Source organism: Durio zibethinus, chromosome 4 (genome assembly GCF_047325235.1).
Source record: "Durio zibethinus cultivar Kanyao isolate XHJ-2024 chromosome 4, ASM4732523v1, whole genome shotgun sequence".
Lineage (NCBI taxonomy): Eukaryota > Viridiplantae > Streptophyta > Magnoliopsida > Malvales > Malvaceae > Durio > Durio zibethinus.
In genome coordinates, this window is record NC_143165.1 from 8,558,199 (window position 1) to 8,630,287 (window position 72,089).

At 30.2% G+C, this 72,089-nt stretch overlaps 4 protein-coding genes and 1 pseudogene across 15 annotated transcripts; 1 reads left to right on the top strand and 4 right to left on the bottom strand.

Annotated features, from left to right (window-relative positions):
- Positions 1–458: 458 nt before the first annotated feature.
- Positions 459–3,978, bottom strand: LOC111288345 (uncharacterized). Of its 7 annotated transcripts, XR_016341478.1 has the most exons (7): positions 3,805–3,978; positions 3,352–3,447; positions 3,099–3,256; positions 2,692–2,770; positions 2,033–2,194; positions 1,301–1,592; positions 459–826 (listed from the first exon to the last, which is right to left on the bottom strand). XR_016341478.1 is itself a non-coding variant. In XM_022879198.2 (6 exons), exons 2-6 carry the CDS (start codon positions 3,398–3,400, stop codon positions 1,454–1,456), a joined length of 471 nt encoding a protein of 156 aa, XP_022734933.2. In that variant the 5' UTR covers positions 3,401–3,447; positions 3,805–3,978; the 3' UTR covers positions 1,138–1,453. The 7 variants fall into 7 exon arrangements, 4 of the variants coding, with proteins under 4 accessions (XP_022734937.1, XP_022734933.2, XP_022734934.1 ...); XR_016341479.1 differs by lacking the exon at positions 459–826 and having other exon boundaries at positions 1,138–1,571; positions 2,033–2,439; XR_016341480.1 differs by lacking the exon at positions 459–826 and having other exon boundaries at positions 1,138–1,571; positions 2,033–2,439; positions 3,099–3,266.
- Positions 3,979–4,072: 94 nt separating this feature from the next.
- LOC111288344 (protein PAT1 homolog) lies at positions 4,073–11,151 on the top strand. 4 transcript variants are annotated; one of them, XM_022879197.2, is made up of 7 exons: positions 4,073–4,651; positions 5,649–5,788; positions 7,156–7,212; positions 7,934–7,997; positions 8,201–8,520; positions 8,591–8,698; positions 8,788–11,151. In XM_022879197.2, the coding sequence occupies exons 1-7, from the start codon at positions 4,606–4,608 to the stop codon at positions 10,270–10,272; spliced, it is 2,220 nt and encodes a 739-aa protein (XP_022734932.2). In that variant the 5' UTR covers positions 4,073–4,605; the 3' UTR covers positions 10,273–11,151. The 4 variants fall into 4 exon arrangements, with proteins under 4 accessions (XP_022734932.2, XP_022734929.2, XP_022734930.1 ...); XM_022879194.2 differs by having other exon boundaries at positions 8,201–11,151; XM_089759387.1 differs by lacking the exon at positions 4,073–4,651 and adding an exon at positions 4,841–4,882 and having other exon boundaries at positions 8,201–11,151.
- Positions 11,152–27,583: 16,432 nt separating this feature from the next.
- On the bottom strand, positions 27,584–32,932 carry LOC111288287 (BTB/POZ domain-containing protein). 2 transcript variants are annotated; one of them, XM_022879110.2, is made up of 9 exons: positions 32,541–32,932; positions 32,301–32,427; positions 31,706–31,772; positions 31,268–31,636; positions 31,027–31,160; positions 30,503–30,936; positions 29,219–30,319; positions 28,829–28,981; positions 27,584–28,288 (listed from the first exon to the last, which is right to left on the bottom strand). In XM_022879110.2, the coding sequence occupies exons 1-9, from the start codon at positions 32,657–32,659 to the stop codon at positions 27,844–27,846; spliced, it is 2,949 nt and encodes a 982-aa protein (XP_022734845.1). In that variant the 5' UTR covers positions 32,660–32,932; the 3' UTR covers positions 27,584–27,843. The 2 variants fall into 2 exon arrangements, with proteins under 2 accessions (XP_022734845.1, XP_022734844.1); XM_022879109.2 differs by having other exon boundaries at positions 31,268–31,772; positions 32,541–32,924.
- Positions 32,933–33,919: 987 nt separating this feature from the next.
- Positions 33,920–37,504, bottom strand: LOC111288189 (G-type lectin S-receptor-like serine/threonine-protein kinase SD1-13; annotated as a pseudogene). Its single transcript, XR_016341923.1, has 7 exons — positions 36,064–37,504; positions 35,845–35,958; positions 35,548–35,759; positions 35,248–35,458; positions 34,903–35,139; positions 34,630–34,781; positions 33,920–34,329 (listed from the first exon to the last, which is right to left on the bottom strand). The product of XR_016341923.1 is annotated as a G-type lectin S-receptor-like serine/threonine-protein kinase SD1-13 (transcript).
- Positions 37,505–43,584: 6,080 nt separating this feature from the next.
- On the bottom strand, positions 43,585–45,677 carry LOC111287779 (uncharacterized). The gene has a single exon (XM_022878453.2). The coding sequence runs from the start codon at positions 45,439–45,441 to the stop codon at positions 44,146–44,148; it is 1,296 nt and encodes a 431-aa protein (XP_022734188.2). The 5' UTR covers positions 45,442–45,677; the 3' UTR covers positions 43,585–44,145.
- Positions 45,678–72,089: the final 26,412 nt, after the last annotated feature.

A 72,089-nucleotide genomic window follows, 5' to 3' on the forward strand; every position in this document is an offset into this window, starting at 1 on the left:
TCAAATTTAATTCGATTATTATTAAATCGAACTCAAACTCAAATAACTCAACTTATCGATCGAGTTGAGTTTTAGCATTCTTATATTCGATTCGAGTAACTTGTGAATATAATTAAATTTTTATATTTTAATATATTTTAATTATTTTAATTGATAAAATATCTCGGACTCAAATTTAAGTTCGAGCACACATAATCGAATTTTTATCAAATATAAATATTAAATTTATTTTTACATATTAATCGAACCTAATCAAACGAGCTTGAATAGCTCGATTTTATATCAAGTCGAACTCGAACTAAAAAAATAAAACTTGATCGAATTCAAGTCAAATTTTAAGTTTTGAATTTAAAATCGAATTAGAACTCAAGTTTAATACTGTATCAGTTTAAACTCGATCGATTATACCCTAACAGGAGCAAGAGCAGGAGCAAGATTCAAGAACTCTCCAGTTGTCCTTTTGATACCAAACTTGTAGATCTGTTGAATATTCTCCATTTCAAGCATGATAATCTCACAAATCTTCAAAAGAAGGTTATCCATTGTCAACGTAGATTCTATTTTAAGATCAATTAAGGTTATCCATTGTCAAATAGAATACAGCACAAAGAACAACATGCAATAGGCTCCAAAAAAATTCTCTCTCATCTTCTTCGACTGCCCTGGTAATCTTCACTTTCTTTATCCTTTAACAAACCTAGAAATGCGAGAAATCCAAAAAGGAAGAATCCACCTGACCAGTTGCCCCCACCACCTCCATCACCATCGTCATCACGGGGAGGAAATCCAGAATCACCATCATCTAGTTATGGTGACTTCTCCGTTGCTGCAATTTAATAAACCATATTAAGCAACACATTTTCTCATAAAATCACATAAGAGTACACCAAAACACCGATGGATTCAAATAGTGGTGCAGTTGCGGTGTAGCGGCCATTATCTTGCGATAATGTCACCATCCGCCACCGTTATTTGAAAAATATCAGGTGAGAATTTCAATCTCATCGATGTCGGAGTGTGACGGCCGCGAAAAAACATTGTAACGACAAATAGCGCTCTTAACGGATCGTTATTACCCCTGCTTATTTTTTTGTCAAAAAACCAAAATAAAAAAAAAATTGAAAGCCTCGAAAAAAATTTGACATCAACCTCAATCCAGCGTCAAACAAACTCAAATTTAGTCTCAAATCAATCATCAATCCATTACAATCAACAATTCAACACAAGTAATTACTTTTGTAAAAAATATTGCATATTTTTGTTGAATTTTAATGGAACTAAACTGATCAGTGAAGTTTACATCTTCTGCTAAGTGAGGGCTTAAGCGATTCGACTGAAAAGTAGACTCTGGTCAACAGAAGTGGCTGTAGCTTGGTGGTGCAGGCTTCTTTTATGAGCGCGAGCGCCCACTTCCCCCTCGTTCGGTGTCTTGGCTCTGGAGATGTAGCGTGGGTCAGGCCCTACTTGAAAAAGATTGAGTTGGTGGTTCGAAAAGGACTGATTCCCTGGAAACGGAGTCTCTATTGGAAGGAATTGGGGATCGAATGCCGATGGGTCCGGTCAGAGGCCAGCTGGAGAGAGAGAAAAAATAGCTAAGAGAAAGATCAGATGACGCTATGGTGAGAAAAAATTAATGATATTTTGTTTTGATATTTGTATTTTTAATTTTTTTTATTATTATTTTTGTGTACTTAACTAAAAATTGAAAGTTTGATCCATTTTATAATAATTTAAAAGAAATTTATAATAACAATTTTAAATTAATTAATGTGTAAAAATTTAAAATACTTAATAAAAAATTTGCATTTCAAAATCATAAAATAATAAATATTTAATAGATTATTACATTTAATTATCAGGTAAATAAAATATATGCAAAATATATGTGATATGATAAATTATTTTAAAAATAATAAAATAAAAATTTTTATAATTATAATTATAATTATAATATTTTATAATATATTATGCGAAAATAAAAAAAAATTAATGATTATGATAACTATGATGATCACAATAATTTTTATTATACCCGTAATCAAAATAATCGTGATGTAATAAAAAACGGGACCACAACTGCAGTTTAACTCACTGCAACAGACTTCAAGTGAGCAGCTTATATCCCACCTATGGTAAGGAGTTCCACAGGGCCAGGGATCTATCCCCAACTCCTGCAAGCTTAGGTATGTATCACCTATACATCATAGCCATAGAATGGTACACCAAAAATACATATAAAAATAACATAAAAGTTGCTTGGACCAGAGTGAAATCCTGGATGACCATGAGACATAATAAAAAATAGTAAATTTATTACATTAACAAGATTTAGCCAAAAATGAGGGGCAGTAGGGCAAATCAGAAAGGAACATCGCTCAATGCTTCTAGCCACCAGGCAGCATCTGGATTCTCATGTGCCCGAAACAAACAATAATCATCCTGCCAAAGCAGATGGAGCATGCATGACAATGCAAGCATAGGCGCAGAATGGCTGAGTGTCCAAAAAAGTATGAGAATGATACATGCCTATCACCATGTCTTTGGCTATTCCATCAAACTAACCTAGCCCTCCACAACCTTACTAACCACCGTTCAACTAAAGGTGGGTGGCTAAAGGTTACTCAAAAAACACAAAGGGATACATCTAACCAAATTTGGCAAACAGTTGAAAGTGTATATGTTTGTTATTACCATGGACAGGAGCTTGGGTGATTGTTGGTGCCTCCCGAGTAATGGTTTGAGTTTGCCCCGACGCACTGCAAGTTGCATTCTGCAGGAAAAAGAAACCAGGTCACAAACTCAGAATACCAACATCACTGAACCCCTCCTTTTAGCATGTGTGCAAACAAAATTTGATCTCCTTCACAGCATCTATTTCAGGATCACAGCATCTCTTTCAGGATTTAATGCTGCTAACACTAGTACATGAACATATCTAAAGTGTTTTCAATCTGATAGTGATAAAAGACAAGCAAAATTATCTACCTATAATACTATTTGGTCCATGTTAACAACTCTAAAGGAAATCAAACACTTTTCTCTGCAAAACCTAGCAACAAGGCAGAAAAGTAAGCGAATATTAGCAGCAAAAAACTTACCAAGGCAGCAGCAGCACATATAACAGATAAAGATTGCTTTCTACTTCTTCCAACAATAGGTTGTAATTGCAAGCCAAGGCCTATTGGCTTAATTCTCGTGGAAATTCTAACGACGCCACAACAGCCACTGCACTTAATTTGCGACTTTAATTGACTTCCTGGTGAAACCTATGATAAATGTTATCATAATGCAAACAGTCTCGTATGAATAATAAAGAAATTTCCAAGAAGATCAGCTAGAGAAAGAGCATACCGTAAGATAATAGAGGAAGCGAGGAGGCAGTAACAATAGCAGTCAGCATTTGCAAGTAACAAGAAAGGCGATTCGAAATTTGGATAAGAACAAAACCTGAAAATATGTCAAAACTTGTATTATTAGATTATATCGAAAGTTTAAGATTAAAAAGATTCAAATTTCCATCAAAATTATTCATTTTTCATCAAAATGGATGCCCATATATGTATTATGCTTGACAATCCTATCGGCCATAAGCACCCAACAGAAAAACCAATGATAATCATTCTGAAATTAATTAAATTAAGAAGAAAATGGAATAAAAAAACCCAATTCTCTTTTCTATTTCTCAACAAAAAAAAAATTCTCAAAAACATAATTGCTAAATCGACTTAATTGATAGATTGCATCCACGAAATTTAATAATAGAAATTACAAAAAAAAAAAGATAACCGAAACCAAAATTGACACCTTAAATTGAAGAAGAAGCTGGATACAAGAAACCCAAGAAGAAAAAGAAGTTGCCGACTTTGAGGAAGATTCAAGAAGGAAAGAGAACCGGGAAAACGGAAAATGGAAGAAGAGGGCTAAATATATATATATATAAATATATAAGGGAAATGCAAAACTTGGATTGGATTTGGGTTGTAATTTGATTTTGTGGTTGGGCCTCAAAGCCTTCGCTTTCTTATACCCTTAGCATATATATAATATAATCGTGGAAGATGCCAATCATTTTCAAAGAGGGCACCTGTCTTTCCCACTTTGCATTAAAAATGCCCGCAAAAATCCAAAACCAAGCTTAACGAAATAAATATGATCTCTCTCTCCTTTTTTTTTTCTTTTTTTTCACCCTCTTCCTTCGTTCGCCCACCGTTTCTCCTCTGTATATTATTAGAAAACAATATAAATAAACAAATAAAAAATAATTACCCTTCATTATCTCTTCTTTAGGGTTCCTCTCTCTCTCTTCTATATTTTTTGCAACAAAATCTTGATTTGCGAAACGAAAGAAATCCTTCAAAAAAGAAGCTATTTCCTTAACCATGAAATACTGTTCAGATCTTCTCTCCACCAAACCTTATTTCATTGCAAAAGGGTTTCTGCTTTTTAAACCCTTTTTTGCCCTTTCTCTTTTTTTTTTTTTTTATAATTTTTTTAGAATTCAGATTTTAGATTTTTAAAGAAACCATTGGATTGAAGATTCAGTTAATTATTAGGGGTTTTGTTTTGGTTTTTCCATATCGAGTACTAATTTGAAGTGTAGATAAAATGGATACTTCTGAGGATCTTATGCAATTCGGTGATACTTCTACAGGTTTAATATTCGATTCTTTTTTCTTCAATTTACTTAATTTATGCTTCTTTTTTTTTGGGTGAAAATAGCTTTGGGTTTGGTTTTTTAGTTTGGTTTAAGCTTAAATTTTAGATGGAGTGAAATTTGAAGTGTTTAAAGTCAAGAAGTTAGTGTGAAGTTGATTGTTAAGTGAAATGTATTGCAGATTACAAGAAAATGGAAATTAGATCATGAAATATTGGGTTTTCAACGGTAAGTTAGGTTTTTATTGTAAAAGCAATTGTGAGTAATACTGTTTGACGCAGCTGGAAGCTTAATGTCTTGTTTCAAGATGTGAACAATTTCTAGCTTTAGGTTATTACTTCATTTCATGATGGCATGAAAATTTTCCAGTATTGCAATTATAATTTTTGAATTTGGGTACTAACACACTTCAGCTTGGCAGTTTAAATGTGCTTGTGTTTTGGTTGTGTTGATTTTGATTTTGAATATTTTTAGTTATTGAAATAGTCGCAATTTATTTGAATTATGGTTGGATTCAAGAATACGGTATTGGTAGATATTGAGACATTCTGGGCCTTTGCCTACACAAAGGGTGGTAACTTGCTCCCATCTCAAGTATCCCATGCCCTGTCCATTGCCAAGGATCAAACTTGAGACTTCAGAGTTGGAATCTCAAGTTCTAACTGTTGCGCTATCGCCTTGGCCATCCAGTACAAGTGGCCGTTGTGGTGGTGTATGGTGGATTAGATAGTCACTTGCTTGCTGTTTGGTCTTAAGGAAAAGAAAAAAAGGAAGACCCCCCGTTTTTGCATAATTGAGTATATATTTTGTGTTGTGGTGAGAAGGCTGGATTAATGTATGTTTCAGTTGTTTTTCATGTCTCAATTTGTTTTTCCTGAACATGCGTTGCCACTGATTTTTATTGATATGATCTATTCTTTATGTTGTAAGTTTTTTTTTTTTTTTTTTTTCATAAAGAGTGCATTTTTAGTAAAATTAGCTTTTTATGGTGCAGGAGTTGCAGTATTTGATGCATCACAATATGCATTTTTTGGAAAAGATGTTCTCGAGGAAGTTGAATTGGGGGGATTAGATGATGAGGAGGATTTACCTGCAGTCGAACTTGATGAGGAGGAGTCTTTGTTTGATCAAGAGGTAGTTAATATTCTTGTTTCTTTTCAGTTTTGTTTTTCCTTTTTCAATTGTTCTTGCAAATTTATGCAGGATAGTACAAGAACGGTGGCTATTCTTTTGAAAAATAAATCTCTCCCTTCTGAACATCATGCTAAAAAATAGCCTTCTGTAGTAATGCTGAATGCTATTTTTCCCCTGTTTTCTTGAACAGATAGATGCTACTGCATTTAATTAGTGGTTGGCGTGCTATTTTTATTTGTGGAGTAAAACTCTGTGGGAGCTCATATTATATATTGTTCTATTTGCCCATGCAAGACACTGTAAAAGAACGTTTTCTCTGTATTTATAGGTTGACAGTGTAGCCATCTTGGCCAGGCTGTTTACTGTTACTTGTCTCTTTGTGTCTTGGTCTTCACAATGAGAAGTGGCTTTTGTATACTATCTTATCTTTAAGAAAATTATATTGTACAAGCACTTGTGCAGTGGTCCAGCGGCTTAGTATCCTGTCAATAAAATTGTATTCCATGTTTGAATAGGTTTTGGAGGTTGTGTTAATTGTTCTTGGGTGCCTCTTGAATTAATGTTTGTTGTTTCTCCTATGCTTCCTGAAGCAAATACGTTGAGAAGGTAGTTTATGGAGGTTTTCTTTCAAGTATGTGTCATGGGCTTGATATGTTTACAACTTCTAGTGGTGTATGAACTATGAAGCCTTCTGAATGGAATCAGGTTTGTAGGATGCTTTATACCCATCATGCCAAAATTTAGGCGAAAACCCATTCACAATTGCTAGATACAGAAGACTTCCCCTTTTCTGCTGGGGTGGTTCCCCATTATTTCAGTTTCTCTGGTTGTTGAGTCTTAGAAGCAGGCTTAGTTTTGAGGTGCTGCTTCTGTATATCTTTGTGGAAAATGATTCTGTATCTGATATTCACACAAATTTGATTGGTTATGCCAATGGATTTTAAAAGTTAGATTTAATTGTGGGTGTTGGCATTTTAGTCTTCACATGTCTCTGGAAGGAGATGTGGTTTGCAGATCATCTAATGGAGTTTATTGTGGAAATTTGTTTGAATAAATTTTGATTTGGTTTCTAATAAACAGTTAGCATCTGTTGGAGTGGCTAAAGTCTGATAAGGCATGTGTCACTAAAAAACGGAAATCCAAAAAGAGAGGAAATTGATCTCTTCCCATCCCCTCTCTCTGTGGAATTGTGAACTTCAAATGGTTACTAATATGGTTAAAATTACTTTTTAATCATGAATTTTCATTACTCTAGGTGTTTCTTTTGGAACATCTAACTTAGTAATCTTCAAGATTATTCATTCCACGGTTGATTTTAGTAGAATATTCATATTCTAGATCTGTCTAATTTCTCTTCATTTTTGCAGGGTGAAGTATTGAGATCCTTCTCAGACATTGATGATCTTGCTAGAACATTTTCAAAGGTTATTCTACTACATAGTTACTGCAACTAGTGAGATAGTCAAAGATCTTTTCCCCTCTTAAGATTAGCTTCTAATTTAATCTGTCAACTAATTGTCGTCTCATATTTTAATGGGGCTAAAACAAGTTATCTTTGCAAATATTCTAAAATTGGATCTGCTGAGAGTTCACTCTTGCAGAAGTTGGTTCAAATCCCCTTGAACCACAATACTGCTAGCTTTGGACCTTATTCCTATACTGAGTGAATTAGTGGGAGCAAATCTCTGTATCTCACCAAACCAACCCCTTACTTTTGAGCCCGTGTCTGTCTGGTTTCTTAAGATATATAAGAAATGTTTTACCAACTCCTTTCCTAACCCTTCTGACAGTTTTCTATGAGGATTGATCCTCCAAACTTTTATTGTAACTCTGTCAAGTAAGGGCACTAACATTAAACTACTTTTAGAATGAACCTTAACTTTGCTTCATATTTGGCTTAATTTTCATATAATTCATCAGAAAAGATAATTTCCTTTTATATTATATCTCTTTGTTTGCTAGTGCCTAGATTGAATCTTTGGACTATAAAAAAGCCATAAAGGATAAAGTTCCTATCTTTTTCCTTAATATTTCTTAAAATCACAATTCTCTGGTGGCATGTACTGACATGTTTCTTGGCGGTTAATTCTGGCTTAGCATTGGTGATTGAGCGTTTGCTGATGTTAGCTTGTGATTTTGTTGCAGTTGAACACAGCTGTTAGTGGACCAAGAGGCACAGGGATAATTGGTGATAGGGGATCCAGAGAAAGTGAGTTTATTAATCTAATTTTTTTCTTCTATCATTCAATTGGTGATGATTGATGTTGTTGAGGCCCAAACACTGTTGGATTTGTTTCTTGTAGAAGCTTTTGATATGTTCTATTTATTATCAATGCTGATTTTATGAACTTTGACAATGCCATATTTATATTGACATTTTTCATTATGCTGACCATGGTGTTCTCCTTTAAGGTTCGTCTGTTACCGAGTGGGCCCAGGGGGAGGAATTTCCTTACTGGCTTGATCAGCAGGCTCTTGAAACTGATAGTATTCCTGAAGGCAAACGCTGGTCATCACAACCGTCGCCCAATTTGGACTCAAAGCATCTTTACAGGACATCCTCGTACCCTGAGCAGCAGCAGCTGCTGCAACAACATCAGCACCATCAACATTTCTCTAGTGAACCAATTCTAGTTCCAAAATCCTCTTACACTTCATACCCTCCCCCTGGTGGCAGATCTCCTCAAGCTTCACCAAACCAACATTCTGGTCACCTGAATATTCCATATATGGTTGGTGGATCACAGATGATAACTTCGCCAAATATCTCAGCCTTCTCTAATTCTCAGCTTCAAATGACAGGTTTACATCATGGGTCACACTATGGTGGGAATATGCCTCAGTTCGCTCCTGGTCTGTCTGTCGATAGTCAGCCATCTAATCAATGGGGGAGCCAGCCAAAATTATACGGTGGAGATAATTCCTGTGTTTTGAACAATATATTGCAACAACAATTATCTCATCAAAATGGTTTAATTCCGCCACAATTAATGCCACAGCTGCAGGTGCATCCACAGAGACTGCAGCATCCTGTTCAGCCATCATTTAGCCATTTGTCAGGGATTCAGTCGCAGCCATTTAATCCGCATCTTGCTCTGTCCCCACCTCTAATGAACAAGTTTGAAGCTATACTTGGTATTGGTGATCTGAGAGATCAAAGACCGAAATCAGCTCAGAAAGGTAGGGTGAATCCACGATTTTATCAGCAGGGCTTTGATAGCAGTGGTTTGAAGAATGATATTGGATGGCCTCAATTTAGATCCAAATTCATGTCGACTGATGAGATTGAGGGCATTCTTAGAATGCAGATTGCTGCAACTCACAGTAACGACCCTTATGTGGATGATTATTACCACCAGGCTTGTCTTGCAAGAAAATCTGCCGGAGCAAAGTTGAGACATCATTTTTGCCCAACTCATCTTAGGGATCGACCTCCCCGAGCATGTGCAAATACTGAGCCACATGCTTTTCTCCAGGTTGATGCACTTGGGAGGTTCCCTTTCTCTTCAATTCGCAGGCCTCGTCCTCTTCTTGAAGTTGACCCTCCAAATTCATCTGGTGTCACCAACTATGATCAGAAAGCTTCTGATATGCCCCTGGAACAAGAACCAATGCTTGCCACTAGAGTTACAATAGAGGATGGTCTATGCCTTCTCCTTGATGTAGATGATATTGATCGATTTTTACAGTTTAATCAGTTGCAAGATGGAGGAGCACAACTGAGACAAAGACGACAGGTTTTGTTGGAAGGGCTAGCTGCATCACTTCAATTGGTTGACCCACTTGGCAAGAATGGCCTCACAGATGAGTTTGCTCAAAAGGATGATCTTGTGTTTTTACGGATGGTTTCCCTTCCTAAAGGACGGAAGCTACTTGCAAGGTACCTTCAACTTCTTTTTCCAGGTGGTGAGCTTATGCGAGTTGTCTGCATGGCTGTTTTCCGTCATTTAAGGTTCTTGTTTGGAAGCCTTCCCTCTGATCCAGGAGCAGCAGAAACTACTAATAACCTTGCAAGGGTTGTGTCCTCATGTGTTTATGGCATGGATCTTCGTGCACTTAGCATCTGTCTTGCAGCTGTGGTTTGTTCCTCAGAGCAGCCACCTCTTCGTCCTCTTGGAAGTCCTGCTGGAGATGGAGCATCTTTTATTCTGAAGTCTGTTCTTGATAGGGCAACAAAACTTATGGTTGATTTTAGAGCTGCTGGCAATTACAATATGACCAATCAGTCCCTTTGGAAGGCTTCATTTGATGAGTTTTTTAACCTTCTTAGCAAGTATTGCATAAACAAATATGATACCGTGATGCAGTCCTTGCATATGCAGGTCAAACCAAATATGGTGATAGATGAATCAGATGCTACCAAAGCAATTAAAACAGAAATGCCAGTTGATCTGCTACATGCGTGTTTACCCCACATTAATGACCAGCAGAAAAAGCTGATATTGGATCTCTCTCAGCAGTCTATGCTTGTAGGACGGTCATGATAAAGAAGTGGTACTAGGAGAAGTTCAGATTTGCAGATGTAAGGATAGCTACGTTGAAGTACAATATGAAGCAAGTGATGCCATATGCTCAAAGGATTGCAATTAGCTATACCATTTCACACGAATGGCTATGATGGAGCACCCACAATGGTTCAGGTGAAGCTCCAAGGACATTTAAAGGTCAATTCAGCCCCTTTCAGATTTTAGTTTTACTAGTTGATGTGTTTTTATCATTAATAACATGCTGCTTTTTTGAGCCAAACATTTAAGTGGGCCTACGATGATCGAACCATGGTGGGATATTTTTCTTTCCTTGGGTCCTTTCCGTGCATTAGTGGTGCTTATTTTGATGCACTGTCGTGAAATTTCTGGTATGGAGATGAAGTGGATTAATATGTACAGGGTTCAGCATGAACACTTCTTCTGGCTATCCGACTATTATTTTCCAAGGAGGTGGGATGGATCATATCTTGGTCTCTGTTGGAATAGTCACTGCTTGTAGCTTTCAGGGAGGTGTGATAGTGTTGCCTTCATATCTGAGCTTTAATATTGGTAAAGTTGTTGCTTCTGATTGAACGTTTCCTTCTTCGGCGAATATATTGTTGTAATATCTATTTCTTTGTTTTTATATCAAAGAAAGACTGTTCATGTCTTAATTAGTGCTGCATTTTGGCATGGGTGTTGATATCAAGGCTATAGTTTTTTGGAGCCTTCAAAGAAAAATACGGCTAACTTCCTCTACCATTCTCACAACGTTCCCAGTAGCCATATTATATTGTAAATTCTTTCGTAATTTTAAGACTTTGAAGATAGGATGTCAAATTCTACCCGTTCAGTTACCCTTAAAGATTATAGTAAATTCACTTTTTTTTTCTTTTACTTTTAGAGCGATTTTCCTTGAAAATTGCTTTATTGTATTTTGATGTGAATTCAATTAAAAACTTAATGTCGGATGATTGACGTGACAAGAAAGTGGTGCAGAGGAACAATTACATCTTGGTCAATACAAACTTGTTGATTACACAAAGTACAAGCCCCCTCACTTTGCTACAAATTAATTTAATTATTTTTATATTAAGAGAGTCAAAGGCCCGAAAACCGCTGATCATGTTGTATGTAAGTAAAATATGACGAGTAAAACTACTGCCAATGTCATCAACCCTGTGGAAATCCAAATGATAGTTCTCTCGGTTAGATCTAAGCCAGAAAATTTGGCCTTGTCTGTTGGCAGTGTCGACAAGAATAAAGCAAAAAAAAGTGAGGCACACATTGAGAGAATTCCAGCTTTGAACAGAAGCTTGCTTGTCATGGTGGATTGGCTGCTATTTCTTGGAAATCCAGCGAGGATACTAAGAATCCCAGTTGTAGAAACCGAGATAACCAGGCATGAAATTTTTAACCCCTTTTTTACGTTTCGCACTTGACCTTCAGCTTCATCAGCCATATTTTGCATTAACATTTTTTCTATAACAAATCTTGGCAGTGTAATTTCCGTCTCTTGTTCTGTTGTAATAATTTAATCGCTATCCAGCTGCCATTTCAGTACCGTCAAGAGTTGATCCCCAGATTCTTCAAAATCTATTTAAAATATTGTTGAATCATACATACATACATATATATATATATGTAGGGTGCATGTGTTTCTATAATAGTGATAAATTGTTATGGATTTTATATATAACAGTTTTTGATTTAATCGCTCGACCAGTATCATACTAAAGCACCAAGCCTTGATCATTAGTTCATTGTGGGAGTAATTTACATTTTTTTCGTCATAATGTAAGGTATATTTTATGAAATTTTATCTTGACGACACATATTGACTGTAGCATCGGAGAAATTTAATCAGATTTGACTTCAACCGTCCTAATCACTTGTAATTTTACCCATCTTGAGGAAACCTATAATTAATTGGATCTGGTTAATGGCAACAATATATATATATATATATATATATCCAGTCAATATATTTAACATCTGCGGATATTGGTAGGTAGTTCCTGCGTCACATATATGTTCTTGCATGAATAATTAACTAACCAGATATTTTACTATCTTTTAATGAAAACTGAATATTTCATTCATGCATAAAAGCAAGTACATACGAATGAAAATGACTAATTTAAGTTTGGCTTGCCTAAAAAACAGACTTGCATGGTTCAAAAATAAAAGGAAAAATTGCTGAGAGCAGAAGCTTATAAACTGTAGAACCTGAATACTTAGTAACCTAATTTTTAAGTCCCATTTTTTTTTTTTAAGTATAGATTCTGTTGGTAGTGTTGTTATGGTTTTACGTAAAGAAAATAAGAGAGAAAGAAGAGAAAGGCCAGCCATGCATGGTTTGTGTCATATTTAGTTTCCATTCGCCTCAAAATTAGTGGGATAATCTAGCTACTTAAGGAAAATTCAGACCTCTTGTACTACTATTGTTGGAGAATTCAGTGGATGGGGTATCCCAAGTTGGAGTTTGAGAAAAAGATTGACCTAGCTCTAATAAGCCAGCAGGTGCAATTTCTACGGTATTTTTCCCTGCTGTTTCATCACTGAAATCATAGCAATGCACAGTTTTTGTGCTCTGTCAATAACCAAAGCATATCAATCAAGATATATATATATATATATATATATATATATATATATATGCACTGAGGTTGGTGGTGCAAAAACCAAATATATATTACCTTTGCCTGAACATCATTTGGTTGTTCAGTCGTAACATTTTCAATCAGTACAGTAATCAGAAGAGCTGCAAAAGCATCAACCAATAGGAATTAACTTTGGATCAAATAAGAAATATTAATGCAAATTAATTTATTCGAAACAAAAAAAAAATCCACAATATTCATGTTTCTACTTACAAAAGAGAAGCATTAGGATGGGAATTAGGAAGCAACGCTACTCGTTGAGAAGAAGAGTTCTCCATTAATGTCTATAACTAGTTTTCTTTTGTCAATGTGGAAATGCAGCTCAATTACCCCAGTTAGCTTTTATTTTGATTTCAGAAATACACTATTTTTTTTTAATTTAAAATTATCAAAAATTAAATTTTAATAAAAAATTAAAAATTTATTATTCTATCAATAGAATATAAAAAATACATTATTCGATTGATCATGTATTTTTGGGCTAGACTACATAAAATACATTATTCAACTGATCCTTTTATTATTTTTTTGCCAGACTGATAAGTCTTTTTTATTTATTTATTTATTATTTTACTTTTTGATTGAACAAATCTTCGAGAAAAGTAAGCCTACATTTCTTTCTATTTGTCTACTCACATAGTGACGGATGGTGCGTGGTATTTGGTCATATGGGAAAAGGAAACAATTCAAGAATAAAATAGTAATAACTTTTACGTTTGCATTTTTCGGGTTTTCTATGTGTTTTGCAGTAGCTATCAAACTCTGGCTGAAAATATCTTGGCCCATAAATAAATCTTGAGATAACATATCTTAAAGAATAATTGTAAAACAAAATTTTTATTATTAATAAAATTATGTTGTGATTTTCAAATTTATTCGTTTAGTTTCAATTGTTTTGTTATTTGAGGTGTTTTTAGGTTTATAGTAAAAATAGCCCATAGTCAATTAGTTAGTGCTTTTATTTTTTTTTTCTTTTTTATTATTATTATTATTTTACGTTTCTCCTTATATTAGTGTTGTCTAGACATTAAAAGAAGAATGAAAGCTATGCTCGGACATTATAATGAATGCAAATGTAGAAAAAAAGACGGGGGAATTAATGTAATGATGATATGGTGGCTTTAAGAGGGAAAAAAATAATTTTAGCCAGAAAATGAGTGCAAAAAAAAAAAAATCAAAATAATTGTCTAAAATAAAACAAAACATTGTTAATTTGACTTATATTTATTGTTTGATGTTGTCTTTGAACACAAGCAAGAAATAATTTATAAATAAGGCAAAATTTAAAAATGTTTATAGATATACTTATAAAACGATATTTATAATTTTTTTTATGAATATTTATGAAAGAATTTGTATAAATAGTTTCTTGAATTTGATAAGAATAATACATTAAATAAAAATCTATTTTTAAAAAAATTTTACTTTTAACTGTTGTTCCTTAATTGGATCTTATAAATAGATCAAATACTAAATGTAATTGTTTTCTATATCTATAAATATCCTCCACTTTAGTATATTTCCAACAAGGAATATGCCATATGTAAGCCGTTTATTGTGTCGAATGGGCACTACAAGAAAATGAAAGATTAATGGCAATTTTATAGCAATCTTTCACTTAAAAATGTCGTTAGTTTCTGTGTTTTTATAAAACCTATAGCATTTTTTATCAAAACGCCACTAATCTTTCAAATAGCGATATTTGTACTTATAAACCCTACCAAAAACAAAAATTAGCGACGTTTATAAACTAAAACGCCTTGAATAATCCTCTCTAAAAAATTGAAGTGATTATTGAAGGTATTTTTGCAGACTATATCTTAAATAATTCTCTCATAAAAAATAGATAAAAAGATTATTGAAGGCATTTTTGACAGACAACACCTTAATAATCCCTTCATAAAAAAATATAGGCAATTATTGAAGGTGTGTTCTACCAAAAATGCCTTTAATAAATCTCTTTACCAAAACTGGAGTAGCGTTGTCTGTTAGAGTATACGATTGTTAACTATAAAGTCATGATTTAATCCCTCCCTTTAGCGTTTTTTGGGTTTTTAAAAGGATTATTTGTAAGGAATAATTGAAGGTATTTTTTGGTCAAAAACACCTTTAATACTCCATACAAAAAATTTTGAGAGGATTATTGAATGTGTTTTTACCTTAAAATGCCTTCAATAATCCTTCACAAAAATTTATTGATGGGATTATCAAAGGTATTTTTAGCCACAAACACCTTTAATATTTCCTTTGAAATTTTTTCAGAGGATTATTTAAGGCATTTTTGGTAAAAAAATGCATTCAATATTCTGATTCAAAATTTTTTAGAAGATTATTGAAGGCATTTTCAATCAAAAATGCCTTCAATAATCTATACAAAAAATTTTAGAAGGGATTATTGAAGGTATTTTTAGTCAGAAACGCCTTCAATAACCCCATTCAACATTTTGTAAGAGATTATTAAAGACATTTTTTGGCTAAAAAAGCCTTTTGTAATCCCATAAAAAAATATTTGGTTTAATATACACATAAAGTTAGTTGTAGTTTTATGCCCAAAAAATATTTGAGTTAGTTGTAGGTTTATGTCCAAAAAACATTTGGTTTATATATGTGATACTATGAATTACATTTTGAAAATTGCATTACGAACATTGTAATATTTAAATAAATTGATCATACATCCAAATTTAAAACTGGTAACATTGCTAATCTACAAACTTAAATTATCCATTCAACATGGCATGTTAAAAACATTATAACAAATGATCCTCATATATTTACACCCAACGAACAATGTCCAACATCAAGGTTTAGCAAATGATAATACATACTCATACCACTCTTTATGGACTTCATCAACTTCGTTTACCGTAAAGTTTTCTTTACTCTTCCACTAAAAAAAATCAAAAGTAAATGTTAATAAATGAGAACATAATTTAACTTTTTTAAAGATATAATGATTTTATGAAATTAATACTAACCTTGAATGGGGTGATTATAAAATCATATAAAACTATCCCCTCATAAATCGAAGGACATAATATCCACATTCGGTATATCCTAATTGACGAGGTATCTGAAAAATAAATTTAGTGGGTTTAGGAAATATTTATATAAACAAACTTAAAATAAAAGAATAAATTTCATATTTACTGGTAATGACACCCATTTTATCTTTACCTTTTTGTCAAATGTAGATATTATCCTAAATTGAAAAAAAAAATTACTTAATACATAAATAAAAGTATTTATGAATAAACAGAAGATAATATAATAACATGCAATATTTCTTTATAAAATTTTTAATGTCGAAGTTAGGCATTGCCGTTGGTTGAGCGAAATTTAATAAGTATGGCATTAAAGAATTGATATCAATCACAATAAGCTACCAATGACGACTGCAAAATAATAAGAATAATATACTCAAATTAGGTATCATCTCAGATTCAGGTAATGTTGAAATAATTATTTGTATGAATATAACTTACGCAGCATTATACGAGAGCAAATAATAATCAACCCATTTTTTCATGCATTCATTCATGTGATTAACATGAAAAACGACTGTGTTACTCTGCTCACTAATGAACTTGGGGTCAACAAATCTGAATCTATAGGTCATTTATCTCGCCTTGACCTCTCTATATAGGAAGCTACACGATAACAATTAACAATACTAGTTAGTAATGCACCGTAATATAGATTAATATATATTGAGTTTGCATATTTGTATTTATAAGCTAATCGCATATAAGCAAAGTAGTGATATTTCAGTCAAGTTATAAAATTCTTTAACCCATTCTCACCAATGAAAGAAATTGATGGTTGATCAAATAACCCATCCGCGGACTCAACTTTAGTGCAATTTTCTCTAGATAAATGATCAAGTGAATAATTAGATAACTCATCAATGACAGCCTGAGCAAGGGTCATACTCTGAGTCCCAACATTCTACTACAATATATAATGAAATATAAGTATTAAAACCAAATCAATAAAATAAACAAATAAATATTAAGTGAATAAACAAAATCATACTTCATGGCTGGTAGCGGAGGTTGTGTTCCTTGCTTAACTTGCAACGAAAGGTTGTCCTAGGTGAATGATGCTATCCGACTGGCCTATAAGTATGTTAGGCTGCATTGCTGCCAACATCGCCTCCAACGCTACGATTCGTTACTATTGCTCATTGAGGCATTGCTCTTAGTCATCAAGTCATTGTTGTTGTTGCTTAATAATTGTTTCATATTTTGCATTCGTCATTTGAAGGGTTTTGGGTTGATTACTAAAAAAATTTGATGACAACACAAATTTACCAACCCCACGAACTCAACCATGTCCTTTTTTAGCTCCTAATGCTAAAAATAATGGATTTTTATCATACTGGGTTACCAATTCATCGAATTTAACTTTAGCAGCATAATCATCTTAAAAGACAACAATAAGATAGGCTGTAACAACAAATCTATACAAGCTAGTATAGAGTCATGCATACAACCATAAAGCTAATCATACATGATATAATAACAGTTATACATATAATCTTTTTAGCCATTTCTTTGGTTGCTTCATTTGCAAATGATCCATCCTTTCACAGATGTCCTTGTTTTCATACATTTCATCTGAAAACTTTGGTGCCAAAGCTAGCTGATTCCTAATAAATTATTGTAATATAAGAATCAGAATATATTAAATGAATATTCATAAATATTCATTTATGAGTATAAAACAAGTGTGCAAATACTTACATGCTTATACTTGACATTTTCATATCCCTTTCTCACTGTTCGATGGTGATATACTTGTTTAACCCAAATGTTCTTTTACTGTTTTTTGATTTTCTACAAAAGGAATCAAATTACGTAAATAACATATTAAGAAATCGAATATATTACATAAAATCTTATAAACAATTTTTTTGTAATGGGTTTGCATACCGAGAAATCTTCTAATAGCCAATATCGAACAAAAATTTTCCAATCTTCATTACTTATAATATCTGCATATAATGTAGGTGAAACAGCTAATACATCACCATGATCAGTGAGCGATAAAATATATTGGGTTTTCAATATGCTTTTAAAGTCTTTAAATATTTTCTCAGCCAATTGTAACACAAGCTTTTTACATTCAATTGGGACATCGAATCATTCTTAAATAATTTAACACAATTAATATGAACACATCAAATTTCAATTAAATGATCATTTAACAAATTTTATGAAATAGTTGAATAAACATACCACAATCGACTCCTATATATCATCTTTTAAATCATCAGGAACTCATCTTCAATTACGATATGTAATTAAAATGCTACTACAGACAATGGCACCAATATGAGTTACCAACTCGACAGCTCCATCAAACACAATCTGCTTACTTTGATTGAAGTCTACGTGAATTTTTTTGTTAGTCACTTGAATTTGTTTATTTTATCCCTTTCTTTTTTTTTTTGGCCTACAAGTGTGTCTTTTGTATGTTCAATAACAAGATACGTATATTGTTCGAAGTCCATAATACCTATGATTTTGATCATAATTATACGAATATACCAAACTCTCTCTCTAAATTTTACATTGTACGTAATAAAATACAACAAATATCATACTACAAAAACACCATTCAGTAAACCATTTAGCAATGTGTTCAAAAACACCATTTAGCAAACCGTTCAAAAACACCATTCAGGAAACCATTCAGAAACACCATTCAGTAAACCATTCAGCAAACCAATATCATACAATACCATTCAACAAACCACAATATTTAAACTAAACTACACAGAAACATCATACATGCAATGAAAGGTGCTTGGACGATTAAGGTTATGATGAAATGAATCAAAATATATATGCATATATAAATAGTAAGGAATGAAAAAAATACCTCTATTGAATAATATAAATAATACAAAAAATAAATAAAATAAGAACATACCGATGATTAAAGAGATACGCGACATTGAGTTGTTGAAGGTCAACGATGACGATAGAGATAAAAAAACCAAAAGTCAAACTAAAACTATTTAGGGGGTTTGGTTTGGTTGCATTAATCAGCTTTTAATTGTTCTCTATAATAGTAGTTTGTGATTTCGAAGTTCAAGATAGAGGAATGAATATTACAATTATCAGTGAAGGTGTTTTTTTTACGAAAAATACCTTTAATAATCCCATCCATTTTTTCAATAACTTATTTATTAGAAACATTTTTTACCAAAAATACTTTCAATAATCTTGTGCAATAATTTTACAAGGATTATTGAAGGCGTTTTCTTAAAAAAAATGCCTTCAATAATCTCTTTGTTAAAATTTAAGAGGAATATTGAAAGGGTATTATGTAAAAAATACTTTCAATAAATTTCTTTAAAAAATTTAAGAAAATTATTAAAGACATTTTCTATAGAAAATCATCTTTACTGATATTCCTTTGATAAAAATGAAAGGATTATTGAAGGTGTAGTATGCAAAAAATGCCTTCAATAAATTCCTTTAAAAATTTTGAGGTGATTAGTGAATGTGCTTTTAGTAAAAAAAAACATCTATACTAATCTTCTCATCAAAATTTAAGAGGATTATTGAAAGTATTTTTACTAAAAAATTATCTTTACTGATATTCTCTTGATAAAATAGAGGGGATTATTGAAAGCATATTATACAAAAAATATCTTTAATAAATTCTTTTAAAAAATTTGAGGTGATTAGTGAAGGCGTTCACTAATTGTTTTTAGTCAAAAATGCTTATAATAATCTTATCGTCAAAATTTAAGAGGATTATTAAAGGTATTTTTGGTAGAAAATCACATTCACTAATATTCTCATGATAAAAATTAAAAGAATTATTGAAGGCGTATTATGCAAAAAATACCTTTAATAAATTCTTTTAAAAATTTTGAGGTGATTAATGAAGATGTTTTTAGTAAAAAAACGTCTATAATAATCTCATCATCAAAATTTAAAGAGATTATTAAAGGCGTTTTTTTTGTAGAAAATCGTCTTCACTAATATTTACTTGATAAAAATAGAGGAAATTATTAAAGGCATATTATACAAAAAAAACGCTTTTAATAAATTCTTTTTAAAAATTTGAGGGGATAGTAAAGGTATTTTTAGTAAAAAAATGCCTATAATAATCTCATTGTCAAAATTTCAGGAGATTATTGAAGGCATTTTTTGTAAAAAACTACCTTCACTGATATTCACCTGATAAAAATGAAGAGGATTATTGAAGGTATTTGTTTATTGAAAATGCCTTTATTTGCCAGATTTATGCATTTGTGTTTTACAAAATCCAATAAAATTATCCCCAAACTTAGTGGATCGAATCTCTAACTTTAAGCTTCTGCTTCATTAATCTACTATTTCTTTTTCTAGATCACTACAATTTGCTTTCACTTTCTTTCAGCTTTTACTATTCAAGTTTTATCTTTTGGAGCCCTATTTCTACAATTCTTTAGTTATTTACTTTAGCTTTTACTTCATTCTACTAATCTTTCAGCTTTTGCAATTTATGATATTTTTTTAGTTTAAAATTTTTCTCCAAAACCCATATTCTTTAAATACCCATTTGGAACCCATTATCCCTTTCCATTTCCCTTTTATTTTTTTTTTTTTTAGGTTTTTTTCGAATCAATTTTACCTTATTTCAACCCCAACTACAAATACTCTAGCCTAATGTCTGGGTTAGCAGTAGAGTTATAAATGCTTTATATCATATAACTGAAAAAATACTTCACAACAATGAGTTATGATCTTCTGTAAGTACTGGTCTTGTTATTACTTTTAGTATAAAATATAGTAAAATTAAGTATTTTACATATTCATTTTCATATAAATTATTTATATAATTTTGGTATAATAATGTAGCAAGTTCTAAATGGATAAAAGTTGAAAGCAAAAGTCAAGATTAAGTCAAGAGTATTGAGATGAAGTGAAAATTTTTTTTAATTTTTTATTTGAGAATACAAATGAAGATAATATGATATTATTCCCATATTATAAGTGTGCTAATATCGATTGGCAAATACGTGAAGTTATTTTTAAACATTTAATTTGTAATTTATCTTGGGATATATTAATTGGTATTTTCATGAAAAGTTTGTACCGTCAAGGTTTTCACTAGAATTTTTTCAACTTCAAGGGCTCCTCAACATGAACATGATCCTATTAGACCAGATGACATTGAAGGCATATTACGAGATTCTTTTAACATTCATAACCAATATTTTCATAATTCATCTCACCAAAATGATAGATTTATTGAGTCAAATATTGAAATGAATGAATTTAGTGTACATAGGATAGGTGTAGGTGACCAATAACTTATAAGAGAAGCATTAAAGTTTTATATGTTGCTTGAGGATATGAATGAAGAACTTTATAAGAGATCGAAGCATTTAAGGTTATCTTTCTGTATGCATCTTTTTTACTTGAAATGCTTATATGGATAAACGAGAAACTCTTTGACTTTATTATTGGAGTTTATGAAAGAAATCTTTTTTGTTGCAAAAATTCCTAAATCTTGTAAGGATTCAAAGAAGATGATTAAGGATTTAGGTCTTGGATATGAGAAAATTCATAATTGTCCCAATGATCACATGTTGTATTAGGGTGATAGAAAAAATAAAAAATCTAGCCATTTATGTGGTATTTCTCATTGGGTAGACAAAAATCTCGATGAAAAGTTGAATGAAGATGGTGATGAGGTCTATGTAAAAAAGTAGCCTTTAAAGGTTTTATGCTATTTTTTATTAATACTAAGACTTCAATGACTCTTTATTTCTTTCAAAACTGTAGATTTTATAAGGTGACATCATGAGAAGTGGACGGATGATGGATCATTGAGGTTTCTTACAGATTCTTTAGCATGAAAATCATTTTATTCTAGGTTTTCAAACTTTGCTTCTGATCCTTGATATGTTATGCTTGGACTAGCATATGATGAATTTAACCCATTCAAAATAATGAGTATTTCTTATAGTACTTGATCAATTGTATTGATTTCGTACAATTTATCACCATAGATTGCCATAAAGCAATAGTCATTTATCTTATCTATAATAATTTTCAGGAAAAAAGGTCTAAGTAATGATATAGATATCTACTTACAACTTCTTATTAAAAAGTTAAAGCAATTATGAAAAGAAATTGAGACTTATAATATATATAAAAAAAAATTTAATATGCGTGCTACTTTATTATGGACTATTAATGATTTTTTTGCTTATGCAAATTTATCTAATTGAAGTACAAAGATCGCTATGCTTGTCCATTTTGTGCTGCGCAGACATATTTGAAGTGGTTACATAATGGTAGGAAGTTCTGTTATATGGCACATCATCAATGGTTAAATGATAATCATTAATTTAAATTTTAAAAACATCTCTTTGATGGAACTAAAGAGTTGAGGAGATCGTCTTTACTAATTAATGGGTCTAATATCTTGCTAAAGTTAAAATATATCAATTTCATTTATGAAAAAATGACTCAATTAAGAAAAAGAGTGAGGGACATATTTAAGGTGTCTAGCCTCATATTACTCAAGTTGGTGATATTGATACTCAAGTTGGTGATCTTGATGTTCAAAGTGATGATGAGAAAAATGAAGAAAATGATCTCAATGAGTCTGAGTTATGAAAAAAAAGTATCTTTTTTGAGTTACTTTATTGGGAATACAATTTATTACGTCATAACCTTGATTTGATGCACATAGAGAAGAATGTTTGCGAAATTTTATTAGGACAATTCTTAATGTGAATAAAAGATCAAGAGATGACTTCAAGAGTCAACTTGACCTAGTTGATATAAAGATTTAACTTGACCTTTATTCGAAGTTGCTTCTTAATGGCAAATATCAATTGTCTCCTGCCTGTTTTGAGATTTCTAAAGTTGAGAAAGATGTGCTTTGCAAGGTTTTGAAAAATGTGAAAGTTTTGAATGGTTATGCGTCAAATATTTTGAAATGCGTGAATCTGAAGGAACGAAAACTTTCTTCATTGAAGTCACATAATTATCACATTTTGATGTAAGACTTACTTTCCCTTGCTTTACATTCATCAATGTCAAAGCAAGTTACTTCAGTAGTAATTGAATTGAGTAACATATTTAATGCTCTATGTGGGAAAGTTCTGAATGTGGAAGAGATTAACAAACTTGAAGATTGAGTCGCGATTATTTTATACCATTTAGAGAAGATTTTTCCTCCAAACTTCTTCACTATTATGATGCCTTTGTTATCCACCTTTCATATGAAGTAAAAGTTGATGGACCAGTTTATTATCAATGGATGTATCGTATCGAAAGTTATTATTTGTTAATAGCTTGATTAGGTTATTAGTGTTGATCATATCACTCTAGTTAAAAATATATATGATAAATGTTTTATGCCTTAGGTTTTTAAAGAGGTTAAAGTCTTATTGTTACAACAAACGTTATTCAAAAAAGTTCTATTGCTGAAAGATACTTAGCAAAAGAGTGTATGATATTTTGTTCTCGTTATTTGAAAGAAGTTAAAATAAGATTTAATATATCATCAAGAAATGTTGGTATGTAGCATACTGACTTTGCCTACAATTATCTTTTTGAAAGTTTTAGATAACTAATAGACAAAGCTGAAATGATGGAATTAGATGATAAATCTTATGCACAAGCATATCGATATGTTCTTTTCCATCATGACTCAATTGAATCATTTCGCACGTAAGTTTTTTTGCAAGGAAATAATTCATTCCATTAAGCATAATTTATTATATTTTTCTAATTGTTCATACTTATTATAATGCTTTGTTGTGAGTATAGAAATAATTTAAGAGTTCATGCACATTATTGACGATCAAACCCTCGAGAGCTTGATAAGTTGTTTGCAAAAAACTTTCATAAATGGTTAGGAGCAATTGTAAGTAATGTCATACTTCCCATTATGAGAAATCTACATAGAATGTTTATGGTATAACTAACATTAATAACATATGTATATTTATTCCACCTTTATAGGTTTGGAATAGAAGGCTTGTTAGTGAAGATGTGAAGTGTCTTTCATAAGGTTTGAATAGAATTATGAAACAATACAAAGGTTTTATTATCAATGGATTTAGATTTCACATTAAATCCCATAAGAGATTTAAAAATACATAAAATTCAAGAGTTATTGTTACTTCATCAACTACTAACTATGCTAGTGCTAGAGACACAAACCCTTTAAAGAGAAATGTTGACTATTATGACATGATTAATGACATCATTAAGTTAAATTATTATGGCAAGTGAAAAGTTGTTTTATTTCAGTGTGATTAGGCTAATGTGAATAGTACGAAAGGTATTAAGAAAGATTAGTTTGAATTTACAATTATGAATTTTTCTTAATTAATTCATACCAGACAACAACTCATCAATGAACTTTATGCTTTTTCATCTCAAGTCAAACAAGTTTTTTATTCTAAAGATCCCAAAGAATTAGGTTGGTTTGTTGTTCTTCGAAACACACTTAAAGACTTATTTGATGTGGGGTTAGATACCAAAAATGATGTTGAACATGAAACTGAATGTTATCCTTTTACTAAACAAAACTTGGATGAGAATATCTCCAGTACCTTTACTCAATGGGTCCGTGAAGATATTAATGAAGACATTTATGAACCATGATGGATCATCTATATTTTGTAATTTGAGTATTTAAGACATAATGTAATAAATGCTTATACGTAATTAATGTCACATTCACTATTGTATATTTATTGTATTGCAAATTATACATTATCTTTTAATTTAATTAAATCGATATGTGCTTTATATATCTTTGGTTATGATTTCTTAACTTTTCAATGTCTTTATATATATTATTTACATATGTTTTTTATATATTCGCTTTTATGATACAGCTAAACTACAATGCAGAGGAATAAATTAAAAGGAATACATATAAGAGATATAAGTTCAGAACCATCTGCAACACCTGTTGATCTTGGCTATGGACTGAATCCTTTGAAGGAGAATGAACGTACTATCAGTTCTAACTCAGTTACTTCTAACCTTTCAACTACTATTGGTTCTAGTAATACGGGAGGTCTAGGTTTAAATAGTATCCCGTCAATTGATTTTGCTTTTAATTTGAATGTAGATATCATATACCCCATATTTAGATTTTGATTATAATGATTAAAGTATTGGTAATTTACAAATTGATTTTTTATTTTTTGCAGTTGATAACAATGGTCAATGAAGAACCAGAGGCTGGACAACTTTGAAGGAATTATTTACACTACCTCCGAGCGAGCGTATTATAGTGTCTGTAAACTCTAATAGGCAACCAATTGGTGAAGAGTCTCAACTGTTGGCTAGATTTATATGCATGATTGGCCGTAATGGAATGAAATTACCTATTCATTATGAAACATGGCATAAAGTTGTGGTTGATATGTTAACAATAACATATGTTTTTATATAGGAGATTGAGATTGGTGAAAAAATTATACGTGTGAAACTTTTCGCTTAACCCACACAAAAAAAGATGGATCTTACCTGAATGTTGAAACACAAGAAATTATGGTAATTTGTTACATTTATTTTATACAGAAAGTAAATATTTACTATTTTTAACATATTATGAATTAATCATTAAACTTAGTAGTTTTATTTGATTAATTTATAAAAAAAAGCGAGAGAGAAAATGACTCATGGGATTGAAGTAGCATATGATGGTTTTGTCAACATGTAAGAATTAAAAAATCAAATTTTCACAAAAGTTGCTGAAAAAGAAAGGCATGGACGGGTCCAAAGCCTTGGATTGGGTTCAACACCATCTAGCTACTATGGACATAGTTCTCAGCAATTTACATTCTCAGCAAGTCAATCTTCGTGAGATATTTTCATATTGAAAAAGGAGTTGCAAATTATACAATAACATTCAGCAAATAGAAGCAGAGAGAGAACATGAACGAGCTAAAATTGAAGAAAAACGTGCTAAAATGGACTAAGAGCATGTAAAATTTTAACAGTTGCATGATCGATTCAATACTCTTATGAATTTTATGCAAAAATAATTTTCAGGAATTAATCTAGGTAATCCACCAACTAAGGTATTATATTTAGTAAATATTTATATTTTTTTATTTAAAAAATAGCTTATTATTAAGTGTTAAAACTAGTATGATATTATTCAGTAGGTTCTTGAGCATGCTAGTGACTAAGGTGAAAAAATTTCTTTATCAAATGGTAGTATTCCAAATCTATGCAGTCATCAATTTCATACATTTAAAATTTTTTGATTAATGTACTAAAATAATTCGAATATTATTATACTAATTATTAAACTTTGTGTTACATACATATTTGAACGTGAATTATGTATTTATTAAATTTAGTTTTTGAATTTAAGTTCGTTTTTATTTCTTTTAACATTTTTATTTAATGAAAATAATAAATATTAAAAGAAATTTTAAACAAAGGTAAATTTCTTAAATTAGCGACGTTTATATTAAAAAACACCGTTAAATTCTAAATTTAGCGGCGTTTATATAATACAAATACTGCTAATTTAGCGACGATTGTATTATATAAACGTTGCCTAATAGAGCAACGTTTTATGATAGAAACTCCACATTATTAACGATAATTTTTTGATACAAACATCACTAAATTAGTAATATTTTTTAGATACAAATACTCCTAAAATAACGGTGTTTCTTATAAAATGTCATTATTTTTTTATGCATGTATAGTCGACACTCTTAATGACATTTTTTGTAAACACCATAAATCTTTTAGTGATGTTTATAAATATCGCTAAACGTTAAAAAAAATACCACTAAAGACCTAAACCCCTGTAGTGGAGTGACATCCTTCACAATGATGTTATCGATAAAGAGAAAATTTTATAATGTGATCGATGATCTTATGACAATTGTCAAAATAAGGTGATAACCGAAAATGAATTTTTTTTTTTCTCTTAAAACGTTCTCATATATATTAATTAATTTGGGAGGGAAGATAATTGCTATGGACCTTGAAATTATATATGTGGCTTTTAGAAATAGCTGGTTACCACACCAAAGGTTTAGACAGAGATTGTCCTTATTAATCGTGAACATTTCATATCATTTCATTTCATTTACTTGAACAACAAAATGATCTTAGATTGAGAGTCGAGACAGAATTATTGTTGTTTGCCACTACTGTCTACTGATATTGAGAAGTATCTTATCCCAATATATAGTTTACTATGTATCACACTTGACTAGCTTATTGTGGAAAATTAAGCCCTAGCTACTGATTTCATCAAGAACCACCTATATATATATATATATATATATATATATATATATATATATATAACTTCTTCCATATAATTATAGGCAATAAGATCAGTATTATAACAGCCAAGCAGTACTAGAAACACCATTTTAGAGCTCCATTCTTGTGCTAAATTAGCAAAGTAATGGTGAGTTTGAAGGAACACTCCAACCCAACAGTTAAAAACTAATTAAGCTAACCCAAGCTAGAGTCATTTAACAATGTCTTCCACTCCCCTAGAGGCTAGCCAGACCAATAGCCATTGCTGCTGCTGAGAACAATGGTGTGTACTAAACCAAAAATGGGATTATCCAAAGTACATTGACAATTTGCTTTAATTTTGAAGCACTATGAATATATAGGATAAATTCTTAACTATGTCTTGAAAATGCAAAAGATGTGGATTTATATATGTCCATGATGTTTTGCGAATTTTGGTGCAACAAATATTACAGATGGTCTTGCTCATGCCTTCAATGCCTCCAATGACATGGAACTTTAGAAATCAGTGCAATTCTTGGAAAAACCTGAGTATGTAAATTCTCCAGGCAGAGAAATTTCATATCTGCTATTCCGTGATATAGGAAGTATGAGAAACTGTTTCAAGGCTTCTTATTGACTCTATCACCTGGATATACACAATATCATCTGGACAAATTGCCACGCTCTTGAGAAAGCCTAACGGAAGCATCACGAACCAAATCAATTAGCAGTTCATCAAGATCTTCAAGTCCACCAGATTCTTGTAGTTTATGATAAAGGGGGGCCATGTAACCTGCCGCTACCTCAGCTAGCTTCCATAGAGAGAAACTAGCAGCAAGTTTAATAACTTCAACAGCCAATTGCCTATCAGAATCCAAGCAAGATAGAAGAATTTTGAAGCAGGCTTCTTGGACATCTTCCAAAATCCAAAATTCAGCCAGCCAATAAAGTTCTACATAAGGTTTCAGCTCAAATAGCCTTTCCTTAATATCCATATTGTCCCACAAACATCCAAAGGGAGGATTTGGCAACTCACTACTGTAGAAAAATTGCACCAACTTAATCAATGCTTCCCAACCGACAGGCACCTTTATGGTTTGTGAATGGCTGCATGCAAATTGAAACTTTGCAGTGAGGATAAATCAGCGACAAAAAATTCAAAAACCAGGTATCAAAACCAAATTCTGAAGGCACATAAATCATCTCTGGTTTTGAAGAAAGAAATCCATCAAAACACAGCATAAGAAATTTGAAATGTCCTAAAAAAAAAATTGACATCTTTGACATTTTGTTGAATGCCAATCCATTCGTCACATAAACAACATTGAAGAGGCTAACATATTTTCAGATGAGTAAAATAATTAATTATTTTAGCTACCTAGAAATAAAAGACTAAAACTATAACAAAAAAGATATAGTAAAATACAAATTGGCTAATGTGCAATAGGGAGATTTATCTAATTTTAGTTAACCCAACAACAAAAGATGTCATAATATTTCCAGGTTTTCCACCCTTCTATTATGTGCCCAGGCTGATGGATAAATATCTTGATATCAAACAAAACCTCTCATCACTTATCATGCCAAAGTACGCACAAAGTAAGAATTTGAATTTGTATAAAGAAGAGCAAATTGGTTTCTGCAGACCTTTCCTGCATTCCTGATTGAAACAAGGCTCGAAGATAATTACAACTTGACCACAATATAATTTTGTGAGCGTGCATGTGCGGCACCAATAGAGAGCAAAAACTGCATGCCCAGGGCATTTGTTCAGTCCCTTTAGCTTCCAAGATTACATCCCTGAAACAAGAAATATAACAACTTTTAATTACTTTACAGAAACAACATAGATAAACAGTAAGACAGCACAAATTAACAGTTGATTGGCATATTCTTTTTGTTGTGTACTTTCAAATGTTATTCACAATGAAGCCTCCACATTAGATGCAAAAGTTGAGATCATAACAGCAGAAGACTATACTGACATAATATAGTGTCAGGGCATCACTAGGCGAAAGAGAGTAGACAGTAACATACGCAAATTGGAACCCAGCAGGGCCAAGAGCTTCAGTGAGATCAGAGCTTGGAATAGGAGTACCCCAACTAGGTATCTTTCTGCAAAGCATTAGGAAAAGAGGCTGCAGGTTACAAGACTTAGCCAGAGTTTTCAACTTCCTTGCAAGCTCTTCTCCTGCTTCAAGATAACCAAAGTAAACATAATCCAACAACTTCAGTAGTGCCTGCTGATCAACATGAGCAGACAAACGAACTTCTTTTTGGAGCATTTCTGGAATATCTCTTACTGAAAATTTATCAGTAATTTTTGCATTATGAGGAAATTGCTCAGTGGGTAGCAATGATGGACAACGGACTGCAAGAATAATTTTGTGAGCACTCACAGAGTCACCATTTGCGAAAAAGAGTTGCAGATCTGTGTGTTCCTTGTCTTCAAGTGCTTTCACAAAGCCTTTGTCATGTTTACTTGGAAAACCATAAACTCCAAAATAACTAAGAATATGTGCAGCCAACCATCTTGGTCCAGGAGCATATACATTATCTAAGACATCTTGTACTGTCTTAACTAGGTGAGATTTGGTATGATTTCTATCAGAGGAATGCTGTACCAACTCAGCTAGTCCCCACAAACTGTAGAATAAAAGAGCATCCTTTCCTTCCCATTCTTCTTTAGTCATCCAGCAACATGTCCTCTCATAAAACACATTATTATGAAGATGAGAGGCAAAGCTCCTCCTCCTAATACAAACTTGATTGCTCAAGCAACGTCTTATAAAAGTCACTAGTGTCTTCATTCCATCATCTCTAATAACATTCTTTTGATATTGTGGCAATCCAGAATAACAGGTCAAACCAACCAATTCAATGACAGTTTTAGGAATGTTTAGCGACCCAAAATTGTTTGTTGATGATGCATACTCTAATAAATGCAGCAAGCGTTTCAGATACTCATTTCCCTTAGGCTCTAGAACTCTAGAAAGGATAAGCCTTACTTTTGATGCAATATATGTGCTGCCAGAATGCATCATCACTAAAACTGCTCTGGATGATGACTCACTTCTAGAGGTATCATCATTTTCACATGTTTTGCATCCTTTGCATATTGCTTCTACAAAAGACAAGCTATCAAAGGATATCAGCTTAGGCAAGGCGAAAATCTCTGAGTAGCTAAAAAACCAAAAAATAATGAACACAAAATATAACAAAGATAAAAAAATAAAACAAAAATAAAAATATAGAATAAAAACAAGACATGTACATAAGTGGATAAGCCAAGCAAGAGTTATTGATGAATAGGAATATTACCATGCACATGTGATAAGCATGTCAATATAGAGTTCATTTTGATATGTGCTTGGTCTAAAATCTTTCGTACAGTGCACTGCAAGCCATCCAAGAATCTCCCAGATGTATGGCCTCAGTGCAAGAAGAAAATTTGTATCAAGGCCTTCCTGAGCAATTGAAATTTGCTCCTCAGATGACAAAGGATGTTCTTTGTGAAAATTTTCAAGAAGCAGATCAAGAAGAACTTTGTCAATCCCTTGCACCCAAACGCAATTGTGATGTTCTCCTGGCCAACGAGTAATTAGAGCCAATCGACAGGCCTCATCTAGCAAACACATCTGATCATTTGCAACCTTTCCAGAGCCCAAGCTCCAAACTCTCATTCCTCCAATAATGGCTTCAGTTAGAGGCCCAGAACATATGCTTGTCATTTTTATGCATTGCTGTTCATCTGCCTAAGTAATGAATGTACCAAATTACACAAACAACAAAAAATACACATCTATTGAGGGTATTTGTGAAAGAAAATAAATTATAACCATTACCGCCAAATGCTGGGCAAGTCTAAATCCCTCGATTCTGACTGACAGAGGCTCTGAGCAACCCATGGAATAAACCATCATAGGTAGAATTGTTTCTCCATTATCCAGAAGCTCCTTGGCTACTTTATTGCATAGGGCTGGCATAAAGAGATAAGAAATCGTTCAATCCAAAAACTAATGGATAAAAACTAGTAAGTTGAACTTAAAGAATGGAAAAAAAATTCTTATAACGGATGATCAATACCTAATGCAGAATACAATTTCAACACCACAACTTTTGTAGATACAACAGATTTTATGCAACTATCTTCTAAAGCTTTCATCAATATGGTATCATTCCACACAGAATAACGAGATGGAGGCCACCGCCACAATATTGTATACAAAAGGGAAGCCGTCTCTTGAAAATTCTCAATTGGCAGGGTGCCACCAAGAAATTCCTGCATAATCCTACAAATCTGAATGACAGTCTTTGATTCTTTGACTATCTCCCACACTTCTTTCTCCCTCTTGACACTTAGATTGGAGAAGATCACATTCAAAGCAGTAGCAGAGGAAGTAGCAACTTCTAAATTGTTGGAACATAACAAGGATGACAAAGGATTGATGAGATCTGTCAAATACAATTGCATCATTGAACTGTTAGTGCTAACCAACTTCACCACCACATCTGCTGCCATACCTACTATCGCTTCACTTTTACATTGCACAATCCACACCAATGCCTCAACTATATCAGCAAGTGAATCCTGGAAGTGGAAGCCAAAAAATGAAAATTGTTAAAAGGAGGACAAAGCAAAATGAGAGAAAAAGTGAAGCAAATAATAACACATATTAACTGACTCCAACAACAGAATTACAGATTTCCCAGAACCAAAATTGGCCGCATGAATGAACACGCATAACACCTGAACTAACAATCATCAACTACTCATACATCTAAATTTTAGAAAAACATGGAAAAAAGCTAAAGCAAAATCGGAGAAAAAGTGAAAAGCAACATATCCATCTACATCAAATATGTAACTGATATCTGAAAATAAGCAAGACAAATCTCTACAAGCATGTTTTTGTTTCATAACTAAGTAATGAATTTACTTTCCTTTTGCTGCTTCTTACATCCTCAAAAGTTGCTATGAACGAAAAAAGCAAACAATAAAAACAAAAAAAAAATCATATTTGAATACAAAAAACGGAGCAAAAGGCTAAATTTTTAATTACCAATTCTTCAAAAAATTGCTTTTATATTATAATGTGGAATAGTAAAAAATAAAAACCTTGAGAAGCCGATGGTGCGAGGCATGTCCAGAAGTAGAACCAAGAAAAGCAGCAAGAGAACGGACGACATGCCTCTGAATCTCTATATCCGTACACTTCCATTTCCTGTCTTTATCATCACACAATCTGCCCATCAACAAAACCAATTTTAGTAATTTATCAAAAACCCAGAAATAATTTAATTAATAAATTATTAAAACCAAAATAAAGAAATAAAGAAAAGAAAAAAACAAGTTTACCTGGTGGTACCAAGACTTAAAGCATGTTTAAGACGTTGATGGAGAGTGTGTAAATGGGCACTGCTACTACTGCTTCCTCTACCGTTATCTGCTGCTGCTCCCCGTTTTGATGATACCATTACTTTTTTTTCTCTCTCTCCCTCCCTCTTTGCTTCACTCTTTGATGGCTGATAATCTCAAATTAAGAAAATATTTTCCGGGAAAAGATTTCTTCTTTTCGCACTTTTCATCGGTTTAAGAAAAGATTTGAAGCAGCGTATGGAAAGGGCGGTTGTAACTTGCAATTGTTTCTGGAAATTTGCGGGATAATTTTTAGAATTTTCTTGTTTTTGGTGGGAACAAAAAAATACTTAACTCTTTAATAACTATATATAGATATATATCATTGATATAATATATATATATATATATATATATATATATATGTTTTTGGGTCTTTGAGGAAGACAGACCCACAATAAGAGGTAAGAAGAAGGTTGGGATCGAATCTTAATTTTGGTGTTTTTTTAGAGTTATTTTGATCACTAAATTAGTAAGTCAAAAATTATATATATATATTTATATTTATATGTATATCATTGATATAATATATATATATATATATATATTCTATATTACCTTATATTCACTAAAATATTAAAACATAAATCATACATAATTTATGTTTTTTTTTTGTAAAGATTTTTCCTTTTGTACGAAGGAGGCTGAAGCCTAAAACTTAACTTTTCTGCTATAGATAACTTTTGATTTTTAGAGTGCCAAAATGTTGAGAGAGGAAAATGGAAGAAAATGAAAGATTATCATTCTGTGACTTTATGCAAAATTGATTCTGACTGTTGAGATCTTTGACAGTGTCAAAACATGAATTTTGATGTGGGGGAACTTTTTATTAAGAATAATGATGATGCAAAGGCCCGGAAGCGGAGGAAACTTTCTTTTTTTTTTTTAAATTATGCTGCAAGAAGTTTAAGGAGTCTGAGAAACCAATGAAGAAGAAGAAAGCTTTGACTTAAACAGTTGCTGTTTGTTGTTGATAAAACCAATCCAATAACAAGTGACTCCAAGTTTTTGACTCCAAATTCAATACTTGTGTTGAATTTAGATGACTGAGGCCGATATTTCATCAAGAACTACTTTGGGACTAGAAACAATTTTCTAATTCTAACAGCATGAGCGAGTCACACTTAAGCTCCCATTCCAACCACAACAATGGGCGATCATTAAAATTGGAATTCTTGTAGATCTGATAAGCAGTTTTTGTTGAATTAGTGATGTTTTATTTTATAGTAAACCACAACCGCTCCTTTTTCGAAGATCTATATTAACGATTAACTCCACTATCCATATGATTGAAAGTTGATAGTACATCACATCTCGGTAATACTTGCCAGGGATGCTAAGATGAGTGCAAACAATGGCAGTGTCACTGCAAAGAAAACGCCCTAGAAAAAATAACGAATTAATACATGTAGTTTGCTTCTTATCGGCCATCAAAGTCTGTAACAGTTACATCATTCACTGAAAATCTATCTTCAATATTTTGCAAGGACTCAGAATCTTGAGTAATTTGTGTTTCAGTGAAAGCAGGTTGTTTTGGAGTAGGAAGATCCACAATCTCACCATTAAGCATGGAAACTACAGTTGACATAATCGGCCTATCTTTAGTGAATTCTTGAACGCATAGCAGCCCAACATATATGCATCTCAAAATCTGTTTGTGATTGCCCGAACCAGAAACCTCCATGTCTACTACATCCAAAATGTTACGTTCCTTCCACAATTTCCAGCCCGAAAAGGAACAACATTAGCTCAATTATACATGGAACTTTTCCACATTTCTCAATTTCATTTGATTGCTAAATTAGCAATGGGGTCTATGTATCCATCCAGACCTGCATGAGCATTGGCCTTGGACATAGAAGCCGATTAAATTACTTTATTAATAAATAATAGTATTTAGTTTATTTAAATTTAAAATGTATTATAAAACATTGATTTTTAATTAAGAAGAAAGGCATATATAATAAATCTAGCATGAACTCGATTCATGAAACCCTTTAGCTATAAAGAAATCATCGTATAAACTTACATATCCGGAAAGGCTAGAAGAATGCTGATTGTTGTAAAAGCTTGTATTTTTTCTTCCACTAACAATCTCTAGCAATAGAACTCCAAAGCTGTGGACATCGGATTTCTCTGAAAATTGCCCTTGCATTGCATACTCGGGAGACATGTAACCATTGTATTTTTCTTTTTTTTTTTTAACATAAAAACAACACCAGTTACATCCTATTTTACACACACATGAACTGGTAAATGCACATAGTATGAAAAAAATAAAGAAAAAAAATTCCAACTTACTAAGTTCCTACGACCCTTTTTGTATTGGCTTGATTTTCATCCACTCCAAAAATCCTTGCCATCCCAAAATCTGAAATTTTTGGATTTAACTCTTCATCCGGTAAAACATTACTTGCTTTTAGATCTCTATGTATGATCCTCAATCTTGAATCTCTATGAAGATAAAGTAAACTTCAACTAATTCCCTCAATAAAATTGAAGCGTTTTCTCCAACCCAAAAGTTCTTTTTTGACTGGATCTAAAAAAAAAAAAATTTAAACAATAAGACCTAAGTTAACAATTACTTGCTAGAGCTACATAATTCTACAAAGGAAAATGGTAGAGAAGGTATTAGCATTGTTCTAACCCAAAAGAAAAGCGTCCAAGCTTTTATTAGGCATATACTCGTAGACAAGCATCTTCTCTTCTCCTTCAATGCAGCAGCCAAGTAATCTAACAGCATTTCGATGTTGGAGTTTAGAAATCACCACCACCTCATTCATAAATTCTTCTAACCCTTGGCCTGAGGCTCTTGACAATTTCTTCACTGCTATTTCCTTTCCATCTTGTAATATTCCCTGGATAGAAAAATCAGCTTGCTTAGTTAATATATATATATATAGAAATGTCAGTTGACAGACTAGATTTGCCTGAAGTCGCAGGTTACCCTGTATACTGGACCAAAACCACCCTGTCCTAACATTTTTGTAAGATGAAAGTTGCTAGTTGCAGTTGCTAGTTCCTCAAAATTGAACAGAGGTAGCTGCTGGAGTTTAACTTCAATTAAATTTTCTCCAACCACGTTGTCACTAGAAAATTTTGCCACTGCTTTTCCTTTGTTGAATAGCTGCTTCATCTGTTTACTTTTTTGTTTCCTTCCTGAGATAAAAGTTAGTGAAAAGCAATGAATTGACAGTTACCGAAAAATTTTTTCACACAATACCAGTAGAGATGAATATATTACCTCTATCTTTAGCCATCCAACTCAATAATAGAAATGTAGAGATTGTAATGATGATTACACCCACGATCAACGTTGGAATAACAATAATTTTTCTTTTCTGTTTCTTTTTATAATCTGCGAATTGAGAAACATTGGTAATCAAACTCAGTGGCAAAAAAAAAAAAAAAAGGATAATTGAAGCAATTTAACAACTACAATTTCGAAATTTAAACAATTTACCAAGTTCTGCATATGCCACACGAATGTAAAGATCCACTCCCCGCATGGAGTATTTCTGTATGTCAATTAAATTTCCACTCCAAAGCATACAACCAATGCCAGCATCATATGCATAAGCCACACACGAACATTTCAGTTGCCTTTAAGCATAGATGACCACTGTGGAAAGGCTGGCACTTTCATCATCTCTAGCTTCAAAAACCCATCTTCCTTGCCTACTTCACTGCCATTGTTTACTTTTTGGCACTGTAATGGGGTAGTCCTAACACATCCACTGGTCCAATTCTCTCCATTTCATTCCTCTCTATTCTTAGGCTCAAACCCCCTCAAACAACTGCAAATTGATGGTTTCGTTGAATCACAACTTCCAAATGCTCCACACTTTCCATAAACATCACAATCAGTTTCAAGAATAGGAAACTCATTGTCCCAGCTTCCCTTCCCCGCATCCCAATTTCGTTATACCATCTTTCCTTGAGAATCCAATTCAAAGTATAACACCATAGACTTATTAGAAAAAGCAAAAGTAAAATAATAGGCTTCTTCTTGCTCATCTGCAACAAGATAAAATCCTTCAAGATAAACAGAATCCATATTTATTAAACCAATAAAGATGTGACCATTCCATGGACCAGTCCGAAAATGTCTCACCCAAATGATGATTTCTGGAATGTTGAGAGGTTCAAGGCTACAAGAGAAGCTACCATCAGATGGATCAGAAGGGCTTTTCCAAGATCTTAGCTGCATTTTCTTACCTCTTCTAACATCGGTACTAATTTACATAGTTGGAATAAAAGCATTGGATGGATGCTGAAAGCTCTCCCATATGCTCACTCCATTGATGTTATCTTCAGAACAAGGTTTCCAGAATCTAAAAGCAGGGCACTGGTATTAGCAACCGAATCTGTAACACTTGATGACCAAAGAATCTCTTTATTGCCCGTTCAAAACAACAAGATTGCCATCCTCTGACATCTTCACAGTCCCGGAAAAGTCCTTGAGAGGGTTGTTTCTGTTTGCGACCATATCACAGTTTGTACAGGAATGTGATTAAACCATATCCCAACTTAGCGATCGCTAAAATTGCCAAGGCTGAAGAATCCCAATTGGAAAACTCCGCTCTTGGATGTTATAACTTCAGCGTCATTGATGGATTTGGATGCTGTGATAGTGTCTAACTCAGTGCCAAATTTTAAGTGAAAACAAGACACTAGTAGGATTAGAGCTAATAAAACTGAGCCGCTAATAGTTTTCCCCATGACTTGCTTTCCCGTTCTTCCTTTTCCCTTCTTATCAAAAACACTGATGCTCAACATGATTTTATTTGTGGTGATTATAGTTGTAGAGCCGGACCTTATGAGTTGACTCATTCTTCTCAACATTTTCCAACAACTAATAGTCAAATGATCAATTATGCAACTAAATTTGATTGCACTGAATATAAAGCTTAATTTCTAAAAACTACATATTCCTTGAACCATCCAATATTCCAATGTAAATCAGAGAGTGGGTTTTGTCTCTTAACCTGAAAATGGGATATTTTCTTCTTTTCCTTTCTTTTTTTTTTTCTCTTTTTGTAGATCAAAGAAGTATATAAACCAAAAGGGTCTGATTCTGATATGATTTAACGATATATTTCTCGCTAGCTGCGAACGTTTGCATCAAGGTCATTTCACTATAATGTTTGACAAGTAATATCGTTGGCTCTTGGAGATTTTTTTCTTCAAGCTTTGAAAAACTTAATTACCTTTTTCGTCTTCTTCTTACATTGACATCGACGCTTGGCGATCTCCTCAACAATATTGGCATATTTTTTTAACCAAAAAATCAACCCGCATGCATCATGTTCACACCATTCTTTGGTCTTTCAACAAATTAAATTCTTAGCAGGTGTTTTGTTATTCCCTTTTCACCTAGTTACCCAGAACTTACAAATGAAAATGAATATAAGAGGAAATGAATTCTTAATATATAATTTTGTATATTTATAAATAATGAAATCTATAAGGTTAGTTATAAAAAAAAAAAAGAAATTTATATGATTTTATTGGATAGATACCTCCATAGAATTAGAAGAGATTAAAAGCGTTTTTATGGATATGTATGTTTGAGTGGTTAATGTATTAATACTTATCGGTATGTATTTGTATAGATAAAAAATACTTCATAAGATTAGAGAGATTGAGAGAATTTATAAGTATTAATTGTTAAGCAGTTGATTGAAATTATATATTTGTAATTCTCTACAATTAATAAATTTTTTTTTCATTCGTGGACATAAACAGATCAGGTTAAATTACGATAAATTATTGTTTTTAGTGTGATTACTTGATTGTTTGATTATATTTTCACTTATTGATTGGATTATAATTTTTTACCCTAACAAAAATTATCAGCACACATACAGTTTATTTATAACAAATTTGTTTATGAGATAATATTATGATATTTTTGGGTTTTTTTTCTTTTTTTTTTTGGAGTTTATAAAGGTTTAAGAATGTTAGAAGAATGAAAGGTGATTTTCGTACCAAAGCCGCCTCCCAAGGTCTGATTGCAGGTTCAACAATTTCTCGCCTGAAGTTGTTCACAAGAAAATAGTTGGTCTCGATTTTTAAAACATGTACTGAAAAAAAAATTGTACTTTAAAGAACGGGCTGTCCAAAAAGAAAATAGAAAAAAAAAAGACACAGTGACAGACTTGGAGGAATATTGTTATTGGGTTGACACTACCTTTGAAGACAAAATGTATAATATATCTAAGTAATCAACAGGAAAGAAATCAGTCATCACTTACATTATTATTATCGTTGCCTCTTTCTCTCTCTCTACCAACAGTCCAACAGCAACATTATCAAATATTATTGCTAGAATTATATTCGCTTAATTATATATAAATATAATTTTTATTAAACTAATATATTAAATATTATTTTCATTAATATAATACATATAAATATAAATTAAATAAATAATAAAATATATCATTTTATATATTTTGAGAAATATCAAGATAAAGTATCTTAAACTCGATTTTAACATGATATAAATTGTTCAAATAAACAAAACTTAACTCAATCGTTATTTGAAAAAAAAATCGTTTCAATTGAATTATGACGAATAAAAATTAATTGAATATAGATTATTTTACTATCCTTACATCAATTACCTTTCTTTTAATAAAATTTATCTAATAAATAAAATTTTAGAAAACAAAGAAATTACAAAAAAAAGTAATATACGAATATATTAAGATATTAAATAATATTTTTAATAAAACAAATTCTATATATAAATAAAAAACATATTTTTTATATACTAAAATCGAGACATAACATTCAAAATTTTATTCTTGCCCAACTCAAATTAAAAAAAAATCCAACCCAATTATCTTGAATTAAAGAAAAACACATCAATTAAATTAAAGCAAATAGAAACCAATCAGATAGTAATTATTTTATAATTTCTATCTCAATTGACTTTTTTATTATAAAATTTATCTAATAAAAATTAAAAAAAAAAACAAAATGGAAAAAGGGAAACCAAAAAACAAAAGCTTTAAAAAACAAAGAAAATTAAATTAAAAATAAAAAACAAAAGGAAAGAGGTGTCTCGTAAACACTTAAGATGGAATGAAACACTTTAAATCCATTTCCATCTCAAACTCCACCAAACTCGATCTAATCTTTGTTTTTTAAAAATACATATATGTTATATTGGTGCCAATCAAAATTAATTAAATATGAATTATTTTATTATTTTTATTATTTTGTTTTAATTTATCTAGTAAAATATAAAATTAAAAACTAAATTAAAAAATTAAAAAACAAAAAAATTTTGTGGATAAGCTATAATTTTATTCTCCGATAAGCAGTAAAACACTGCTATCTTATAATAGTAACATACTTCTCTTCTTAGATCGCAACTCTCACCCAGCTTTATCTCCATTTTGAGAAAACATGGCTTTCTGGATTTCTTATCTGGTAACCTCCTGCGATATCAAGGCTTGTTGCTCTCCGATAGGGAGACTGGGAAAAGCTTTGTAAGTAACTCTTTTGGGCAGCCTGCTACACTTGCATCAACTGTACCCAACAGTTTGTTTAAAGAATCCCACTGCTTCAGCAGCAATCTGTTGATACGTCTCCAATCTGTTTCCCTCTTCATCATTCAATACTTTTATTGTGTTTTTTCTCTGCTTGGCCACAACTATTCTGTGAAAATACCCTGTATTTTTATCTCCCTTTTAGATCCATTTAATCCTGGATTTCTACCTCGGCATACTCTCCTCAACCTGCAGTAACTCATATAGCTCCAAATTCAGCTTCTTTTCTTGCTCCACATCAGCACTAGAGGATTTAGTTAGGATAACAGTTTCAGCAGTGGTTAACTTCTCTCTTTTAGCTTTAATTTTTACTCCTATATCACCAAATTGTGAAAAGTTGAACTTCTTCAGAACTTGCTTCATCCTTTTGAGCTTCCTGTGCAACCTCGCCATAGGTATTCCATGTGCTGGAAGCTGTCATGATTCCTGAACCAGTCTCATAAACTCAGGATGCTTCGTCCAAAAGTTAAAGAACTTAAAGGCTTTGGAGGGGATTGTCTTGGCTCATTCATCTTGATTAAGCAGGGAAATGATCTGATAATTCAGGTGGTAGAAATTCTACTGTTGATTCTTCAATCTAAGAAAGCCATATATATCATTAATACGAACCCTATCCAGTTTTCCAAAGAGAGTGTGATTCCTCATGTGAAAATTGGGCCCATGCAAAAATTGGCCATTAAAGTTAAAGTCACACATACAATTCTAGAATTCTTTATTCCCAGAGCTTGAGTCTTGGTAACCATTATATTCAGAACTTTCAGAAGGAAAAGCAATCTTTACAAATAAATTTAATAAAAAATTATTAAAAGGTAAAAAATAAAAAAATAGTAGAGAATGAAGAAAGGATGAGGTAGCATGTGAACACCATTTCCTTTCTACATTTTCCGCAAAACTAATATGTTAGATAGATGATCCTCCCTCTAAATGTACATTTTTTCATGATAAAAAAAATTTATATTTAATATATTATTAATATATGAATTTTATTTACTATCAACTAATTATATTATGATACTTCATTAATAAATAAATATTAATTTTAAAAGTAAATATATACAAATTAAAATTTTTTAAAAAATTTATTCATTAATAAAATATTATCATTTGATTCATCTTATTAATAAATTATTATAATTTAATTCATTAACTATATATAAAATTTATATACTAAAAATATATTAAATACAAACTTTAAAAAAATGTGCCCTTATCTTCCTAGTGAGATATGAACGCACAAAAGGAAGGGGTATAAAATTTGGAGTTACTTTTGACAAGTGGCAACTATAAATCAAAGTCAGCACTCAGCTGAATAGAAATCTGATTCAGTTTAAGCAAAGACGTTTTGAAACTGCTAAAAGTTCAATTAGAGAAAGTAGACTGACAAATCTTGCAGACAGAAAGATCAGATAGAGATTGGAAGAATGGGAATCTATGCAGAAAAGCACGTTGTTTTATTCATTGATTCCCCAATTCCGTGCTTTGCAGGCAGGGCTTCTATTATTTTGAAGCTGCTTAAAAACCTGAAATGAACCGTTACACCGCTTCAAATTAATAAATAGCAAATGCATCTTATTCACGCATTGAGCTGCCTATTTGTAATAAGCAATGGATTGGCTTTTCTTTTTTCTTTTTCTTTTTTTTTTTTAGAAGATATGATTTTTGTATCCTTAAAACGTAATAAGCAACGAATCGGCCATTTTCCTCGAGCTCCACATACATGCACTTTATCATCTTATCTAACGAGAGATAGTGCTTTCTCATCTTATAAATCTTATTGGCCTGTCTGTCTGAAAATTTGAACTCCATCCATGAATATCAAAGTTTAACTGTTGGCTCAAGAGTTGCTTAATTCCTCTCATTTTCAACTGACTTGATTCACAAGCCCACCAAACTCAACCAAAACAATGGCTTGCCCGGCCGCCTCTACTACCTCTCTTCTAAGCTATTCTTTTTGGTTTTGGCTTAAGCCTCTTTCTTTACCTTTTATGAGTTTTAACAAGTCACGCCACTGGTATGACTTAGTGAATTCTCACTTGTGTCCAACTAAAATCTAAGGCCATGGTTTTGATCATCTTTTAATTATAGTCTTTTTTCAAACTTTTCCTTTTGGTACAAATACAATGTATTTGCAAGTTTGAAAAGCCAAAGAAATTTAAGCCCTAATTCCCACCTACTTTTAGCTTTAGAAGTGGCAAGCATCAATAATTAGATGATGTACCAAACAGTACTTCAAGTACAGATCATCTAAACGTTTCTCCCTTGTGCATAAAATTCGAGTTGACGAAACTAATTAAAAATCTAACATTAAAAACAAATATGTTGAAAACAAAGGGTAAAGGGCTAGATTTCTAATGGGACAAAGATGTTGGTCCGGAGGGGATGAGGTCAAACAAAACATCATTGGCTTAAAAAAGAAAAAAACACTAGTACATGAGGATTGATCGGACTCCGAGGGCTAGGCAAGTAGGGTGGAGTAAAATCATGAGCCATAGATGCCAGCCGGCCAGACCACTCCCAAGAAAAAAGATTTATGCTTTGGCTATTCGGATGGATAATAAAATTAATTACGATAAAATTAAAAAAAATAAAATTATTATAATTATAATTTAAAAATATTATAATTATAATTAAAGAAATTTAACAAAACATTCATATTAAATAAATTTTATTAAAATTAACATTTAAATTTAATCAATTTAATCAATGATATAATAAATTTTAACTGCCGCACCTTGAAACCAAATGGGCTCTTAATGTATCAAAAGGCCCTTTTCTTTTACAATTTTATTTGTTAACTTTTAGCTTGCATGGAACAGTAACCGAGAGGCAAAGGAATGCTTATATACATTTCCCTGAAACATGCATATAGCACTTTCCCACCATCACCCTCCCTAAGATTAAAATTTTACAATCCACTAGGAAATCTTGCATCTTTCGGAATAGATAGAAGAAACCCCACAAATTGTTCTTGCTTTTCCCCCTTTCTGTTACAAAATTTGTTCCTTTAAATCTTATCAATCATTGTAATGGGGAAAGTTGAGATGCAACTAATCTAATGTGGATGTTAAAAAGTATTTTTGGATAAATTAAGAAGAGAAGACAAGTAGGCCAATGGAATAAAGGATATGACATTAAGATGGTAACAAATTTAGCATCTGAAATATTTCAAGTATTAGTTAAAGATATCCCACATGTTTGAACCTCTTACCAAATGTTGATGGCATGTGGTCCAATTGCCACCCATAAATTTAAACAAATTAGGGCAAAGAAGGAGGGGTCTCAACAGTACAATACATATCAAAATGAAAAACAAAATATAGTGACATATATATATATATAATGTCGGAAAGAAATAAGATATTAGTAGTAAGAGGCTAAAAGGTTGCAGCAGCGCTGCGTGGGAAGTCTCATCATCATTTTCCCGAACTCCAGTAGTAATTAAACAACAAATCTCAAAAGATATAAAATATAATATTAAATATATCATTTATTGAAAGAGACAGATTAGATCAGCTCAAGTACTCGACATGACTATTCGAAAGACTTAGAAATCCTGACAGACGCTCTTTTCCAGAGCGTGGAATGCAAAACCAAAATTCATTCAGCACTCCACCTCACCACCAACCTCTAACTGATCATCACGGAGAAAAAAAGAGATTCCAAATCTTTCAGATCGACTTACAAACCAAAACATTAACCAACTTCATCCAAACTCTCAGTTTTTCTCTTCTTTTTTCCGTTAAAAAGCCAGCAAAATACTTCTATAAAAGAAAGAAAAAACACAAATAAGAAGGGAAAATGGTTATTTACATCTAAATTCTACAAGTTTTCTTTTATTAAAAGAGAAGAGCTACAAGAAAATGTGGGAATTGTCAGGAAATTGAAAAAAAAAAAAGAGAGAGAGAGAGAACCCACGACACAAATCTAAAAAAGTAACACATGAAAACGTTAAAAATGTAACTACTACTAATTAAAACTTAGTACTAGATTGTTACCAAATCTCTTTTGTTTGTTTTTGGTTCTTTTTCATGATTTCGATCTGTTGTTTTGTTTCTGCTGCTATTGTTACTCTGATGCCCTTTGCTGCTTCCTCCATTTGCAGTCTTTTGTGGGGAAGATGAAAACAACTGTCCGAATCCAAAAACGGAGCCTGATTTTGACGATCCTCTCAAGGAGCAAACGGGGACGTTAAGAACTGGGGTGATTCTAACATTAGCTGAATATGACTTTTCCATTCCTCTTTGTTTAAACCTAGGACCACCATTGAAACGACTTGGACTGCTTGTACTTCTTTCCAGGCTTTGAAACACGATTTTTCCTGAAGAGTTCATTCTTGGACTATCTACTGAAACTCCCCTGCTTGTTAGTCCACCTGATGAATCCCTCCGGTTCGGACTCCGACCTATTCGAGTCCCAGCAGCTGCTGTTTGATTAGTATCGGGCCCTATATCTGTTCTTTGTTTAACCATCCTCATTCTCATTGGGTTTGGGTTCATATTTCTACAGGGAGCAAAAGGTTTCAGGCTGGGGTTGTTCAAATTTGGCTTATCGGAATCAAGTGACGGCCTTGGAAGATCCTCGTGTTCATGGCCGGAAGATGAAGAAGAAAGCGATAACCTTGATGAAGATATAGAGACTGACTCACAATCTGAGTCTTTCAACAAGGGAAGACTTAATGAAGAGTCTGCCCAGGAAGCGGTGGAAGAGGAAGATTTTGAGCTTCTATGAAGAAAATGCTTCAGAGGTTTCGGGTTAGTATTAGATAATAATAATAAGGTTTTGCTCTGAGACTCGGATTTGGGAGGTTGATTAGTGTTTTGGGAAACCTTTTTAAGACCCAGAAGTTCCCTCCACCTGCTTGAACACCTTGGAGCCTTAGGAGACAACAAGTAAGGATCCGTGCCAGAAATCTCCGTTTCTGTTCTACGGCAAGATTTCGCTGTTTTGAGGGACCTGATCTCAGATAAAGCATTCACAGGAGGATGGTGTTTCAGAGTTGAGAACTGCAAAGGTACAAGCTTACCATCAGAAAAAAGCTCATCAGCTGGAAGCATGGTGACAGGATCTTCAAGCCTGAACTCAAAGTCTTGGATCTCTTGCGGATCAGAACCAGGAAGAGGATCTGCAGGATCAGTTGGAAACTTGGGTCTAGACTTAGACGGCTTCTCTTCTGGGCTGAAGGAAATCCTAGGACAGAACCAACCGTAAGAAGAATAACTTGTAGTTGGCTGGAAACCCTCCGGTCGGACAGCGATGTTGTTAACATAAGCTGAAGCCATGAAAAGCAATAAATAAAATACCCTGTTATGGAAAGGAAATTACATTTACATCTGGGTTGATAAAAGGAAATAAGATTTGAGGTCTAAAGCATGTAGCCCAAAGGGCAGGGGTTTTTAATTTGCAGCAATTGTGGTTTTGTTTTGCTTGTTTTGATTTGGCTCGAATCGGGTCGGTTCGACTTTGTTAAAGTTTCGAGGAAAAGATAAGTGAGTGAAAAACTGTGAAAAATATTTAATTATAGTATTTATAGGACTTTGATAATCTAATTTTAATTGAATTAATTAATTAAATTAATTGATTTGTTATAATGTTAAAATAATTTTAAAAGAATTTTGATTTTTGATTATTTAATTTGAAAATCTAATTAACTAAAATTTTAATAAAATGTAATAAAATTTAAATATGAAATAAAAAATATATGAAATAAATTATTTTATTTTATAAATTATTAAAATTTTTAACATAATATTTTGTTAGATAAATTTATTTAATTTGTTTAAGATATAAGAAATTAAGAATTTAAAATATAATTTAATTTAAATATATTTATTATTCGGTTAATTAAAAAAATTAATTGAATCGATCTAATTAATAAATTCATTTAATTTGAAAAATTAATAATTTTGATTCGATTAATAAAAATAATATAATATAATTGGATTAATTCAATTTTACATAATGAGGTTCAAAATTAATAGAACTAATCAAATAAATATTTCTTAATATTTATATAAATTAGGTAGCATTGTTGCAAGTCAAAAAAATTTTAATATGTTTGTTTATTGATTTTAAAAATTATTTAATTTTTAAAAAGTCAATAGATATAGACAATCTCAAATGTAAGTGATGTGTGAATATATAAATTAATTTTTTATTTTTACAAACTATATTTTATAAACTTTTTTGTTTTTATGTTTGATTCATTTAATACAAATCTTTCAAAAAAAAAAAAAAGGTGAATAAAGATAGATAAATATAAAATCATTCCACTCTCAATCTAATTTCGATTTAAATAAAATTGCTCCTATTAAATCAACGTGACAAGTGAAAGGTTTTTTGCAAAGTCAAAATGCGCAAAATTTATGTAATTTATTTTTAAAAAATAAGAAAATCTTAAAAACTTTAAGAAAATACTTTTTTAATCAATAATTTGAAATAAACCCCACACTAATTTTTTTAAAATAAGATAATTAATTAAATATGTAGAAAGAAGGAAAAAGAAAATAAAATAAAAATAAAAAAGGAAAATAAATAAAAGAGAGCTTTTAAATGCACTACTTTTTTTGCTCTTCATAACCTCACTTTTTTTTTTTCAAAATTTTATAAAAATAAAATTATTTAATTACCTTTCTCACAAGTTTTTGGACACAACTTATTAAAAATAAATTTTCAAAAAATTATAAAACTTACTGAAAATTCATTGTATAGAAAGATTATAAACTTTTTAAGGAAAAATTAGAGAAAAGGGATTTTATTAAAGATTTTTATTAATTCATGTAATGAAAAAAATTATTATTGAAAAGTTATAAATTTTAAAATTAATACAAAATTGATTTTATTATTTTGACCTTATATAAGAAATAAAATCTTAGGAGGCCATAATAAAATATTTTATTTCTTATGCCACAAGGAACGAGGAAAGAACTATCAGGTCTTATCAATATTTGAGAGTAAAAACTCTTTGAAATTATACAAGCAGTACTATTAAATACTACATAATTTTGTCAAAATCTAATATATTAACCGGAGAAATCTATTGTGATGAGTAGATAGAGAAACATTTTTAAAGAGTTCGGTTTAGTTAAAACTATTATAAATTTTTAATAATCAATACAAAAAAAATATTAAAAAGAAATGATGAATTTTAAATTTATAAAAAAATTTCATTTACTATTTTGTTTTTAGTTTATTTAAGGTCTTATAAGATTTATTCTTTCTCTAAGATCAAATTAATTTTAAAACTTATAATTTTTTAATAATAATTTTTTCATTAGACTAGTTAATAAAAATTTTTAATAAATTTTTTTTTTAAATTTTTCTTAAAGTTTTACTACCTAAACTTTCATAAAATAATTTCTAGAAAGATATATAACATTTCAGAAATGAATATCCTAAAACTTGTAAAAAATAATAATTAAATAATTTTACTTAGAGATTAATTAAAGAAAAAAAGAGAGATGTAAAGAGATAAACAAAAATGCATTTAGAAGCCCCATAAATGAAAATGCAAGAAAAAAATAATAAGGCAAAAGAGATTGCCATGATGCTCTATGAAAAGTCAAAATTATCAAAATTACGTGATGAGCTAGTTTTTTTTTTTAAAGTAAAATTTATTTAATTAAAAATAAAAAATAAAAAATGAAATAGGATGTTATATGTATTGTTGGTAATTTAGAATGTGGTATATCTCATATTGAGTAGAAAGATTATTTGTATATAGTTTAAAAGAGATTACTTATGTTATTTAAGTAATTGAGCTAAATGTTAAAATAGGCCAAGTCATTTGAGCTTATTAGGAGTTTTCTTAGTGGGTCAAATAATTTTAAAAGTAAAAAAATAAACACTTGGGCACTTAGGCTTGTTTAGTAAATATATTTAATTTTTAAAATTTTAAATTTTTTTATTTCAAAATATTACTGATTCTAAATAATATGTTTGAACAGAGAAAAACATTATTGTTCGAATAAAAATATCTGAATAAAAAAATATGACTATTTAAAAAAGTTTATTTAAATAAGAAAACATGATTATACAGAATGTTATGATTTTATAGATTGACTTAATTAGTGACTGTTCATCTATTATAAATAGATATTTCTGTCTGACCAATTTTACTACTTCTGATTTAGAGAGTTTTTAAAGATTTGTTGTATTTTATAATTATAATTGCTTTTAAGATAGCGTTATTCATGCCTCAAAGCCATATTTCTTCTTTCTTATTATTTTTATTTTTTTTAATTTCTAACAATTTCAAGGTAATTATGGATACTACATCTACTATTGTCCCTACTGCTGCTATGAATTTGGAATCAAGCATGAAAGTTCATTTTTAAAATCAAGATATAATCAAACTTGATCGTTTTAATGGATCAAACTATACTCAATGAAAGGACAAAATGATTTTTCTATTGACTGCATTAAAGATGTTTTATGTACTAGATCCAAATTTAGAACCAATTCCAAAATCAACTCTTGAAGATTTTGATGTTGTTAAGGCAATAAAAAGCAAATGTGAAGAAGATGAACTAGTCTGTTGAGATTATATTTTGAATTCATTATCTGATCATCTATAAGACGAATACAAAAATATGAAATACCAAAAGAGATATGGATTGCTTTTGAACACAAATATATGAACAAAAAGAAAGGTACTGATAAGTTTTTGGCCTTGAAATACTTTGAATTTTTAATAACTGATGACAAACCAATCATGAACCAAGTGCACAAGTTGTAAATTTTGGTTTCTAACTTAAGTGAGCTAGAAATTAAGGTTCCTGATTCACTTTAAGTTGGAGCTATTTTGTCAAAACTTCATTCTTCTTGGCATGGATATAGAAAAAAAGTTTTGCATTTAACAGATACTTTCACTATTGAAGAATTTCAAACTCACATATAGATTTAAGCAAAAAATAGTGCAAGAGATGCACTCTTTTTTGGAGGTTTCAATATGAACTATGTGAGTGGAGAAAATTTTGAAAAAACTCACAAGTCTTTTGGTACATTTTAAAATAATTTTAAAGTCAAGAAGAATGGATTTAAGAAATCCAAATTTAAAAAAAATAAAATGTGTTTCCATTATGAAAAGAAAGGACATTTGATTAAGGATTATAGATTTTAAAATGTTGGAATTAAGATTGGTTCTAGTTCTAAAAACAAGGCAAATATGATTGAGTAAGAAATCAATGAACTTATTGCAATGGTGATTGACATGTAAATTGGAATGATCATCGAAGTTCATATGACTATTGCAAATAAATCCTCTGATTGGTGGCTAGATTTTGGTGTAACAATTCATATTTGCTATAACAAAGAGCAGTTCAAGACTTATGAATAATGTAAGAGATTAAAAACATCCTTATGAGAAATCATGTTCCTACTAAAGTGATTGAAAAAGGAACAGTTGAATTGAAATTCATCTCAAGATAAAAAACTAACTTTACTTAATATTTTTCATATTCTTGATATTAGAAAAAATCTTTTATCTGTAAATCTATTATGTAAGAAAGGCTTTAAGATTGTGCTAGAGTCTAATAAAGTTATAGTGTCTAAAAATGGTATATTCATTAGAAAAAGTTATTCTAATGATGGTATGTTTAAACTAAGTATTGATGAAATAAATAATGTTTCTGCTTATATTGTTGCGCATTCTTCTTCCTTATGGCATGCTAGATTATGACATTTAAATTATCAATATATGAATTATATGATTAAGCATGGTTATATAACATAACAGAAAAATTATGACATTAAATGTGAAATCTGTGTCAAAGCAAAAATGACTAAGAAACCTTTTCTTAAAGTCAACAAAATATAAAATTGTTAGAACTTGTACAATATGATATTTGTGAGTTAAATAATTTATTAACAAGGAGAGAAAAAAAGGTATTTTATAATATTTATAGATGATAGTTCTCGTTATACTTTTGCTTATCTAATGAGAACAAAAGATGAAGCTTTTGAAAAATTTAAAAAATATAAATCAGTTATTGAAAATCAAAAGAAGAAAAAAAATCAAAATTCTTTGAACTGATAGGGGTGACAAATATTTTTCAGATTCTTTTTCCTTTTTTTTGTGAAGATAATGAAATTATTTATCAAAAGATAACCCTTTATGCACATTAATAAAATGGTTTAGCCAAAAAAAAAAATAGAACCTTAGTTGATATGGTAAATAGTATGTTGTTAAATGCTAAATTACCTTTAAATTTTTGGGGAGAAACACTTTTAAAAGCATGCCATATACAAATAGAATTCTTTCAAAAAAAATTTTGAAGACATCATATGAATTTTGAAATCATGACAGAAAATCAAATTTGGATTATTTTGAAATGTGTGGGTGCATTACCTTTTATAAAATACCTAATCCTCATAAATCAAAATTAGGACCCAGAGGTATTAGAAATATTTTTGTTGGTTATGCACAAATTAAAAAGCATATAAACTTTTTGATTTAAATACTAATGTTATTGTTGAATCTATTCACGTAAAGTTTTTTGAAAATAAATTTATATGTGATACTAAAATTGATATGGAGAAACAAATTGAAATGATTTCTATGACTGAAAATAAAAGAAAAGAAAGTAATGATTATGTTGAACTTAGAAGGAGAGAAAGAACTAGAAAAGAGAATCGTTTGCCTTTAGATTTTGTTTTTTCAAATTCTATAGTATTCTTAGTAGAAGGAAATAGAACTAAAATGCTTAATGAAACTCCAATTTTACTAAATATAGATGGAGACCTTAAAACATTTAATAAAGCTATGACTTCAAGAGATGTTGCTTTTTGAAAAGAGGCTATTAATGATGAAATGAACTTAATCATATCCAATAATACATGGGTTTTGATAGATTTACCTCTAGGTTCTAAACCTATAGGATATAAATGGGTGTTTAGAAAGAAATATAATATAGATGGTTTTGTATAAACCTTTAAAGCAAGATTAGTTGCAAAAGATTTTAAACAAAAAGAAGGCATAGATTATTTTGACACATATGCTCAAGTAGCTAGGATAACATCCATTAGAGTTCTTATAGCTTTGATTTTCATTTATAAATTACAAGTGCATCAAATGGATGTTAAGATGACCTTTTTAAATAGTGACTTAAAGGAAGAAGTATTCATGGAATAGCCAAACAGTTTTATTCTTTTAGGTAATGAAAATAAAATTTTGTAAATTAATTAAGTCACTTTATAACCTAAAGCAAGCTCATAATCAATGGTATGAAAAGTTTGATTCAACTATAGTAGCCAATGGTTTTAAATATATTAAAGTGGATAAATGCATTTACTCAAAATTTACTAAAGAATATGGAGTTATAATATGTCTCTATGCAGATGATATGCTAATTTTTAGTACTAATATGATTGGCATAAATGAAACCAAAAGGTGTTTGCTTTCTAATTTCAAAATCAAATATTTAAATAAAGTTAATACCATTTTGGGATTTAAAGTTAAGAAATATAACAAGGGTTTCGTATTTAATCAAAGTCATTATACTGAGAAACTGCTTAATAAGTTTAAGTGTTTTAATATAAAAGAAGTCAATACTCCATATGATACAAGTATAAAATTACCAAAAAATCAAGATTATGCAATTGCACAACTTGAATATGCTAGTGTTATTGGAAGTGTTATGTATGTTATGTATTGTACTAGGCCAGATATAGCTTTTGCTGTTTATAAGTTATCAAGATATATAAGTAAGCCTAGTATAAATCATTGGAAAGCCATAGGAAGAGTTCTATGTGATCTTAAAAGAACTAAAGATTTGGCTTATTTTATTCTAGATATCCAGCTATTTTGGAAAGATATTCAAATGTAAGTTGGATCACTAGTATAAGTGACAAAAATCCACTTCATGATGGGTGTTTACTCTTGACAGTGGTGCAATTAGTTAGGCATCTAAGAAACAAACTTGCATTTCACATTTAACTATGAAATTTGAATTTATAGCTTTAGTTGCAGCAGATAAAAAAGCTGAATGGCTAATAAATTTATTAATGGATATAGAGTTATGGTCATAACTAATGACAGTCATTTTTTTTTGTACTGTGATAGTGAAGCTACTCTATCTAGAGCTTATAGTGAAATGGATAATAGAAAATCTAGACACATTAGTTTAAGACATGATTATGTCAGAGAATTGATAAAAAAATGAGGTGATTACCATAATATATGTTAAATTTGCTAACAATTTAACAGATTCTCTTACTAAGGCACTACCTAAAAATTTGGTAAGAAGCACCACAAGTGGAATGGGTTTAAAATTTCTTTTAAACACTAATAATGGGAACTTAACTTTGAATTAGTAACCCCTAATTGCAAAGTTTAATAAGTAACAACAAATTATTGTTATGTGTCTGTAAACACTAATCAATCTACTACAAATATTTGGAATATTAGTGTAAGCTATTGCGTAAATGTAGGATGAAATTAAACTCTTAATGGAGTTTATAATTAAATGTCTATAGCGATTAAGACATAAACAAGAAACTCCACTTATATAAACATAAAAGTCGTACCGCTTCAACAAGAAAATTAGAAACTTTCTTGTAAATGTTTATGAATAAGGATAAGCACATGACCATTATAGTGCTAAAGTGGTTATAAACCACTAACAGAATATTAAATAAGTATTATGTGTTATATCTTTAATTTTAATATTATGAGTTGAGGTTTAATCTGTGGACACTATTAACTTCGTTAGATTATAAGGTATATATGCTAATTGAAAGTTTAAATCGAAATATACCTTTTTATATTCATAATATTTATTTGTGTGAATGGTTAAAGATTAAACACCAATATTTCAAACTAGTAGGAGATTGTTAGCAGTTTAAAATGTGGTGTATCTCACATTGAATAAAAAGATGATTTATATGTAGTTTAAAAGAGATTACTTATGTTATTTAAGTAATTAAGCTAAGTGTTAGAGTAAGTCAAGTAATTTGAATTTACTAGGAGTTTTCCTAGTGGATAAGATAATTTTAAAAGTAAAAAATATGCACTTGGACACTTGAGGCACTTGGACTTATTTAGTAAATAGATTTAATTTTTAAATCTTTTAATTTTTTATTTCTAGATATTACTAATTCTGAATAAATATATCTAAATAGAAAAAAAACATGATAGTTCGAAGAAACATAATTGAACAAAAAAATATAATTGTTTAAATAAAATTTATTTAAACAAAAAAATATGACTATACAAAATATCATGACTTTTTAAATTAGCTTGTTTGGTGATTGTTCAATTATTTAAGTAATTAAGCTAAGTGTTAGAGTAAATCTAAGTCATTTGAATTTGCTAGGAGTTTTCCTAGTGGATCAGATAATTTTAAAAGTAAAAAATATGCACTTGGACACTTGATGTACTTGGACTTATTTAGTAAATAGATTTAATTTTTAAATATTTTAATTTTTTATTTCAAAATATTACTAATTCTGAATAAATATATTTGAATAGAAAAAAAAACATGATAGTTCGAATAAACATATTTGAATAGAAAAACATAATTGTTTAAATAAAATTTATTCAAACAAAAAAATATAACTATACAAAATATCATGGTTTTTTGAATTAATTTAATTGGTGACTGTTCAATTATTAGAAATAAATTTTTCTGCTTGATCAATTTTATTACTTTTGATTTAGAAAGTTTTTTAAAGTTTTGTTGTATCTTATAAGTATAATTATGTTTGAGATAATGTTTTTCATGCCACAAAGTCATATTTTTTTTATTTTTGTTTACTTAAATTTTTTAACATGTACATATTTGTTCGTTTTTTAAAAAATAATTTAATATTAAAAAGAAAGGAAAAAACTAAAAAAAGGAAACAAAAAGGACGACAAGTAAAATATTGATTTGCCACGTAACAATGAAAATAATGAATTTTTCTTGAGAAATTTATATCATTAATCTCAAAAGCTAAAAAAGATAAAAAAAATTAAATTCGGATATGACGTTGATATCTCTTCTAATATTCTTTTTCTTTAAAATTTATTAGATTAAGAAAAAATAACTAAAAATATTTTAATAATAATATCAAATGAACCCAATATTTAAAAAATTTAAAAATATCAAAAAATATTTATTGAATATAAAAAGGGAAAAAAGAAAAAAGAAATAAAAATGCAAAAGTGAAAAAACTAATTAAAAGGCTTGACATAGCCTTAATATAAATGCGTACAACAAAAAAATTAAAATCTAAAAATTATTTATTAAATATATAAAAAATTAAAAAAATCATTTAAAACACTTGACATATTCTTGATAAATGAATGATAAAGGAAAATAAAATTTATATAACTAGTCTTACACAAAAAAATTTATATTAATTTTTTGATAATTTTAAAAAATTTAATTAAATATATATATAAAAAAACAAAGATGTACCGCCTGGCACAATAAAAGTATTCTGCATGTCACCAAAATTAAGTTATATTTGCTAAATTTATAAAAAAATTTAATTTTAATTTTAATTTTTAATTTATAAAAAAAATTATATTTACTATTTTATCTTTAATTTAGTTAGAGCATATTATTCTTTCTTTAAGGTTAAAAATAGTAAAAGTAAACTTTTTTATTAATTTTAAAATTTATGATATTTTAATAATAATTTTTTTTCATTAAACTTATTTATAAATAATTTAAACAAAATTTCCTTTTTTTTTATAATTTTTCATAAAATTTCACTCCAACAGTCTCATAAATGCATTTTTGAAAAGTATTATGATTTTTCAAAAATGCCTTTTGGAGAAATGTTATAACTTTTCGAAAATATATGTTAGAGAAATATTATAATTTTTCGAAAATAAATTTTTTGAAAGTTACAAAATTTGTGAAAAGAATATTTAAATAATTTCACTTAAAAAATTTATAAAAAAATGTAATGTATGTATAAAAATGGAGGTGCATTTAGATTTTCCAGTAATAGGAAGAAATAACTAGGTAAAAGTTTGAAGTTTTTTAATGGTAGGCCACATGGTTTTTTTTTTAAATTGTTTTTTGAATTTGTTTTCCTTTGTTTCTTTCAACGTCAAAGTTGGTGTCGTCTTGATCTCTGTTTTGCAGCTTTGAATGTTTTGGACATTGTTTCTTTTTTGCTATATCCTTTGTGGTTCTGGTGAAGTGAGGTTGTTTCATTAATTCATTTGTTGATTTCTAGTCCACTTCTAGGGAAAGTTAAAACTATGATTATGGATAAACCAACATTCTCTCCCTAATTTAACTAATTGCCACTCTCTATTTTTTTAAAGAACTAAAATAAAAATTATCATATGGATAAAAGTTATTAAATTTTAAAACTAAAATAAAAAATTATCATTTTGTTTTGTTACATCTACTTATTACTTTTCTAAACAAATCATGACGAGATATGTGACAATTGTCTTAGCACATCTTTCCTTCTTTGTAATCTTACAAAGTAATGCAACTGATGCGAATGCCAAATGGTTGAGAGTTTTTTTTTCTCATTCATTAAGTTAATTAAGCTTGCCTTAATTAAAACCATTATAATTAAACTGATATATATATGCAGGTTACTTAAAAAACAAAAGCAGCTAAGCCAATAAAATTAGATGCTAAGCAGTCCTTTGATTGTGGAATTTTGCTTTATGAAAGAATTGTAACGTCAGCCAGCCCAATTAGAACTGTATGTGGTGGGTTACGGATTTACGGTGTATGGTTACAGAAGCTATCAATTCTGTCTACTAATTATATTGATTGGAAAGGTCATACCCAATATTGGTTCTTGTTAAGTGTAGTTTAAGTTTTTTTTTCAGAGCTTTTATGTGCTCCCCTTTAGCTTAAAAGTATTATTCCAAAATTTAAGGATTTAGAAATTCCAATCCAACTCACTGCAGAATTCTGGGGTGTTTACAGCATGATCATAAACTTGTTTTTGTGTGTTTTGCTGCTGCATGAATGCCATAGCTCCAGGAAACTTTACCTTTTGTTTCAACCCTCTTCGGCCTCTTATCTCAATTGAACTAGACCCTAATTTCTACGTACCTAAATCCTAACCCCATTTCCTACCTTTGCAGTTTCACTTTGTGTTTCTGCTAGCCGATAAGTTTTCCCTTTCTGAGAAATTTTGACAGTGGATATATTATGTCCTCTTGGGCTTAATTAAACCTTTGGATGATATAAATTTCTGTGGCATTTTGAAGGAATTGTTGAGCAATATGTTGTATGCCTCTCCACTGCTGCATTGAACATGTCTGAATTTTAATTTATCATGATGCGACTTTCTAGTCGATTCTTAATTTGTTAATTATATCATGTCTTCGAGGTTTATAACTGATTGTCTATTTCCTCTATTGTTAGTATCATGCCTTAACTAGCTTGGAGCTGTAGAGCAAATCAATGCATCATCCTTCATTTGGAACTTCTAGTGATCATTTAATTAATTATAAAATTAGATCTTGATGATAGTCATCATTAAATATCAAATTATGACATTCACCGTTATTAATTATGAGACTTCAAAGATCAAGTTTTTAGCTTTTCTTTTCCAAAAAATTTCTCTTAGATTTCCATCTTTCTGTCTGAAGAAAAAACCCCTTAAAACATAGATTTACAGATAAAATGTCAAGTGCGGGAGGAGGATATATCTGGTCCTGGTCAGAAAAGACAAGAGAAACCCATTGGGCCAAGAAAGAGTAAAATTGTTACTGGATTGAAGAAATTAAACTGAGGCTACCTAAACCAATTCACCCACATTCCGACAAAAAAGGGAATTATATATAGAACCTGAAGTACGTGGAGAATTAATTGTCTATAACCCAAAATGTTGCGTCATATATAGATTATTGTTGGCTGTTTATCTGATCGGTTATATAAAGTTTGTGAATTATTCACGTAAACCAACATCATCAATTGAGATAACCCTTGCATGTATCAGTAAATACAACCTCTCTTATCTGTGGTAAGGAAGCAAGAGTAAAACTCCACTTCAATTTTTTTTTAAAACAAAACAGGCTTTAAAACGGCAAGTACTGGTTCGTTGAGAATTCATTGGGTCAAACTTGTTTTTAATGCAAACCCATCGAAAAATTTTTGACAAAGCCGCCCATAAAAAAGAAATATAGTAATGATTCGTTGTAATTTTATTGGTTGAGTTTACCGGCATAGGAAATATTGGATTGCTTATGAAAGAAGCAAAAAAGCAGGCATAAACTGTCATTGAGCTATTCGTTGCTTTAAAAATAAGTGACCCCACAGGGTTCATGTTGTCACTGCAGATTGAACAATCTGTGTCGTTTGAAACGCCCGTCTGTCTGTTTGTTCTCTTCTTATCCTCTGCACCATGAAATTTTTAGATAAATATTCTTTCGTTTTTTTCCTGCATGACGACATGAAGAATTGCCATCTTCAGACGGAGATTTGATCCAAACTACTTTTGTCCAAATGCAAAGTACGACGTAATGAAAAACGCTTTCGAACTTGGTCAAATTTGGATGATCATTAATGGCAAAATGAAGCCCTTAGGAATTTTACTTCATTTGGTTAGGAAGGTCCAAGCCGAAAGATTGATTTTTTTTTTTGTGCTCTCTTTCATTTTGACAGCAGATTGATGGGTTTGCCTTAGTAATCATCTTCAGAATTATTGGTTGAAGAATTCGTTAAGCACTTGAATTTTGACTGAGTTGCGTATTAAGAGGGTTGCTAGCTTAACTTGTGCTTGTATCATCAGATGGGAAGGATCGAGGAGCTGTTCCTTACAGTGTAATTACTCTTCTATCTTTTGGACTTGAATGGGTGAACGTAATTTATCACTCTTTTCCATTTGCTGAATATTGTTGACCGTTCATACCTACACTTTTTCACTATATACCAACGCAAAAGAAATTTTGTCCAACCAATTTCTTCGCTGTGTACCGAACCTAAGGAACATCCCATTTATGTAAATGAAACTTTTTTTTATCAATTTCTTTACTTTTTATTAAAAAATTAACAAAATTAAAAACACATTAGCAAATTCAATATTGACTTGTTGTATAGTGATAAATTTGGTTAATTTTAATCCCGAGCTAAAATTTAAAATGGTTTTGATATTTTATTGCTAAATTAAGTACATCATATTAATTGATTATTTAGTCAGTTTTGACTTTTATGAACGAAAAATTTATAGTATTACTTTATATGAAAAAGATTCCAAAGGATTCTCAAACTTACAAGTGTTCGGTGTTTCTTTCCTTCCCACAAGTTTTTTTCCTTCCACGATTTTGGTGGCTGAGTAGAAATGGAGATAGGCTATCCCTAACAAAGTCCCACTCACCTATTCCCCTGACTATGTTCTCCCATTCTCTTTTCTTCTTTCTCCTCCTCTATTTCTCTATCTGCTTCTTCGTTTTTACTTTGCAACCAGTTTTAGAGTTTCTCGATCTCCTTTTCTAGATTTTTGATTTCATTTCCTGACCTTGGAGGATCAAGATTCTTCTTTTTGTAAACTCTTCACTGATCTAACTGTTCTTTAGTTTGGTTTTTTTCTGGTCCGTTTCCTTCGAAAAAAGCTTACAAAGAGAAGAATCTTTGTAAGCTCTTCACTGATCTAACTTTTCTTCATTGATCTAACTTTTTTTTTTTTTGCGACAAGCTCCTTGAAAGTAAAGACACACAATTACTAAAAATCAAAAGCTCCTTCAAGGCACACAGCAGGGCTTCTTTAACACAAAGGCACACAACTTTCAAAATAATGACTCCTGCACTTGACATTGATCTGCAATGCTTTGGTGCTTCATTTTCTTTTTGGAGGAATCTTGTCATCATTAAAAGTTATATAATGTGGCACCACCATGTTTCTAGCTAAATGATTAACATACTCCACAAATACATTATGTGCCATAGAAGCTTGGTTTAACACCTTCAGCAAGGTATTACGATGAGATTCAAAATTCAGTAATAGCGACAACAACGAGATTTTAGCTGGCATCTTATTTATCTATTCTACAACATAATATTCACTATATTTTATCAGTTTGAAAAACTCACATGCTTTTTTTTCATTATCGATTTTTAACATTCTTTTTCAAGACTTGATACAAGATAATTCTATTTTTCTCCAACCTTGGCCTTTTCCTTTCTTGCTTTCTTTAGCATCTTTAGAGTGTAACATCTTTCACTTCAAGTTATGCTACTTATACCAGCGATATTGGTAGCATCTATTTTAGACACATGCCCCTTTTACTCTTAAACTGCAAAATCACGACCACGTCTCCATGGCACAACCTTTTTATCTTTATACGAAAATGGGGTAGAGACCTTGAAAGTTGTTGGTTTAGGAATTTGCTTGTCCATAATTGATTTTGGCTTCTCGCCACAATAGATTGTCGCCAGTTTTAGTGCTCTATTTAATGGTGTATTTATGGTGGACACCTCAACACGCCTTGAGGTTTCTCCCTTTTATAGAACTCAACTTGGTAAGAATCTATCAACTTTTATACTTTTTGGTGGAATTGTTCACATGTTTCGAAGAGTGGCCAAGGGTCCCACTATGGTACTTGCATATTTTGTTAGGCACACATTTTTCACAATAAATAGGTGGGTTTACTGGGTGTATCATGTCAGCCTCATACAAAGCATCAAATAATTGGCTGAAAGGAATTTTAATTTCTTCTACCTTCTTTTCCACACGATGTTCTCATCCTTCGCCCAAGGCATTCTTAGGATGGGTGGGCAACAAATTGCCAGTAACATTTGGTGCTGTTCTTCTACTAATATCAAAATTAACTGACCCAGTTTGAATGTAGTGAAAGCATGAGATGAATTTTTTAATTTGTTTCTTTCTAATTGTAATATTTTTACTATCTTGAGTACTTAATCTTGATTTTTGAGATGCATGTATGTTTAATTATAGTTAGGTAGATGTGAAGTTGAATTGATCTTTGAAGTTATACACTTATTTTAGAATTTGCTTAAGCATCCCTTAAGGGGAAATAATAGACCACAGTTAACTAAAGAGATGATTTAGGCCATTTTTAGATTGTTTGAGCATTTTAAGCTAACCTTTATATATGTTTATCCCTAGTTACCTTTTTTGAGCTTAATATATATATATATATTCCCTTTCTTTATTTTCACCTATATAATTATGCCACCATTTGTTTTATTATCTTTATCTTTCTACCTTACCTTATGTGCATATGATAAAAGAATTATGAGAGTTATGTTACATTGGGATGGAAGGGTGGAGTTTGAGCTTGATTGTGAAAATTCTATTTCAAAGCCAAAGAAAAGAAAAGTAAAAGCCAAAAATAGCTTTTCAAAGGAAGAATAAAAAAAAAAAAAACAGAATTGAACAAGAAAAAGAAAAGTGAAATTAGCAAAAATATTCATGAAAATCAATGTAGTTGCTATTTGAAAAAAAAGGGAAAAAAAAAAAAAGAAAAAACAGCAAAGCAAAGTATAAATGTAAAATTAAAAGAAGTTGTTGTTTGAAAAAAGAAGTGAAAAGAATGAAGAATTTAAATTTGGGGGTTACAATTTTCTTAGAAGCTTTCTTATTAAAGTATGATTCTAAGTAAAGCATATTTGGGTTTATGAGCCTAAATTTTTCTTTGTCATATTTTAACCCTAGCCTGACATTACAAGCTTAATAAAGACCTATTGATCTTTGTTAAATTTATGGCTAAATTAGTGAAGAGGGTATGTGAAAAGTAAACTTATGAAATTTGTTCATGCTTTGAAGGAATTTGTTGATTTCATACTTGCTTAGCTTTAATTAAATATCTTGTGTTGATTTGAGATGGATTATTCACACACACATTGAAATTTATGATTGAAATGTAGCCTTATTCTTGAATGAGTTTTGTGTGGGACATATGCTCTTAATTTTCTTTTTAAATATACTTATCATGTAATTTTTTAGGATTCATAAGAATCTAGTATTAGGAGCATGTGATGATCTCTAGCATGTTATTTTTTTATTTATCTTAGTTTTTTTTTTTTTTACTTGAGGACAAGCAAAAGTTTAAGTTTGGGTGGTTTGATAACTCTATTTTATAAAGTTATTTCTAGTGCTTTTGTGGTTAATTTTTGCTTAGTTCTTAGTAAAACAAAGTTATTTTTACTTGTAAATAGTCAACTTTTCTATTTTATAGGCTTTTTTGAAAAAAAAAAGAATGATTCTTGATCAAATTATGGATAGTTGGGATGTTTTCGGAAGTTCTTGATTTTCTTAAAAATCTTGAAGTTTAAGAATAAGAAATATGTTCAAGATGATGAACATCCTAAAGATGAGGAATCTTGAAGAAAAAAAAGGAAGCTTCATGCAAAGAATTGATGAAAGAATTTTGACAAAGAATAAAGGTAAAATTGTATTTTCACATTATTATAAGTCCATGGTAGCTTGTGTAGGTGCACATGTATGGGATTACAATAGGATGACAAGGCATTTAAATATTTTTTTAATGGTTAAGGAAGATGATGTGGCATGATAAGGTGGCAGTTATGTTTTTTTTCCTATTTGGAGTTGGATTTTTTTTCTTAGTGAAGAAGTATTCCTAATTCTACTTCAAGTAGGATTTTGCATGGGTTTATAAATACAACTTGTATGGGCATTTAGGAAGCTTTTTAGATGAAGTTAATTTTTAATTTTTTTTCAAAAATTCAAGCCAAGGTATGGAAGAGAAGATCAAAATCAAGATGGAAGGATTTGAATCAACTTTTTGGAAGCTAAATATAGTAAGGCCAAAAATATACTTTTTTAATTTGGCAAGATTTTATTTTTGATAAGTTTATGTATGGTATGAGTTGTTGCATGATAAATTACGGTATATAAATATCTAGAAACTTTTTTTTAATAGTTTTTATTAAAAAAGAATTTTGGGATTAAAAGAACCAAGTCCAATTGAAACTATGTGAATTGTTCTTAGAATCTCATCTTTAGCCAAACACTTTAAAGGATTTTTAAGCCTATAAATGTATGATTTAAGTGTTAGGAAAATGGTGTAGATAGGTTGAGGTGATAGACTAATCCATAGCTTTCTTGTTTTCAGTTTTCTTTAGCATTTAAATTTTCAGTTCTTAAGTTTTTTGTTCTTTTAGTTTTATGCCTTTTTCAATTCAGTTTATGCACATTATTTTAAGTTTACTTCAATAGAATTCTAGTTTAAAGCTTTCTTTCTATTCTGTTTTACTTAGTTTTATGCAAATTGGTTTAAAAAATATTAGTTGCAATTGATTTAGATTTTAATCTTTATAATTTACGATTCTATCTTTTAAGTATTATCTAATTCATGTTGTTCATGTTTTGTTTTGTTCGAGTTCATCCAATTACTTGTTTAAGTCATTTTTAAGCATTTAGTTTACATTGTTAGGGCTGGATTTAAGTTTAATTATCACATGCTTGTATGGTTTGCATGATTTAGGGTTAAATTGTTATACTTATAATTCATGTGCAGTTGTTTTTATTCAAATTGTTTTTGCTTTTGTTTTTAGGGTAATAATTAGTTAATTCTTCATTTAATTAACTTTGTTTCAATTTGTTTTAGTACTTATTGATTAGGGTTGCATGAATTGCATTAGATTAGGGTTTGTATCATTCAAGTTTTGCATATTGTGTTGATTTAATTTCTGTTTAAGTTTAATTTGGTTTAATTACATGTTATTTAAAACTTGCATGATTTATAGTTAATTAAGGTTTCTATTTACATGGTTTGCATATTAGTTCATTAGGGTTTATATTTGGCATTTCATTTTTTATTCTTATAAGTTTTTGTTTTGGTTCTTTTGATTAGTATTACTTATTTTCTTACATTATTACTTTTGGTTTATGCTATTTATAGTTAATTGGATTTCGGTTCTAGTATTGAGTTTTAGTTGATTTCGATTTTTGATTATTTTATTAGATTGGTTTCTATTTTGCATTTATTTAGTTATTTATAGCTTGTTTAGTTTATTTTGGTATTGATTCATAGTATTGCATGTTTTTAGGTTTTTATTTGATTAGTTTTCACATCTTTTAATTTATTGTTCTAAGTATAGGATTAAAGGCATATAATTTTGGTGCTTGAGTTTTTTATTTTTCAATTATCGTGGGAACGATACTCTACTTATCATTATATTATTTGTATTGACTCTGTGCACTTGCAAATGATCAATCAAGTTGTAGTGTAGTGGTAAGTATTCTCGCCTATCACACGAGTGACCCCAGTTTGATTCTTAGCAATGGCACCAAAAACATGATAGGTAATCTGCTTGCGCACAAAATTGTACAAATAATATAATGATAAGTAGAGTATTGTTCCCATGAGGATTTAAAAATAGGAGACTCAAGCACCAAAATTATATGCCCTTAAACCTATACTTAGAAAAATCAATTAAAAGATATACCAAATTAAACTAAACAAGCTATAAATAACTAAGGACATGAAAAAAAGAAACCACTATGACAATATAAGCAAAAATAGAAATCAATATAAAGCTAAATACCTAAATCAAAATTCAATTAACTCTAAATAGTATAAACAAAAGTAATAATGCAAGAAAATAAGCAATACAAAAACAGAAATCAATATAAAGCTAAATACCTAAACCAAAATTTAATTAACTCTAAATAGCATAAACCAAAAGTAATAATGTAAGAAAATAAGCAATACTAGTTAAAAGAACCAAAATAAAAACTTATGAGAATCAAATATGTAATGCCAAATATAAAACCTAATGAACTAACATGCAAACCACGTAAACAGAAACCTTAATTAACTATAAATCATGCGAATGACTTTATTTTATTTAAATAACATGCAATTAAATCAAATTAAACTTAAACAGAAATTAAATTAACACAATATGCAAAACCAGAATGATATAATACCTAATTTAATGCAATTCATGCAAACCCTAATCAATAAGTACTAAACCGAATTGAAACATGATTAATTAAATGAAGAATTAACTAATTATTACCCTAAAAATGAAAAAAAAAAAACAATTGAAATAAAAACAGTTGCACCCAAATTGTAATTATATCAATTTAACCCCAAATTATGCAAACTATACAAGCATGTGATAATTAAACTTAAACCTAACCCTAACAATGTAAACTGAATGCTTAAAGATGACTTAAATAGGTAATTGGATAATTCAAACAAAACAAAACATGTACAACATGAATTAGACAAGACTTAATGATATAATTGTAAATTATAAAGATTAAAATCTAAATAGATTACAACTAACATTTTTTAAACCAACTTGTATAAAAACTAAGTAAAACAGAATAGAAAAAAAGTTTAAACGAGAATTCAATTGAAGTAAACTTAAAATAATGTTTATAAACTGAATTGAAAAAGAGTATAAAACTAAAAGAACTAGAAGCTTATGAACTAAAAGTTTAAATGCTAAGGAAAACTGAAAACAAGAAAGCTATGGATTGGTCTCTCATTCCAACCCTTGTACACCCTTTTTTTAACACTTAAATCATGTATTTATCGACTTAAAAATATGCTAGAGTGTTTGGTTGAAGATGAGATTCCAAGAAGACTTCACATTGTTTCGGTTAGACTTGGTCTCCTTAATCCCAGAATGCTTCTTTAATAAAGATTCTTATAAAGAAAGCTTCTCAATGGAGACTCTTAGAAAAAAGCTTCTCAATAGAAACTTTTAAAAAGAAAGCTTATCAATAGAAACTTTTAAAAAGAAAGCTTCTAGATCTTTATATATAATAATTTATCATGTCGCAACTCATACCATACATAAACTTACCAAAAATAGAATCTTGCCAATCAAGAAAGAATATTTTTGACCTTACTATATTTAGCTTCCAAAAAATTGCTTCAACTCCTTCTATCTTGATCTTGATCTTCTCTTCGATGCCTTGGCTTGAATTCTTGAAAAAAAATAAAAAATGAACTTCATCCAAAAAGCTTCCTAAATGCCCATACAAGTTGTATTTATAACTTATGCAATATCCTACTTGAAGTATAATTAGGAATACTTCCTCACTAAGAAAAAAAATTCAACTCCAAATAGTAAAAGAAAACATAATTGCTACTTCATCATGCCATATCATCTTCCTTAACCATTAAGAAAACATTTAAATGCCATGTCATCACATAGTAATCCCATGCATGTGCACCTACACAAGCTACCATGGACTTGTAATCTTATGAAAGTATAATTTTGCCTCTATTCTTTGTCAAAATTCCTTTTTCAATTCTTTGCATGAAGTTTTTCTTTTTTTTTTTTTAGATTCATCATCTTCAACTCCATAATACTTGCCAAAGCCAATCTTGAACATCTTTCCCGATCTTGAACTTTAAGATTTTTAAGAAAATAAAAAACTTCTAAGAACATCTCAACTATTCATAATATGATCAAGAATCATTAAAAAACTTCAAGAATCTTCAAGAATTACTAAGAATCATTCTTTTCCTTAAGAAAACCTATAAAATAGAAAATTCAACCATTTAAGAGTAAAATGAATATTGTTTTACTATGAATTAAGCAAAAATCAACCATAAAAGCACTCGAAATAACTCTATAAAATAGAGTTATCAAAGGCAGTTCTCTCATTCATATTATTTGGTTTCAAAGTTGGTCTTTCCATTCGGTCAAACTTACTTCATCGTAAAAATCTATGTTCATTAAATGAAGAACCAAGCAAAATAGACATATCCCATTGAGATACCTAATATTGTTGCTTTTGTTTACTAAAACAAGCATTTCTCACCTTTATTTTGTTTAGTTTTAAAGTTGGTCCTTCCAGTAGGTCAAATTTGCTTCTGCGTAAAAGTCTATGTTCTTTTCACAAAGAACCTAGCAAAATAGATAGTTCTTGTTAGGATACAATATATTGTTGTTTTCGTTTACCATATAAAAAGCTTTTTTTTTTTGTTTCAAAGTTGGTCTTTTAACTTGTTCAGACTTTTTCCATCATAAAAATGTAAGTTCTTTTCACAAAAGATCAATTAAAATAGTTTGTTATTATTTCAATACACAATATTGCTTCTTTTGTTTACTAAAAAAAGCATTTCTCCAATTCATTTCATTTGGTTTCAAAGTTGGTCCTTTCATTCGGTCAAACTTACTCCATAAAAAAATCTATTATGTTCTTTACAAGAACTAAGAAAAATAGATATTTCCCATTGGGATACCCATATTGTAGCTTTTGTTTACCAAAAAAAGCATTTATGCCTTTAATTTTGTTTGGTTTCATAGTTGGTTCTTCCACTCAGTCAAACTTTCTTCCATGTAAAAATCTATGTTCTTTTCATAAAGTGACATTGGAGTGTCAACACATTTTAGAACTTGGGTTGAAAATAAGAAAAACTTATCCAAAAATAGAATGGGCCTATCCTTAGTCCAAATTCACTAAACAAATGTAAAAATAAAATAGGCTAGAATAGGGAGATTGTGTTCACACCAGCTAGAAAAAGAAAGCATGAAAATAGATGGGATTATGGTCAAATTCATGGATGAACCTAGACACCAAATATTTCGCATATTATCTTGTAATTTGCAAAAGTAAATGGGTATATAATTGTATTCACTGTACATGTTATTATGTTTACATGTAAATCTCATGATTCGAGGTACCATTTCAGCAAGATAAGATTGAAGGCAATCTCATCAATTTAACAATCTTATCTTTGAAACTCCCACGCTTAGAAGGATATTCCTAGTCTATTTATTTTTGGTTATTCTTTGTAAAAGGTATAATAGAGTTTGTTTTATCCTTAAGCAAGTTTTAGATTGTTTTCAAGTTATTTATCTCTTAGGTGGATTTCCTAGAGTGGTGAATTTCTATAATTTTGTATCATTAATTAGAATTCTTAAGGTAGTGTTTCTGTATCCCTTAGTGTCTAGTCTTGGTGGTAAACTTTTATCCCTATAATTCAATAACCATATTCTGTCATTATTCAAATTCTTGTGAGTTATCTTCTTTATGAGTTTTTTCTATTTGTAATTACTCTTCAACATCTCAATCATCAATTTTTGACATCAAATTGGTATCAAAGTTATGGCAGATTATCATCATCAAGCACCAGTAGAAGATGTTGAAACCAACACCAATGTTGCAGCAACTAGTGATCAAGTCTCCAGAGGCTCAAGCATGGTGTTTAGGTTCGACATAATAGGGCCAAGCCCAAGTGCAGGCGTTGGTGAGCTCTTATATGAATTTACAAGCTATAAAAATACCACTGACATGGTAAAAATATGAGAATGTGCCTGAACCCACCTACTACCAAGTCGTGGTGTGCATGGTGCATGGCCTAGGCCTAGGATACCCTCGTGTAGTGCGTGGCTCATCATGTGCCGATGGTGTTCGAGGGAACTACCCACATAAAAGGCTAACATGCCCTGATAGTGGTCGAGGCATGTGCATGTATCATGGTCCACGAGCTGGTCCAGGCTAAAAGGTTTTTTTTGAGTCAATGAGCAGTTCTAGTTCTAGCCGTATAGCATCTAATAGCCCAAGGAATTAGGAGGCCTACTGCAAACACAGGTCATAGGGAACTAGCCCAAAATAATGGTATGGGCAGTGATCAAGACTTCAGATGCTCAGGTACGATGTTCTATGGATGAGTATTTGGCCAAACTAGGTTTGTGCATAAGTTGTATAATTCTAAATTAATCCCTCATGCTAGTTGAATACATTCAATAAGAAAAATTTGTGTCTCTTATTTTATTTCCTCTATCTTTTTTGTCTTACCAAAATCAAATTAAATCCAACTTAATTTTTTCTAATTTTAATCTTTCATAATTATCCTATTATATGTGACCCATTAGGTTCTTTAGCATGTTGGCAATAAATAAAAGCATTATAATCCTTTATATTTAGATTAGACAAATCGTGCTTTTTGATTTCATCACTAATTCTTCAATTAGCCAATTTTATATTTATAGATCATGATCAATGCTAGTTAAATTGTGATGACCCCTAATTGCTAAAGAAAATCAATATAGCTTAACAACTTATTTGTCAATGGTTGTAATGTGTAATTAATATCTTTTCATCACTTAGCATCTCAGCTTGAACATTAAATATGGTTTAGTATCTACTTAATCTTATTCAACCATGTTAAGTCTTGTGCTTGACATTAACTCACAAATAAGCTTTAAAACAATTCTATACTCTTATTTCACTTTGGTCAAAGATTTCTTAAGTTAATTCAATTAAGACTAATTGAGATACTCTCTTGATCATACAAGGTAATAAATCCTATCTTGATTACTTCATGCATTTTCATATGCCTCATGTTATACCCAATAATACTTGACTAAAGCATTCTTGGTTAGAGTCATCAGTAAAGTCAAAGTATAATATTCATCATATAAGATCATATGTAATATAAGGTCAAAGGATCTTTTATACAACCATCATATGAGAATGTAACTATAAACACTATGTGAACTACCATATTGCATTCTCATCTCAGGTCATATTCAGTGAATTTGTTCTTGTAGCAAGCATTCATATGTTAGCTCAAGTTTACCCAAACTTCAACCTATAAAATCAATTACTTGCTTCATAAGTAAAAACATAATCATGTGCTAGTCTCAACAGTTTTTGTCATTGTCCTCTTGTTAATAAAACATCGACTAGGAACTATTTTGGAACATATAACTTTTATGCAATAATGATCTCATAATTATAATCTCATTGTAATTTTCTTGCAAAACTTTATTTATATTTCGAAGACTTTATCATATAAGTATCAACAATAAAATACATATAAATAAGTTTAATGATAAATAATTAAGACCTTTATAAAATATCAAATATCAAAATATTATAAACATAACAATATTTTAGCCAAAAAATAATTTGGCTTAAAGGGAAAATGCCAATAAATCGATCCAGCAATGGTACGTGACATGTCACGACAATAAGACCTATGTCACCAATTTAAACGGTCTATGTAATTAATTTAACAATAAGGTAATAACAATTTGAATTGAATCAAATTTGGTTTTTTTTTTTTTTTATATTGCACAATATTATAAATTTTTAAAATTCAATTCAAATCTAAGTCAATATTTCATATGATCTGATTCGAACTACACCGAATTTTATCAGTTCAGTTCAATTCGATTTGTTAGTTTTTAAATTTTAAATTTTAAAATTTTTAAATATTATTTTAATATAAAATTTTAATATATTTAAATATATTTTGATATAAAATAATTATTTTATTTTATAATAATTTAAAATATATAAAAACTAATAAAAATATGTGATTTGATTTTATTTATTTTATTTATTTTTTACTTCTCGATTTGAAATTCAATTCGAACTTAATATATACATTTAATATTTAAATTTAATTATAATCAAATAAAAAAATAATTCAAATTAAATTGAACATTATGATTTTAAATTAATTTATAATTTTTTCAATTTTTTTCTCGGTGATTGTTGATGCAAGAGTAAATTTCACATTTAATATAATATAGAGAGCAAAATGATTATTTTTATAAATATAAGGATCAAATATATATTTGACCTATGTATATATTTGATTAACATCATTTTCTGGGTACAACTAACAAAGCTACTTGAAAGCGAACTTGAAGAATGACAAACCATAGAGTTAATATGTGATCCGACAAAACCTGTGGAAACCCTGGATCAGGTACAATCTCTCCATTAAACCCTGGATCAGGTACAACTTCTCCATTAAACCCTGAATCAGGTACAATCTCCTAACAACTGCGGTTTTTAAAACAAGACGAATACTGTTGTATCAGTTACGGACAATCTCTCCAATGCTTCGCTCTCCCCACTCTGCTCTATTTATAGCCTTTTCTTTATTTGCTTACTTCTTCCTCAGGGCTTTTATTGACTTGAATCTGTTTAAATGGATAAGGACATTGAAAATAATTGTAAGATGAGAGTAGATATGTAATATTGAGATTAAATATTATAATGATGAAATTAAAATTAATATTTAAATATATATTTAAATATTAATTCAATAAATGATGATGAGATAAATTTTAATGAAAAAAATAATCATTAAAATATATTAAAATAAATTTTATATAAAATAAAAATTTTAAATTATTTGACATTTATAAAAATAATAAATAATTAAAATTACTAAAATTATTTTTTTGTCAAATTATAATTTTATTAATAAATAATTAAAATGAATAAAAATGGTATCAATCAAATAATTTTTTAAAAAATAATAAAATATTTACAAAAAATTGATAAAAATCTAGAATATAATAATCATTATTGTATAAAATAATAATTATTTTTATTTAAAAATTTCTTTAAAGAAATAAAAAATTAAAAAGATTAAAAAAAAAACAAAATATGGCCGCATCTGAAAAAAAAAAAAAAAAAACTGCAGTGAAAATGAAAAATTTTTACCTCCGGCAAAAATTTTGTGGGTCAGAATTTTTAGGTGCAAATCGCACCATACTCTGTTATTCAAACACATTATCACGGTGCAATTGCAATAAAAAGATAGCTAATCTAACCGAAACAAAGCACCAAACGGAACACCAAAGAGGTCCAAATGTAGCCCCAAGCATAAAATAATAAATTAATCCTAAACCGTCCTGTACCCTTTACTTATGCAATTTTCGACGGGCACGTCTCTATTCTACAAGTCTTCGACTCAAACGATTCAAGCCTCGCACCATTTGACATCGGCAAAATGAAAATTTGTTGATATATTTATATATGTAATATAATGATTTATATAAAAATTATTTGTTATAATTCATTTTAATATAAAAATATAAAAATATAAAATATATTTTAATTTTATAATTTATATATATTTTTTATTTTATTAAAATTTTAAATCATCTCATTTTATATCTCTGATTATTATTTTTATCATATTATCTTGTTATTTTTAAGTTCTTTAAGTCTATTTTTTACTGTTGACAATTGACCAGATGACTAATGAAAATTTGACTACGGCAACTATACATAATTTGAAAGCTGATTCATCAGTTTTTAAGGTTGGAACTTATTAGCACTAGTTCAGCCTGTCAAGCAGCTTATTTGTTCAACTAAAATGTAAAAACCTAATAACAATTTTCTTTGCTTTATTTGTTCAAGCTGCTTAAGCGATGTAAGTTATTCACTTATTACAAATTTCTTTGCTTTATTTGGTCCTTCAACTGAAAAGTGAAAACCTTCTGTAGTCCCTTCCCTTAGGTGCTCTCGCCTCTTCCACTTTATGCAGTACTATAAGTTTTTCATGTTCAGGAATGAGGATTGGATGGGATTCTGATCTTCTGATGTAGTGTTTTGAGCTGTAATCTTTTGGTCCATGTTGATAGTGGATCCCTGTTTTCAGGATCCTGTCTTTTTGGACAGTTTCTATTCAATAAAAGCAAAACGTTGGCTGAAAAAAAAGTAATCAGAATTCAATCTCTATCATCATCAAATAAAAAATTTAAAAAAAAAACTAATCAATCTTCCCTTGTAAAAAAGTGGTTGAGTTGGGAGCTAAAATGCTTTGTCAGTTTCCTATGAGTAGCTGCCACTACCTCTTCCTCGGCCAATTGCTAGAAGGCTTTTAATAATTACCTATCTTCTACAACATTGAAATTTTTTAGGTACATGAAATCCAAATGTCTAAGGAATATATATGGAAAAAAGAGGGGATAATAATAATGATTTAAGTTTGATGCACAGTTAGTGTTTAAATGATATACAATCACATAATGATATTTTATAAAAAAAAAAATTTAAACGAGTACATCAAATATACACTTTAACAATAAATATGAAATGTGATGTAAATTCTTTGCTTTATTTGATCAAAGCTGCTTTAGGGATGTAAGTTTTTCACTTGTTACAGCATAGAAATGGATGCATGGTTTCAACATTCAAGTGGCTCTGGAGTTGCATTTTTAGCTTTTTTGAAGCGACTCTTTTGCATTTTAGTTTACTCTTTTTCTCTTCACTTATTGCAAAGCACCTCGGTTACTTGCTTTTGCATGAAGAT

Excerpts from the sequence above, each read along its gene's own strand:
- LOC111288345 (XM_089759388.1), bottom strand. The coding sequence starts at position 3,400 with ATGCTGACTGCTATTGTTACTGCCTCCTCGCTTCCTCTATTATCTTAC. Across the intron at positions 3,257-3,351 it reads GCTTCCTCTATTATCTTACG|GAAGTCAATTAAAGTCGCAA; the intron begins GTATGCTCTTTC and ends AGGTTTCACCAG. Across the intron at positions 2,771-3,098 it reads TATGTGCTGCTGCTGCCTTG|AATGCAACTTGCAGTGCGTC; the intron begins GTAAGTTTTTTG and ends TTTTTCCTGCAG.
- LOC111288344 (XM_022879194.2), top strand. The coding sequence starts at position 4,606 with ATGGATACTTCTGAGGATCTTATGCAATTCGGTGATACTTCTACAG. Across the intron at positions 4,652-5,648 it reads ATTCGGTGATACTTCTACAG|GAGTTGCAGTATTTGATGCA; the intron begins GTTTAATATTCG and ends TTTATGGTGCAG. Across the intron at positions 7,213-7,933 it reads TTGCTAGAACATTTTCAAAG|TTGAACACAGCTGTTAGTGG; the intron begins GTTATTCTACTA and ends ATTTTGTTGCAG.
- LOC111288287 (XM_022879109.2), bottom strand. The coding sequence starts at position 32,659 with ATGGTATCATCAAAACGGGGAGCAGCAGCAGATAACGGTAGAGGAAGC. Across the intron at positions 31,161-31,267 it reads GAAATTGTATTCTGCATTAG|CCCTATGCAATAAAGTAGCC; the intron begins GTATTGATCATC and ends TCTTTATGCCAG. Across the intron at positions 28,289-28,828 it reads CAATCAGGAATGCAGGAAAG|CCATTCACAAACCATAAAGG; the intron begins GTCTGCAGAAAC and ends ATTTGCATGCAG.
- LOC111287779 (XM_022878453.2), bottom strand. The coding sequence starts at position 45,441 with ATGGCTTCAGCTTATGTTAACAACATCGCTGTCCGACCGGAGGGTTTC.